The sequence below is a fragment of the Stegodyphus dumicola genome, chromosome 4 (assembly GCF_044657685.1).
Source record: "Stegodyphus dumicola isolate Sdum_Otavi_A_Nest chromosome 4, ASM4465768v1".
In the NCBI taxonomy this organism is placed as follows: Eukaryota; Metazoa; Arthropoda; class Arachnida; order Araneae; family Eresidae; genus Stegodyphus; species Stegodyphus dumicola.
The window spans coordinates 88,334,283-88,406,371 of record NC_140771.1 but is presented as its reverse complement, the minus strand read 5'-3'; the positions used below and the strand labels follow the sequence as shown (position 1 = coordinate 88,406,371).

The 72,089-nt window shown below is 36.8% G+C and overlaps 1 long non-coding RNA gene across 1 annotated transcript; it reads right to left on the bottom strand.

The window, feature by feature from the left end:
- Positions 1 to 26,770: 26,770 nt before the first annotated feature.
- LOC146997604 (uncharacterized) lies at positions 26,771 to 71,737 on the bottom strand. The gene is made up of 3 exons (XR_015040500.1): positions 71,465 to 71,737; positions 32,314 to 32,409; positions 26,771 to 28,192 (listed from the first exon to the last, which is right to left on the bottom strand). It is a non-coding gene; the product is annotated as an uncharacterized LOC146997604 (long non-coding RNA).
- Positions 71,738 to 72,089: the final 352 nt, after the last annotated feature.

Genomic DNA, 72,089 nt, shown 5'->3' with positions numbered 1-72,089 from the left:
TTAGCATTTTTCAGTTGACGAGTATTTTGTTCTACTTGTTTTCGCTCAAGCGTCTCATAGGCATGTTCATAAGTTAATTTCAGCTGTGTTAGAAGATCACACAAATAATGGGATTTATTCAATTGAACTGGCCTTGGATCAGGATGAAATGTATCAAAAAGTAAAGATAAGTTTCTTCCAAAATGCAAAATATTAGGAGAATAGCCTGTTGAAGGATGAATAGTACCATTGTAAATATTCTGATGGATTAACAATGCATTTTGAAATGAAACACCTTTTTCATGAAGGGTAAGTAAAGAAGTTTTGATTGAAGTATTAACTCGTTCACTTTGTGCATTGCATTCCGGTCTCTGAGGAGTACAGTGAGATAATTTAATACCTAATGATTTTGTAATTGATTCAAACACTAATGAAGTGAATTGTGTGCCCAAATCAGTCAAGATCATTTCCGGTCGTCCATGTACAGATATATATTGTAATAAATGCCCTGTGATAGTTTCAGCAGTGAGATTTTTAAGTGGATATAACGCAAGATGCTTAGAAAAATGATCTAAAGCAGTAAGAACATAGCCACAATTCCTTATAGGACCGACAATATCCATGGAAATAAAGTCATTTGGGTACTTAGGTATTTTGATGGCTTTATATGGTGCTTGTTTAGGAGTGAACGACTTATATTTGTTGCATAAATGACACGAGAGGACAAAGTTCTTTGTGTCATTATACATGCCCTTCCAAAAGTAACGTTTCGATAAAATCTCATAAGTCTTTTGCACCCCAAGATGGGATATATGGGAAATTTCTAACACTTTAGATTTCAATGCTTGTGGAACAACAATTAACTCAGCATTATTTTGTTTGTTTGAAATAAACATAAGAAGCTTGCTTGACTCATTAATGAAGAAATTATGTACCATTGCAGCATTAAGCAAGGAAGGATTTTTCAAAATTGTGATAATTTCTGAAGTAAAAGGATCCGAACTTTGCTCAGCAAGAAACGTTGACTCAGAAATTTCAGGAGCAGGATCTCCAGAAGAAACCAGACCATTCACTTGGGGTCGTTCAAGATTTGTTTCAACAAACGGAAGAATAACTGAGTTATCTTCAGAGTTTTCAGCCAACACTGGCTGATTATGATTAGGATCTTGCATACGTGACATGTAATCAGTTAGAGAATTTAATTTTCCAGGAATATGCTTAAATTCAAAAGTATATTCACTTAACTCCATAAACCACCTAGTCGTGTTGTCAGCAGGTGACGTAGATTTTTGATAATGCAACAGAGGTTTACTATCAGTCAAAATTGTAAACTTTCGATTATATAAATATGATTTGAAAGCAGTAACAGACCGATAAATGGCATAAAGTTCCAATTTTATAGCTGGGTATTTTCTTTCAGATGGTGACAATGTTCGACTATAATATGATACAGGATGCAATTCATTGTTGTGTTCCTGCAGAAGAATTCCCGAAATAGCATGACCACTGGCATCAGTATTCAGTATAAATTCCTTGTCCCGTTGTGGTAAGATAACAAAAGGTTCAGAAAAGAATATATGCTGAAATTTCTCAAATGCAACGCTATGCGCATCAGTCCATTTAAATTTATTCTTCTTACTGGTCAATTGTGTCAAAATATCAGTAAGTTCGGCATAATTTGGTATGAGATGCCTATAGAAACCACAAAGGCCTAGAAATTTTCTGACCTGGCGGACAGTCTTAGGTGGTTGAAAGTTAGTGATCTTAGCAATATTAGTTGAAATGGGTTTAATTAAGTTATGAGAGATGTGAAATCCTAAATAATCTATAGCTGTTTTGAAAAAGACACATTTTGTAGGAGACAGTGTTATGTTATACTTAGATAAAAGTTTCAATACTGCAGTCAACTTAGTCATCTTATCATCAAAGTCAGAAGCACCTATTACAATATCATCCTGATATGCATGCACACCTACGATGCCGTCCAATTTTAGTTCATCAATAAGCGTATCCACTAAAGCTTGAAAAGTACTGGCAGCAGTCTTTAAGCCAAAAACTAGCCTTCTATTAGCAAAGGATCCAAAAGGTATAGTAAATGTTAACACACCCTGCAAGTGATCGGGAAGTTTAATTTGCCAATAAGCATTTTTTAAGTCAAGTACTGAATAGTACTTGTAAGTGGAGATGTTGTTTATAAGCGTTGAAATCTTTGGAAGAGGATATGTTGAATGTTCAATAATAGAATTAAGCAATCTTAAATCAAGAGCCATGCGGTATTTGGGTGGATTATTAGGGTATTTGGGATCTGGCTTCTTTTTTACTAACAGCATGGGACAAGCCCATTCAGCAACATTTCAATGAATTAAACCAGCTTCCTGCAATTCCTGAAGATCTTCTTTAACTTGGGATTGCAATGAATAAGGAATTTCAAAAGGCGAGGGTCCTAATGGGATTCGAAGACCTAAAACAAACTTGTGGGGTTACCCTATCAGTGCAGCCAAGTGATTTTAAAGATTTGGAAAAAGCTGCATAATTAGAGATTAACACATCCAATAAACACTGCCTTTGTTCAGGAGAAAGATGGTTAAGATCAAAGTCAGTTGGTAAGAATTCTTGTTTCCTTATTTCTAAAACCTCTTTTGATGGAGTTATAAGATTGCAGTACTCATTTTGAGGAGTATCCGAATTTAGAGAATCAGGTATGGTCTCAGCGAATTCAATATCAGATGTGACTTGACCTAGCTTCTGATTTTTGTTTATATGAACATTGTTCGAACCAATATTTTTGATGACAGTAATGAAGGAATTGTCGTTTAGAGTGTGGATCGCAGGATGCAATTCAATATCATGTTTACTTACAGTTGGTTGAAAAAGGACAGGTTGATTGTTAGCATGGGAACTATTGACTCTTAAGTGCACAATTGTCGATTCTCCAGGATCTAACATAATTTTGTGTTTCAAAATTGCATAACATTCTGAAGGTACAGGATTACAATTATAATTTTTTACAGTAGCCATATTAATTAGAGGTACATCAAAATTATTAAATTTTGCAACTGCACTTTTAGCACATATTAAGACATCATGTTTGGATAAAAAGTCATAACCTAAAATTCCATGAAAATTTTGTTGAAAAGCATCAGATACATAAAAGGCGTGTTTAAAATGCTGCTTGTTTATCTTAAATGATATTTCTGCACAGGCTGAAAAATGTAAATTGGAATTGATAGTTTTAATTTGAACATGTCTGGATAAAAATCTAACTTTAGTATCCAATCTTATTGTATCAAACACAGCTTTTGATAACAATGACACAGAACTTCCTGAATCAAGTAATAAAGTGCACAAATTTTTACCAAATGTTACATGAATCAAAGGAAGAGTACAATCAGAAAAGACATTATTTATATGCGCAATAGGTAAACAATTACTTTTACTTTTGACATGAAATTGTTGCAAACACTCTTTGATAGAACTCGAGGGTTTACCACTGATTATCATTTGCTTATTTAAATATGTTTCAATACTCTCCGATTCTTTGCTCGTATGATAGTTGGTTTTTGGTGACTTGGTTGAAACATTAGAGGTCACATCGCCACCTACTTGTGAACTCCCCTTGCGTTTAAAGGGTTACTGTATCTTGGCTGATTATAATAATTTGGTCTCCGACCATAAGATGGAAATCTGTTAACATTTGAGTTATCACCTTGTCGTGTACTATTGCTATAGAACTGTGGTCTAGTGAGATTAGGACGACTGCTAACATAGTTACTCGAACTTCTAACCTGGTTCTGACGAGGGCTACACATCGCCAAATACGCACGACATACTGACATTGAATGTCCAAATTTATGACAGTATAAGCATGGAAGTGGATATGGAGGATATATGGGAGTTTCTTGCATCCAATTTACACAGTGGTCATTTGCATCTTGAGCATGTGTGGGATTACTTGTCCGTAAAGACAAAACAGCATTACATTGATTTAAGGGATGCTTATCTAAATTACAAAAGTGACATTTTTCATTCTGTAATGCAATTTGAAGACTGAGGTTTTCAACTTGACTTTTTAAACTCTCAATTGCATCATCTTTGCTATTCAAAGCAATGGAATGTGTTTGCATTATTTTCAAATTTTGCGAATTAGAATGATGTTGCTGAGCTAAATTCACAAGCTGATCAAAATTATCTGTAGATTCACTAATTAATTTTTCTTTGAGTTCTATTGGTAAAGCAGCTAGAAACTGCAAAGATTTTATTTGGTTCAATGCTTTGCTATTTTGAACATGGTTGTATGTAGCATGAGCCAAAGTTTCAATGCGATGAGCAAGACTTTTCATTGACTCACCAGGTAACAGCTGAATGGTCTGGAAAGCAATTAAATTAGATGAATAGTTAGAAGCCTTTGAAAAGAAATTTATCAGTTTTTCACAAGCCTCGTCTAGGGAAGTCACATTTTGACAAGCAGGCGATTCTGCAAAGAATTGCTGTGCAGCACCAACAAGTTTACTTTTCAGATATAATAGTGCTATTTTATCATTCCAATTATTAAGAGTTTTATATTCTTTAATCTGGCTAGTGAACCAGCGAACGGTATCAGGATCATCAGAAAATGATGCAATATTAAATGTGAATGTTTTAGTTTCCATTTGTTCAGGAGATTGTTGTCGTGTCTTAGGCATACTCAATTAAACAAAATAACATTCTATGAAATGACACATATGATAAATATGCAAATTTTTGCCTAATAAAGGCATATACTATAAATCATATATATAATACAAATAAAAATAATATCAAACAAATTTACCACTGCAGCATAAGACTTAAATTAGACTTTGAATTATTCATGTGATTAATACAATCTATATTCATCTTAAATACATTCAGTTAGACTTTGAATCATTCATGTGATTAATACAATCTATATTCACTTTAAATACATTCATAAATACAACTGCTTTAAATACAGTCTTAGAATAGATACAGTTCAATGCAACGTTAATGTAATTGCCACAGCACACGAAACGGTTGGGCACGGCACCAAGTGTGGTAATGATTATTTTCGTTGGTTGTGGTGGCAAACGTATATGTCACATGTTATGATAAACAGGAATATTGTGGCAACTTACCCCAGGACAAGATCCAGGTCTATAGCCCGCCGTGACGAGAGAGTGACAAACACGTGAAAACAGATTTAATTCTTGCTTTATTGGATACTAACAATACTGAAGAGATATTCACTTTTTTTTTAATCCGGTATGTCACATGACGATATGAGGCCTCCTCACTCAGAACAAAAAAAAAGGATGGATCAATTCTTCCACACAGCCCTTCGAAGACTTGGTGTATTTCAGCTCAAAAACATGCAGATACTCTTCATCGGGATGCCGGGCGAAAATGACATGCCCGGGAAAAAAGGAGATTAGCTTAAATTTTGCAGCTACAACATCAAAGAGAAAGAAAATCACTTCCTTCATACACACTGGGAGACCAAAGAAAGCTTGCACGATAAACTCCCACAAGTTTGCATTTTTACTCCACTCTTACTGTCTTTCTCTATGCAGCATCTCCATCTCGCACCTTCACAATCTCCTCCCTCTTGGTAGACATTCTTGTCTTGTCTTGTCTTTTGAATGGTTAGGAGGCAATTAGCAGCTTCTGCTGCTTTAACCACCGCTTTTGAAAAAAATGCTCTTGGTAGACAAAAAATACCGCCTTTTATAAAGTTAGTTAAGTTTTGCCGCCCAATGAAAAAAAGGATCAAGGATCAAGGAAGTGCAATTTACGGAGTTCATAGGCAATTACGCCTTTACCTCCACATCTTCAAAGGAAATTTAATCATCCGAAAGAGGGTATTGTCAAATAGAGTAAAAATTTTGATAAGCCGAATGACTTGGAGTAAGTGCCTTCACACTGAGTCAAAAAAAGGCAAAAAAAAACTCAGAAGGTCTTAATTTTGCGCCGAAAAAGGGCCAGAATAATTTAGATAGGGGCAGCCATAAAAATTTTGACTAGAAATATAAAAGGTGAAGTTTCCTTGAACCTTGATAATCATTTTCTTGGCATACGTCAGATGAAGGGCACGCAGGGGAATTCCGATGCGCGCTCTTCGAGGTGGGGGGGAGGGGGGAACCTGTTTACAGGTCGAAAAAGTGGTTCTGTCAGTGATCAGCTGGGAGGGAGAAGTTTCATTTTATTTTTGACCGCTAGTCATTGCGGTTTTTAAAAGCCAAAAAGGACGCTGTTAAGCGCCTAAGAAAGTTCCTTCTTAAAAGAAGAGAGAAGTTAAAATTTAAAGAATATTTTTCAGTTTTAGAGGGAACTTTTTCAGTTTTATTTTAGTTGAAAGATGATAGTAAGTTAAAGCAGTCCTATTTGACTGTGATGTTTCTTGTTAAAGAAACGTTAAAGAGGTTCCTCGAGTTAATGCCGTGTGCATTAAAGAACTTTAGAGGCGGGGGGGTTAAGGAACGAGAGGTAATTATTCACGTGGTTATCGGTGTGCTCATATCTAGCCCGTTTAAAAGGCAGAGCCGAATATTCCCTATTGAGTACCGCTCTGGGCCTCTTTCGGGAAGAAGCAACTGCAGGATCGTATACGGGTAGCATATGAAGCACAGGATTAGCGACACGTTGAATATTTTTGAAAAATTTTTCCGAAAGTCGCTGTATATAGCGATTAATGGGCATAATTTTGAGGTCGTTATGAATCTCTTCGTTCCGTACATACCACGGAGCTTTTAGAATTTGCCGAAGCATTTTAGATTGAAAAATTTGGACATGTTTTCTGTTAGTCAGTGCGCATGGGCCCCATACGGGACACGCATACGTAAGAACCGGCCTAATCATTGATTTGTAGAGCAAGATTTTGTTATCAGTTGACAGGTCGCTATGACTAGCTAAGAGGGGGCGTAGGGCGGTCTTGACAGCTGTCGCACCCGCTATGATTTTGCGGATGTGAGGCTGCCAAGTTAATTTTGAGTCTAGTAAAACACCTAGATATTTGTAAGAAGAGACCCAGGGAATAGGTTCACCGAAGAGCATTAAATTGGGTAAATTTGGGATATTTCTTCGGATGAACATGGTGGCAGCACATTTTGCGACATTAATTTTGATTTTATACAGACCGAGCCAGAGTTCTAAGGTCGAAAGGTAACTCTGTAATTGTGAGATTACCTGGAGGGTGTTAGAGTGTTGAGAAATGATGGCTGTATCGTCTGCGTATAGTGCAAGATCGATATTTGGGGCCTTAGGAATATCATTCACATAAAGGTTAAAGATTGCGGGGGCGAGAAGACTTCCTTGAGCCACCCCAGCATAGATTGGGCGGGGAGAGGAGAATTCGTGGTTAACTCGCACGCGGAAACTGCGTCCGGTCAAGTACGAGTTAATAATTTTAATGAGATGAGCCGAAAAACCAAGCCGCATGAGCTTGTAAATAATCCCGTCATGCCAAGTCCTGTCAAAGGCTTTGGCAACGTCTAGATAGACAATTCCAGTTCTCTCTCGCTTACGAAAGCCTGCATGAATGAATTCCACTACACGGAGTAACTGGTGTACCGTGGAGTGTTTAGGTCGGAAGCCGAATTGTTCCGGGATTAGTAAATTTTGATCCCGACAGAATTCATTCAGGCGATTAAGTAAGACAAATTCATAGATCTTAGAGAGAGAAGATAACAGACTGATGGGTCTGTAATTGACGGGCAGGTTTAAATTTTGTCCCGGTTTTGGAATGGGAACGACTGCTGCAATTTTCCAACAGTCGGGGAAATAGCTTCTCCTGAGCATTAAATTTATGAGGACCGTGATCCATACGATAAACATAGGGGGGAAGTTTTTGATCATGCGATTCGAAATAGAATCTATACCAGGTGCCTTGTCAGGTTTCAGTTTGTCAATGAAAACCATGACTTCAGAAGGGTCCGTCGGCCTGAGTTCTGGTGTGGTAGGTTGTGATAGGAAATCTTTAACCCGTGCTTGTATGCGCCCCTGTGTAACCGGACGGTTACAGTAGGAGTCGTGGTTTGTTGTGAATTGAGTTGCAAGGCTGTCAGCTATGACATTTGCCTTTTCTGAGTCAGTGTAGGCCATCTGCGCGCCATCGGCCGTTTGAAGGGGCGGAATGTGTGTTTTATGTTTGCGTAATCGGGCGGCTGCGCGCCAAATCGATTTGTCTTCAGTCGTTAGGGACTCAATGAATGTTTTCCACTCCGCTTGTTTTAATAAGCGGGTTTCGGTCCTTATCTCGTTCTGTATCTTGCGAAATTGGGCACGGATATTGGGATCTCGTGACCTTTGCCAAATTCTTCGCAAGTAATTTCGCTGCTTAATTTTGAATTTAGTCTCAGGTGGGAGCCTAGCACCTGGATGTTTACGTGGCTTTGAAGCCGCAGCTCTCGCTTCTTTCAGTAAAGACTCCAAACTTTTGATATGCCTGTCAAAGTCCGAATTGCTGGAAATTTTGATGGGAGGGAGTGAAGTTTTTTCCAAAATAAATCTAAAGTCGTCCCAGTTTGTTGAGACTTGCTCCTCTAATTTTGAGTATCGATTTTGAATATCTAGGGATATCAAAACGGGGTAGTGATCAGAGTCCAATTCCTGAATCACTTTTATCTCATGCCGAAAGAATATGTTATAAAAGGCAGCCAGATCAAGAACTGCAGGGGACCCTCTATGAGGGTAAAAGGTCGGGAGGGTAGGAGCAATGATCTGTACATGGTTACTCTGGCACCATGAATTTAGACTAATACCATACCTGTTCCTGTTAGAACAAAACCATGCGGTATGGCGTGAATTTAGATCACCAGCAATTATTAGGTGATTTGAAATATTCAAAATTTTATCAAAATCACTGACAGGAAAAGCTGGCCTTCCACGTGCTGTAGACAGTGGAGGTAAATAAGCTGAGACTATTGTCAGCGGGGAGGAATTTTGAAGGAAAATTTTGATGATTGTCGCTTCCAAAAAATTTAAATCAGGGGTCGGTATCATGTGGTGCTTTAACGAACGCTTCACATAGATACAAGTGCCGCCACAGGGATTTCTGCCCTCTGACACCCTGTCAGTACAATAAATGTCATAATTCCCAATTTTGGGAGTATTCCCTGGGGTAAGGTGAGTCTATTGGACTAAAAACACGTCAATATCGTGCTCTACAACAAAATCACGAACTTCGTGAATTTTTGAAGTTAAACCATTGGCATTCCATGTGCAAATGGTCAGTTCTCTGATGGTGTTTGAACTGTTATTTATACAATTGAATTTTAAGCCGTTGTTAAAGGTTCATCACTGAAAAAACAGAAGACATCGGTCTAAAAAAGCCTAATTAGGTTGAAAGCTCAACATAGCTTTCATAAATATAAAATGCCCTCATTAAAGCATCTGCTTGCCTACCGCTGGGTCGCGGGAGATTTCAATTAAGCATTTTAGTGTAGATGAGAAGACGTCGTCTGAATCATTGCTACACTCTGCTGTGGCTGACACTGCTGGGGCTTCTGCAACCGGCAGTCTTGGATTCGTGGATTTGAATCCGTGCTCGGTGGTGTTCTTCACCATCTGTGCATAAGATGGTGAACTGACGTTGCTCGGGGGAGCAGGCATGGGGCGTCTTGTCTCAGCGTTTGCTGGGGGTTTAGAAGAACCCTGAGGGGGGCTGTTGGAGCAGCTGCCCTAGTCCTAGGCGCGGAATTTTTACCGCGAGCCCGTTTGTTGCCAGGGTATCGGGGACAAGATTTGTACGATGCTGGGTGATCTCCACCGCAGTTGCAGCAAGTGGCTGGTACATCTAATCCTTTGGTACACTCACGTGCCCAATGGGGTCCAGAGCATCTGACACAACGGATTGGAAGAGTGCAGAGTTCCGAAGAATGGAAAAAGCCCTGGCACCGAAAGCATTGAGTAGGGCCCTTGCGGCCGCGGTAACGCTCAATGCTGATCTCTGTGCCCCACATGTCAGTGACGGCAAACAGATGATCGAGGAAGGGGTGTGGGATAACTTGTAAATATACAAGTGGCATTGGGTGTCTGGAGCCAGGCTGAGTAAGCCGAACGATGCGATGCACTTTAAATCCCATCGCCTCAACTTCCTCTTTGATATCCCCGATTTCAGTTTCAACAGGGAGGCCTCTGATAACAATTTTGACTGGCCGGTCCTGCTTTAAGTCGAAAGTTTTGAACTGGATGCCGGCTTGCTTCATCCAGCGGGTAACCTCCCTGAACTCCAGCTCTGTCTGAACAAAAATTTTGAGATAAGGTCCAGTCAGTATGCTCCGTAAGTTTGGGGCAATTTCTCTCATGAAAGACACTTGCGTCTTCCAGTTTTTGCTGCTTTTGAGATGTATTGCGGGAATCTCAGACTGCGGTGGGGGGGGGGGGAACGTTCCGTGCCTGCTCGGAATTTACTCCCTCACTTTTACTTGCAGTAACAATTTCTGCTTCATTAGAAGGCTCATTGATTAAAGAATTTTTGATTTTCTCGTACTTGTTAGTACTCCTCTCCTTTTTAGGAGTAGCATTTTTTTCAGCGGCTGTCAATTTAGAATTTGGAATAGAGCTATTTTTATCTTTAGCGTTTAAAGCCAAATCATCTATTGTAAGATCCACAATAGGCGCCTTCCCTTGCTTTCGAGCCGCGGGGGTGATAAACCCGTCTGAGTCTATTGTCTGCGTCTTTCGCTTCCGCGATGACGTAGACTGGACTGGTTTCCCCCGCACCTCGTGCGTGGGATTAGATGCCTCGTGCTTGCAAGGATCTTCTGCGGATTGAGCGGCGGCCATCTTGGCTAAGCGCTCGCTCTCCAAAATATTTAAAAATTCCTCTCTAGTTGAGGGAAGATGAAAAATTGGAACATCTAGAGCATTAGCAATGTCATTAATCTTGTGGAAAAGTGACTTACCCGCCCGGTCGAGTTGATCGTATCCATTAGTGTCCAGTGGAGAAGGAGTTTGCTTCATGAAGCTCTTCTGCCTCTGGATAGCTTCAAACTGTTGCTTCAGATCGTAGAACTGGATGACAGTATTTATGCTTTCATCATCTGGCGACGCCGATTGCACAGGGGGAGCATGATCCCTTTCTTCGTTCATATCTTCATCAAAAACCACATTATTTTCACACAAATTCAGAGAATTACCCTGCGTTGGCGGGAGCTCGTTACACGAGCGACCGTCACCCTCGCTGTCCATCCTCGGAAATCCCAATGAAAAAAAGATCCAGCGTCAGAAGGCAACCAATCGCAAAATACCTTCAGCTACCCAGGCAAACAGAAGTGAAGACGCTAGTTGTCTGACGCAATACTTTCCTCCGCTTACAACAGTTGTCTGATGCAATCTGTTCCTCACCTTACAACGCAAGTTGGCGAAAAAAATGAAATTGTCACCAAAGGAATCTGATGCAAATATCTAAATATTGCCTTAACGTAGTAAATAATTAATTCAATGTGACCTCGTCACAACATTGTTATTTTGTGGTTTACACGGTAAAATGGCTGAATGTGGTAAGATTAATTTGAAGTTCTGTACGATTTAGAACGAAGGGAAAAAAAGCATTAATTGACTGGTGTGCAACTGAAGGTTTACTTAGTAGCAATTATTAAGTGTCCTGTTTGTAGGAAGGAAATGCGTATGGTCGAACGATATCGGCCCTACGGAGGATGTTTTTTACTCTTATTTTTGTGAATTTATGTGGCGACACCATTATACAGATTCTTGTTTAGATAATTTTAGGAATTTTTTGGATGCTGTTAAGGAATTTTGTTTGACTGAAGATGTGTTAATTCTTAAATAAGGTAAGTGGATATTTCCTTTGTGTAGTGCAAAGATGAATTTCCTTTTTTATGTTATTTCATTTTTTAATTCTAAATGTAGTTTATAGAGATTATATATTTTTTTGTTGGCTGCTCCTTTGACTTATCAAGTGAATGTAGTTCGATGTGTACATGGAAAAAGTCAAGGGAGTGCGCAATGCCTAGTTTGTGCAATTCTTTGAATTTTTTTAGTGCAAATAGGCCGATGTGTACATGATAAAAGTCAAGGAAGTGTGCAATTTTGTGATTTTTTTTTGAAGTGAAAATGGGTCGATTTTTATGCCAAAAATCGCCGCTACATAAAGCGAAAATAACAGGTCAAAGAATTGTACAAACTCGATATCCATGCACAACCAATTTTCGCCAAGGAGTACCCGTAAATATACTTTTACCTAAAAATGGTATTTAATACAGTTCAGGTTCATAGAAAGCATGATGTTATATAAAGATTAGCATAAAAATGTAAAGTAAATGTTAAAATTAGTATTGAAATATATTTCTAATTCTATTATTCCAAAAGAGTTTTAAAAGTTTGCATACCTTATATCTAGCAATACTTCATTTCTTTCCTCAGACTTTTATGGCCCTGAAAAGGGCCCCTTTTCTAAAACCTATGCTGTTAAAAGTATACTACCAGAGATATAATACTCTGAAAAGATATAATCTTTAGTTGTGTTTAAATTTATGTAGATGGATCTTGCTGTTAGTTTAACTTCACACCGAAATAGGTATTCGAGTAAGTGATTAGCTAGATATTCCTTTTGAAGTGCAATTTGACTAACAAAAGGACCTTTGCTTTGTGTCTGATGGGATTGCCGTGGTATTATTCACAAAGATTATCTGGAAAAGAATGAAACCCTCAACAGTAAAGTGTATATTGAGATGCTAGTCTGTTCTGACACTGCTATCAAGGAAAAACTTCAAATTGGGTTCCAATACAAAAAGGTAATGGAAAAAAAAAAACACGTGTCTGCATCTACTGGCTGCACTCAATTGGGGCATTTCTCACGCCCACTATATAGCCCCGGTATCACTCCTTCGGACTTCTACCTTTTTTCACACCTGCAGCTACATCTTACGGCTAATCCTTGGAATATGGTAACAGGTAGTTTGGCGACATTTTGGTAAGGCGATAAAGGTTACTAGCTAGGACTTTAACAGTGTACATGGATAAAGTCAAGAGTGTGCGCTATGCCATTTTTGTGCAATTCTGGGATGTTTTTTTTAGTGAAAATAGGTCGACATGTACATGGATACTGTGTATGTGCAATTCTTAAAAACGCGGCAAGCAGTTTGCGATTCTGCACTTTCTCCCAATTTCGCACCTGATCTTCGTCATGATTAAGCACTTTTGTTCCATAAAAGTTCTAGGATAAGCGCAATTCGGCTAGCGGATTGTTGGAAAAAAATATTGAGTAAAAAAAAATGCCTTTACTTCGTGAAAACAAAATGGCGACCAAACAAAAACTAGCAGGTTGCTGTAGCAGGGTTGGTCGCTAAATTTTCACCAAAAAAAACCGCCAAGTTACCATAATCTAAAGATTAACCCATCTTACTTGTGCTATCCTCCATTCTGAACAAGATGTCCAAAATTAGGTTGATCTGTTTTGGGAATTGCGGCCACCAAGTTTCTGAGCTGAAGGCTTGAAAAGCTTCCAAATTGGCAGAAAATTATAGATTTGAGTAGTATTTATTACCTGCACTAAAGGTTCTGCTTTTATGTCTTTTTTCCCTAACTAGCACTTTTGCAAAGAACCCTGTTAATGTAAACATTGCCAACATTAGCGATAATAGTTCGAACCTGGTAACCCAGCAGATTCAACCTATTCGCTTTTTCGAAGGTTGCAACCATTTCTCTGAGGTTGATTTTGGTGAATTATCACCTCCGTTGTTCGCATTTACAGATTTCAATTATTCTTCACTTATTTATTATTATTTTTTTAGCTTTTCGTGTTATTTTTTATGAACTTTAAACAATGAATAGATAGAAATATTTTCATACAATTAAGGAAGTTTTCGGTTTGCAGAAGAAAATATGGCGGGAGGGGTGACTGATGATTGGTAACACGGCTGTTAACATAGTGTTAAGCGCTCAGAACGATGAGATTTCCAACCCCTAAAATATTTTGATTTTGTGGGCCGTTGGCGGGCTTGGTGAATAAAACTGCAATGGGTGCTTTGCGGTTTTCCGCAAAAAAAAAGATTCCCAAACTATAGATATTTATCATAAATCGGTAAACGTTATCAATAAATGAAAAGAAAACAACTTTAAAAATTTAAAATACAAATTTGAATTATTAAATAAAGGTTATGCAATACATTAAAAAAATAAAACACATTTTTCTTCAAGTCTAATTTTATTGCACTTTTCTTCTCCCAGAGTACGTAGATATCTGTTTTTCCTTAAAAATCATCAGAAAATTTAGGAGACTCAGTTTCATGCAATCGTTGGTAGCAGCGGCTATCAAAGAAGTGCATTTCCAAATTATTCTCCTTAAACACTTTTCACCCAAATTTTGCGTTCTGACAGAAATTTTACCACAATTCCTTCCATTGCTAGCAAAGTCCCCAAGCTTACATTTTAAATGCTTGACAAGCTACGTGAAATTACATTTGGCAGCTTGGGCAACACGTGCTGAACAGCAGGAAGACTGTTTAGATTGCTAGTTCAGATGTTAGCTAACATAAGGGAAAAGGAAGTTTTCTATATGTATATACTTCGTATTCGGTGTCATGTGAGTTCGTAAGTAAATCTTGCTGATAATCACGGGACTTTGCTTGTAGACATTTTAAATATGTGCTTATGCTGTTTATTTTTCTATTTATCCATATGAATGAAAAGTAGTTTAAAAGTAAAGTTTAAAAGTAGATCCTTCAATTCATTCATGGGATTTCATTTATTCTTATTACTGCTATTTATTTGCTTATTTTCTAAATAAATTAATTACATCTGTGATTTGAATAAAATAATTTTACTTTTATACTAAAAAGTTTACAAAATTTCCTGCTCTTCTGTACTTATAGCTTGCATTACCTCACTTATTTTTACATACAATTTCTTTATAAGCGCATGAATTTAAGAAGTTTGTTAATTATCTATTTAAGTAAATAATCGTGCTTCTAATCATAATGGAATGATTTTCTTTTTATAGTATGAAATATAGTGATTTTTCTACTTATGGCTTGGATTACAGATCACTCATATTTACAGATAATTAATTTCTGATTAGAATGATAATTTTTTAATATTTATATATATGAGAGTCATTTATCCAGCCATAATAAATAGGAATACGTTTCTAAATAAATTAATTGTACTTGTAATATGAATATATTATTTTTAATTTATGGAAGTCATTGCTTTAACCAAAACAAATTTTCTTTTTCCTAATTATTTTCATGAACCAATAGGATTATGATTATTTAGAATATGCAAAAACACTTGTGGGTTCTTTGCTTAAGATGATGAAATTCCATTAGCCAGGACTTGACTCCGGGACAAACTACCAGTGTGCTACAGTTTTACCACTATGCCACTAACAGACATCCTGTGTCATAAAAACATTTTTTTAACCTGCATAATTGAGTTTATATTGAAATATAATTATTACAAATGCGATAAAATCTTTATCATACTTTGAAATTCTAATAAATTAGCATAAGATATTAAATAAACATTATTCTGTTATTTCTGTACATGAAGTATATTTCACGGGTTTCTCTACATAGAGGATTTTGTGATTCAAAGTTCAGTATATCTGTAAAAAATCTAAACCATTTTCCAAAACATGAATAAAAATTTATTTTTTTCACAAAACTGAATAAAAATTGGTTAATTAAATTTCTGTCTTCAAATATCTTTGAATAAGATTTATATTTATAGATTTTTCTGATGTGTTAGTCATTTTTATTTTTAATGGTGATGAATGTAAGGTAAACTTGGACTTCAAATAATTAAAATACTGAAATCTTTGCAACACCATATTTGCTACAAATACATAACTGAAATGCATTCATGGAATATAATTGTTCAAATTATAAGGTATTTCTTCCGCTTTCTGATGATGAAGATCGTATGTTATTCTCTAGTGTCAAGATGTAGAAACATCTTTTTCCCTGACTTCTGATAAGCAGTCTATGGCAAAAACAAAGAACAGTATTGTGGGAGGGGGTGAGAAGAAAATCTGGTCTGCGCTAGTGGCGGCGTATTGGGGGGGGATGAGGTCAATGACGTTACGAGATGAAGCAGCGGGTGCAAACCGCACAGTTAATTAAGTGTAAATAAGTCAATTTTGATATTATTTGTTATGTGGGTAGGATATCATAGAGATAACGATGTTTTTCCCTGGGGTGCGGGGAATGTCTGAGAGTGCTAATAAGTCTATTACTGTGGGATTGTACTGAGTGAAAAAGTTGACTGCTAAGTGTTTAATATAGTCTTGTATAGGTTCTATTTGAAGGTCTGTGAATGTAAGGGTTTGGGATACACCAAGGAACATTGATAACTTCTCGTAAGCTTTTATTTTGTTGTAAGCTAAGCCGTATATTTGTTTAGAATGTTTCAATAAATTTCATTAAAACTACATTTGATCACATTTCATTGAGACCATATTTTTTAACTTTAATATTGTCGGTCCTGCGGAAGTAAAGAAGTTTATTGGCAGAAATGAAAAAGAAATTTTGATTTTTTTCCGAAAGAAAAGGAAGCAACATCTACAGCGCCAAAGCTAAGCATAACACGTTGAAAGTGAACCGATGGAAGATATTAAGATTCAAAAACTCGACGGAAATAATTACAATGCTTGGAAAATCCGAGCATGAGCTGTTTTAGTTCAAAAAATTGTTGGGAAGCGACTGATCCAGGTTACGGTGCTGAATTAAAGAATGATGAAAAGAAAATTAACGAGAAAGCCTTAACCTTCCTATTTTCAGTGGTTGAAGACCAGTTTTTAGATGACATCGCTGACTGTGAAAGAGCGAAAGAAGCGTGGGATACTTTAAAAAACATCCAATATGAAATTCGGACTCTTGCATTCTCTACAACTTTTAAAGAAATTTTTTAATGTAACTTAAAACTGTGGTTAAAACTTGAAATCTAAAGATCAAGACTGAAAAATTCATGGAATATAAAACAGATGTTGAAAATTTTCATGGGCTCAAAATCACTACTCTACGAAGCCGCAATGGAGCGGAATAAGTCAACAATGAATTTGATGATTTCCTAACTAAAAATGGAATAACAAGACAACTCACAGCTTCCTGGACACCACAACAAAATGGAGTTGCAGAAAAAATTAACCATACTCCATTTGATATGACTAGATGTCTTCTACAGTCCAACATCCCACAAGAACTGTGAGCAGATGATGTGACTACTGCCTGTTGTTTGCGCAACAAGTGTCCATCAAAAGCTACCGAAGAAAGCATACTGTGGACCAAGAAGCCTGTGCAAATTAGTCACCTGAGATTATTTGGCTGTGGAATTTTTGCTCAAATTGACAAAACGCTGCAGAAAGGAAAGCAAAAGAAGCGTGCTCAAGAATGTGTCTTTATAGATATCCGAAATAGGATATCCTGAAGGCTACTCATGCAAAGTAGAAAAATGAAGTGACCTTCAACTTAAATCATGAGTACAATTCTGACAGTGAAGTAAATGTTGTTCCATTGGGAAGTACCCATCAGTTGCACCACCACAGGAGTCGAAAATGTTGAAGCCGCATTAAATGACACAGCAAAAGAAATTGAAGACACAATCAGCATTGCTGGGAGATTCTGATAGTAGTAAGAAAGACCCTAATTGGAATCAGGAAAAGAACTTGAGAAAGGAGACCTGAGACTTACTATGCGGATCCGGTGTTATATAAAGCTGTTTGTGAAGAACATCCTCCCATCAAAATCTGTAAGAATCCGACAAGTGTAAAAGAAGCAATGAATTCACCAAATGCAGAGATGTGGAAAGAAGCCATGAAGAAGAATTGTCTAATGCGTACGAAAACCAGACATGGGAATTGGTTCCAAAGCCAGCTGGCATCAAACCTATAGGATGCAAATGGGTATTCAAAGAAAAACAAAATGCAGAAGGAGAAATAATCAAATTTAAAGCTCGATTAGTAGCTAAAGGCTACTCACAAGTCCCTGGTAGAGATTTTCCAGAGATTTTCTCCCTGTTATAAAGATAAAATCTATAGAATCCTTCTAGCCCTTGTTGTCGAGTTACAAATGGAAATTCATCAAATGGGCATCACTGCTGGCTATCTAAATGGCTTACTCAAGGAAGACATATATATTGTACAACCTGAAGGATCTCAAGAGCAAGATACAGAACATCTAGTGTCCCATTTAAAGAAAAGCTTGTATGGCTTAAGGCAATCAGGAAGACAATGGAATGAATGCTTTGATACATTCTTGAAGAATTGTGGACTGTCACGCTCAAAATCCCATCCATATTACCATCCAAACAAAGCATTACATCTTGGTATCTATGTAGATGACATGTTAATTGTTGGGACCATAGAAGAAATAACCACATTTAAGCATAAAGTTGTGCAAAGATTCAAAGCGAGAGACCTTGGTAAAACAAATGAAATACTAATCTATGAGGATCCAGAAGCATTCTGATGGCAGGGAAAGTGAAGAATCACCCACTGCTTTGTGCGTTCCTCAAAATCGCCAACTTGAAAATAACAAGTCAAAGAATTGCACAAACTCGGTATCCATGTACACATAGACTTATTTTCACTTAAAAACATCAGAGAATTGTATAAACTTGGCATTGCACACTCTTTTGAATTTGTCCAATTACACATCGATACGCGCTATATAATTGGGCGATTCTGCACTTTACCTACTGATGGCACGTTGACATTAGATGAGACAGCTTATATAGAAGAAATTCTGGAAGAGTTCAAATTAGAATCAGTCAGGGGAGCATCAACACCCATGGATCCCACTGTAAAACAACAAATGGTAGATGATGAAGAATGGAGAGATATAAAAGCAGAAAGCGACCAAATTCCGTATAGGTAAGCCAGAGATAGCCTATTATAAAACCTTTCTTGTAGAACACGTCCTGATATTGCATTTAGTGCAAACTATATGAGAGGCCATCTGAATTTCACTGGCGGAGTGTTAACCCTTTAACGGTTTGACCCGTATTTTCTCGTTCTTTTATGCAAGTCTCTTAAAAGTTCGTTACGGATTATTGTTAGTTTAAATGTACCCTCGAAAACGGATCTTCCCGTGTTTTTGTAATAGCGAAAAAATACGCCAAAAACGACTAGCCCGTATTTTTGTACGTCTTCCAACTCTCATTGCCTAAGGGGACAAGGGTCCACGCACCCCTGACGACAATGGGAAATGGCTGTCATTAGCGCGGGGAGAAGTCTTCTTGATGTTTTGAGATAAAGGCCTTACACTGATTCTAAGGAAACAAATTTATTACCAGTTACAAAGTGAATGTATATATAAAAGGAATTAGGAATTTTCGTTTTAGAACAATTATTGAATAAAATAAACAGGTTTTTACAAAATAAACTTTTATTTATGACTCATAAAATTATTAATGAATTAAAATGAGAAAAATAATGTATTATATAATTTACTGGGAACACGTGATTGAATAATTCTCTTTTAAAAAATTTCTAAATATTTATATCACAAATAATAAAAAACGTGCGGCTCTCTTGATAAATTTATAAATGTTATACTTTTGACAATTCGATTATTTGATTTCGTTATTTAGGAATCTATTATTTTTGTTATAAAACTGTACAGGAATTTTTCAAAGGGGCTCTTATTCCCACTAATCTGTACGACAAATTATTTTCTCCTTTTGGTTCAGACTTTTACTTCCAAAATTCCTCTTACCTCATAAAAGTATAAAGTTTTAAGAATTCGCCCAAAATCAGAAATTATATTAATTTTATGCAAATTTTATTTCAAAAGCTACAAATTCAAAAGCTATTTTACGCTCTGTAAAGTGATGCAAACTTAAAACCTGTGAGATTTTTAGTTTATTCTTTAAATGGAAATACGCGCAAAAATTTTTTTCAACATTAAATTTTAAGACCTCTAAATCAAATTTTATAAAACTCGGTTTACCACGTCGTATTTCCATCTGTAAACGGTGTGAGTACAAAATTTGAACTCTGTAGCTTATAGAAAAATAGTATAAATATCGATAACGAGCTTCTGATTATAGCGACAAACACCGTGATTGAAATGCATACAATTTTTTAAACAAACTTGCCGACTCTTAAATATTATATTTTTAAACATTTTGGAAAGTTCGGTAAATGTTGATATCAGATAACCGTCATTTTATAACATTCTTGGTATTATAAAGCATGTATGTGATATTCATATGCGATTCCCGACAGTTATGTTCATTTATCAAAGTGGCTGCTTTTGCGACAATTACATATTGTAATGCTCATTCTATATCCTCCACTATCTATGATACGCATTATCGATATTAATTTATGTTCTATATCTATATAGAAATATTGGTAAGACTGAGAGAGGTCAACAAAATTTTGGCAAATATTTAATTATTTGAGTTACATAATTACTTATACTAGCTCAGGAAATTTTGAGTCATTTTCTAAAAATAATCCTTTCTTTAAAATTCCTTTTTCGCCCCCCTTACGCTTAATGACTTTATTCTGATGAATGGAAGGTTATGAAAACTAAAAGCTGAGTATATAATTACAAATCTAAATAATAAATGCTTTACAAATACAACTCTTCATATTTCAGCAGAAGTTTTTGAAAACGCATTTATATAGATTGTTGTAGAAATCGACAAAGTTTTATGCCAATTTAAAATTATTTTCTTTCCCTAATTTTCAGTTGCTTATGAACGTATTAAAAAAAGTTTTCCCGCTCAAAAGAAAGAAAGAATTACAATTGTATTTAATAAAGAAAATTTAATGGATTTGGAATCTGCTCAAGAGAACTGAAACTATCATGGAGGGAATTTCTAAGGGGAACTAGATCTCATCCACACTGAACGTAGAAAAACCCTGGAAAACTTTCATAGAACAAGCGCGTTCGTCAGGGTCTGAACCCATGTCGAATTACCAGTATTCAGCGGTTTTAGCGACTGGCCACTGGAACCCCCACAGCCCGATTTTAAAATCTTGTTTAGAAAATTTTCATCTTGATTTGTGATAGGTGCCGTAGTTTGAAGGCTAGGATTATTTGAATACAGCAAAATACACGAGGACTATCTGCTTTTAAGGAGAAAGATGCCTTCATAGAGGACTTTCTAACGAATAGCTCATACTCATGTTATACATGGAAAAATACCACACAGCCATCGCATTCGTTCGTCTGAGTTTGAATCCAAATCGAACAACTAGTATTTAGCGGTCTTATCGCCACTGATATGGCGGTAGTAAAACCAGACTTATTATTATGTATTATTAGATATGTGTTATCAAACTGTAATGCATCTAAATTAGGAAATTAAAAAATACTCTTATGAGGTAATCTTCAATCCAAGTTAAGTTTTTTTAATGCTAATGAGTAATATAATTATGAAAGAGTTCACGTCATTTGTATCATTTTCAGATTGTTAGTTAAAATTAGTGTGGTTTCAATCAACGATTATTTAAACTTTCCACGGGGAAAAAAAAAAAAAAAATACATGAAATTTTTCCTTTAAAATATCAGGAATTATTGAAAAAAAAAAAAAAAAAAAAAAACTTCTATAATTTATAAACGAGGAAACATATTTAACCAGATTTTATATGTGTGAAAAAAGTAATAAATTATGATCTCCTCTAGTGGAGATCTTTGTAATTATATTTCTAATTCCAAAATCAAAGTGAGAAATCTAGTCGCTGAAGCAACACAACACTATGAATTCTTGTAGGCTTCTATTTTCAACGACGGAATAGATCAGCTGCATGGAATTTTCATGATTTTTCTCTATATGTAAACCTAAATGCTTTGTGTAAGCTTTCCTTAGAAAGTTCGCCGGAAGTGGAATATTTCTATCTTAGAAGATAGATATCGGGTGCTTTAGTAAAGTTTAGCAAATCTAAATCCGAGTCGACAGTAATATGTTTGGGGCTCTATTCTAAAAATTAAAAGTAGCGAAAAAACCTTACATCGCCCTCTTTTACTTACTTTTATACTTTTATCTAAGAATTATATACTGCATCCATAAAAATTTCTCTAAATTAATGTTATTTAGATTTTCAAACCATTTTATGCTAAATACATCTTCCCAGATGGTCGCTTTTACTCACTGGGAGTCGATGCTTCTTGAAGATGCCGATTCATGAGTGAAAAATTATTTTATTGCTTTTCCGGTTTTCCCTAATCGTTTACACAAAGGCCGAACCTTCGGAAGAAAACAGCCTATCTATTGGTGTTAATTCGTCAGTAAAAAGAGATACAGCACTGAACGGAAAGTACATTTTTTTTTATTTGTAGGAATCTTGACTTTCCTTTTCCCTCAAAATTCAAGCAATACGAAATCTAGTAGAAAAGATATACTCTCTAAGGTATAAAACTTTTGTATAATAAAATGATAAAATGCGTTGAATGTTGAATATGATGGATGATCTAAAATTCACTTAGCTCGAAAACAAGTTTTTCTAACACTTGCGCAAATTAAGATAATAATAATTTATTTACTAAAGAAATATTGATTATATTATCTCCTAATATAAATTTACTAGAAGTATCAAAAAAGAGGGAACCCATATGTAAGTTTAATTCCGAAAATTGTGTTTAAAGTAACTTGAACGTAAATTACGTAAAAAACGTTTTACGGAGTTGTTTCACCTATCAACATACTGTAATGGAAAAGCGATAACAGAAAAAGAAAATTTGAAAAATTTGCGAAAGGCGGAATACTAGGCGGACCTTGGATTTTTTCGAAGCAAGAAATGCGAAAATTCAGCTGTGCTGTCGTTATTCTTCTATCAACAAAGTCTTCCAAATTCTAATTGGAAGAACATCCGTTTGTAGCAAGATAGGAAGAATGGCGTAATTCCTTATTTTTTCTTTCTTATAGGGCGAAAGAGAAGAAGCACGAGACTCTGTCGGCCTAATTCATGTGTTCACGAATTATCGTCTATTACGTTTCCATGCATTCCGTTTTTCTGAGGAGAAAATAACGAAAAATCCTCTATGCTCTAGCACGGACACGAACCGCAGACCTTCCGACTGCTAGTCCAATCTACTATCACTTACATCACAAGAGCCCTCAAAAAAGAATGAGATACTTTCTTCTAACATATACGGATATACAAACTGATGATTATAAAATATTATTATCATAAGACTAAAAAATTCAGGATTTAATTCATTTTTATACATTTTAAAAGAAATTCAATTTTTCAGAAAGTTAAGATAAAATATTTATTAGAATATCAAATTTAAGTATTTCAATTATTTATATAATAAAGGATAAACTTTATATTTATAAAGAAGAATTTTTAATAATATCCTTCTGATTTTTAGAAAGAGATTTATTTCAAGTGATATGTTTAGCTTAAAAGTAATGGGAGCAAAACTGTGCTAAAACAAAAGGCACACATATCGTAATTATCTCCTTTAAATTAATGATATCTATACTGCTGACAAATTGTTACTTGACATGCCTACTACAATATTTACGCATAACTGATCCTTTCTAGACTAATACAGGCATAGCATATTTCTATGGAATGATTTGCTATAATTCCTAATTTAAGTTTCATATACTTTCATATTTAGGGAATTAGTTACATAGCACTGAAGATTACTCAATGTATCATAAAAGATATGCTACCTAATTTATGTTTAAAATGACTAAATTTAACGGGATAAACAGGCGTAGTTTGATAATGCTAGGATCAAGCATTCAGTTTTCGTCGTTTTAATAAAATCCATTATGATACTTATGCTGGTAATTATAAACTGCATTTACGTATACAGAAGTATGATTAATAGACTTTTTCACAGAATATACGCTTTTTATGCTCTGACAAGTTTTGCCAAGATACCAATTTTTAGTTCATATACAAGTCGTAAATTCCCTAGCCAGATTCCATTTTTATATAAATAGATGCATAAAGGACAAAATGGAACAGTTAATTATATTTTTTATTCTTTTACAAAATTTAATTCTTTTATATATAATTTTTAACGGTAAACGATATTCTGCTAAGTTATAATATAAAAATTATTACTAATAATAATTTATATCCTAATATTTACAGTGGTGGCCAAAATTGTGGACACTTTTGGAAATTTTTATGTTTTTGAAATTTGTATGCTTATAGAAAACGTTACGTTCACAAAATGCAAACTTGTATATATCATTTTAAAGGGAATTTACTACTGAATTCAAAACAAAACACAAAATTCAATTATTTGCAATACAAAAAAGTTAAACGATAATAGTTATCGGTATACATTAGATAGTGATGATTGCAGTGAGTTATCAGTACTTAGTAGGGTACCCTTTATTTTTGATTACAGATTCACATCGACGTTTCATTGAACTGACAAGAGTTTTAAGCTCTTCTTTCGTTATTACATGATTCCAGGAAACAATTATAGCCTCAATTAGCTCCCTTTTATTTGATGGGCGCCTCATTCGGACAAGAGTTTTCAAACGGTGCCACAAATTTTCGATAGGATTGAGGTCAGGACTGTTTCCTGGCCATGACAACAATTTAATGCTCTTTGTACGAAACCAATCTTTGGATATTTTGGCCGTGTGCCAAGGAGCAGAATCCTGCTGAAAAATAAACGAAGCATTGTTGGGAAAGAGATCTCTGATGGAAGGTAGAAGTTTTGGTTCTAGAATAGTGTCAATGTATTTTCTGGCATTCAGTGTCCCATCGATGACATGAAATCGACCAATACCATCTGCTGACATGGATGACCAAATCATAACACTAACTGGGTTCTTCACAGTTGCTTGAATGCAGTCAGGATGTAGCTCTTCTCCTATTCTACGTCTTACATATTTTCGCCCATCACTACCGAATAACGATATCTTAGTTTTATCACTCCATATAACTTGTGACCACTGATCATCTGTCCAATTAATGTGTTCCTTTGCCCATTGTAGTCTTTTTTTTTCGTTGCTGAAATTTAAGATAAGTTTTTTTTTCGTGGAATTCTACCTCTCAGTCCAACATCTGTTAAGATAGCAGAAAAGATGTTTAACCCATTAACGAGCCCGCCCCTCGGAACGAAATGCTTTGAAAATGGCCTTGTTTTCAGTCAACAAACCCCTCCAAAAAAATCGCTTTCTTTTTCTGAAATCTCTCTAAGATGACCCAGCCTAGGGCAGTATGTTTGCTTCCCCTTAGTGTGATGGATAAGCCATAAAATTGCCTCCCCGCTATTGAATGCATGGAGGTAGGAAGTAAGCTTTCCTACCTCCATGATTGAATGGCAAGAAGTACTAGTTTCGTCTCCCTCCTCTTTCTTTATACTTGTAGGATGTAGACTTGTTTCTTTTAATATGTGACGTCCGAATTTTCCGAAAACCTTTTAAAATTTAGCTTCCAAGCTTGTAAATTTTCAATTATTCGACATGTTTTATTGGGCAGTATTTTAAGTAAGATCATTATTTATTTTGTTACACAATTTTTTTTACTATTTACTTATCTATTTTATTTAGTTTTAGTAGGCCAATTTATTTTGGGAAATTAAATTTTAATCCATTTTTTTACCGATTCAGTCTTCATCACATTATAAGGTCCATATATATTTACGATGAGAGTACAATATTTATCAGGAATTTTTGGAAAATTTGGCGTACGTATTTATATTTTAGCGTTGAATTTTTTCCACAAGTTGTTCGTTAACAATCGAGCTCATCCTCGCAAACTCTTGATCTTTTCAGCATGGAATTAGCAAGCAATAATCTCCCTATTGTTTTTTGGATTTTACAGCAATTTCTAGAATTTTAGCGGTTTTCTACAAATATTTTGGTAAGTTTAGTTATTATACAGTTGCTACTAATGTGGAATTTAAAACCAAAAATGCATTCCTTCGTTGATTTGAGAGATAGATTTCGAATTTAAACGGAAGTTTAAATGAATTTGATACAATCTTACCACAGAATAGAAAGTATTATTTCTCTGTGTTGGATGGATTTTCTCACTTTTCCGCATTTTATACATTAAATGCATAAAGCAGACACGCACAAAAATCACTTTTGATTCTTACGGTTTCAGTTAAACGAATTGTAAAATATATATGTATTTTAACTTTCAAAATGTATTTGCTCGTTTATACATAAATTTAAAATCGTGGGACTTCCACTTACAAATTATATGACTAAATTACAGTATTAAGCTAATAACTGAAATTATAGTACTAAAATGACATAGAATAAAATGATAATTATAGTCAATTTAAATAAATTTATATTCTATTGTATTCTATTTAAATAAATTTTTACTTTCATTTAAAATTTGTCATTATTAGCCCCTCCCGCAGTTTTATGCAATCATAGGATTTTCCGAATTCTATTAGGTCCTTAACATAATTTCAAGGCCTAATAGGAAAGTGATAATATGGAAAGACTATGTCTTAAGTAACAATAGCCAAGTATTTGTAATTAAGTAATTAAATAAAAATAAATATTGAGTATTAGCCGCTTTTTTATTTATTTTTAGTCATACAACAAAAGATAAACAAGAATTCTATTACATCTAAGAATTATTTAGTAAATTATTTTGCTAATTTTATATGAATGAGGAAACACGGTAAAAATGTTTTAATGATTGAATTCACCGTTAAAAATCAAACAAACCCCAAAATTCCTTTTTCCCAAAACTGCGTAAAATGTTTTGATTAAATATGATTTGAATGAGTTTTCCAATTCTGTTTTGAGTGACATAAATATTATTAAATTAGGATATACAGTGGTGGCCAAAATTGTGGACACTTTTGGAAATTTTTATGTTTTTGAACTTTGTATGCTTATAGACAATGTTACGTTTCGCAAAATTCAAACTTGTATATATCATTTTAAAGAAAATTTATTACTGAATTCAATGCAAAACACAAAATTCAATTATTTGCAATACAAAAAAGTTATATGTACTTTAATATAAATAAAAAACACAATTATGAAGTGGTTTGTAATGTCTAGCTTTCCTGGCCAATCACTGTTCTTGTTCTCAGAACCAATCAAATGTTACTAACTGCCAGTAGAAGCTGACATCATGTTTACACTTGAAACAATTCATTATTTTGCTTTGTTCTGTAGGAGGAAGACCTGTTTCTTATACACTGCAATTACAAATAGGAATTTTTGTAAAAAATTTTAATATTTAGTCAAGAAGCAATGACATCAAATAAAAGAGTAGATTGGACACCTAGAAAGAGATGTAATATTATTGTGTTACTAGAAAGTGGTGTTTCCTATGCTGAAATTGCAAGAAAGGTGGGTGGTTCAGTGACTACATCTGGAGTCCGAAAGTTTTGTTTACGATATCAGGAAACAAATTCAATAAAAAAGAAAGAAGGAAAAGGCCGAAAAAGGTGCACCACTGTAAGGTACCTCACTTTGGAATTCTAAGTTAATGTTGGAAGTGAGGAACCTAAGAACTGATAAGCGAATAATAGCTAGAGTTCGATGACAGGAAACAACAAGAGAGAAGGGTAACTAACCCTTTATTATTTCGATAAGATTTAAGAAAACTCCGCCTGGGAGTGTACAATTAAAGCCCGCACTTTGGACTTGAACCTAAAAGACTAAGAATTAAACTAAAACTAAGATTAACTAAATAAGTATAGCAAAAGCTATCAAGGTTCAATTAGAGATGGCCCCTTAACTTATTTTACTAAGCTACTACGAAGCTTAGCAAGGGCCTGAGTACGGTCGAGCGTAAAAACAGCTTTGAGAGAGAGAGCGGCCAAAAAGGCAGACGCGCGTAATTCAGAAACTCTGATTCTCTCTCTGTCTCAGTAAGTAACTTCGTGGTTTAAATACCGCTCCTTCTCGGTTTAAATACCGCTCCTTCTCATTAAATATTCAGCAAATTCCAAAACTACGTTCTGGCCGGAAGTAGTAAGTTGAAGTTAAGAATTTGACAGGAAAGGAACTTAAAATTTAACTGTTAATAAAATTAACATAATCCTTACATAGCTTCCGACCAGACTTTAAATACTCGAAAAATAAGGTCTCAAAACGACCTTGTTTAAGACTTTAAATTCTGAAAACTTACATTAACTACAGTCTTCCAACTTTTAAATTAACTAAATGACTTTCAAGTTTCGTTTTTAGGCCAACTTTACAACAATTCTAAAAGCTAGACTAAAGCTAGGAAAAATAAAATTTACAAATGATGCTTTCTGGACATTATATCTTGACATACATCTTCTTCCTACATAGACTCTTTATTCTGCTAGACTTATGTCAGGTCTTGATCTTTACATATCTGGAAGGAAATGTCATTAGTAATGCATTTTACAAAACTTTTCTTTAAAATCCTAACTTTACGCTTTTAATTCATGATTTGGCCCTTATGCACTTTCATTCATACTACAGATTTATTTCATCCATGCTCTCCAGCAAATGTACTGAAATGTACTTAGGGTCTTCTATGTTGTGTTACCGCGAACAAACTACCGCTACACAACACCTAACTTTGTTAAATTTGACACACTAGACCTGCCAAAACTCCCTACGCGAAAACTGTTTCCTACTGTAAGTAAGCAAAAGCATATATTTTACTTTTAAATGTGTTAACTGGAGAGCCTAACATTAAACACATATATATAAACATTCCATTCTTGCATAACTCCCATACACAGAAATAAAAATTTATTTTCTATATCATTTTAATCTTTACGATATTTCAACACAAGGATCAAACATTTCTACATGAACATGAACATTTAAATATTTACACATCACTTTTGAATTCATTTTACATCAACAGTCATAGTTGCTTAATTACACTTTACCAATATTTACACGAAATCTTAACTTTACGTTAACAGATTTTAGTATTCCAATAGTCTTCCGACTAAACTTATTCACAATTTACTTCTCGCAACTTGCGAGTTCTTAAAGTATTTAACGCTAGTAGCTTCTCCCCGAATTACTAACATAAAAATCTATGCTTACGAACATTTACAATCAAAATATCGCTATCTGCGATTTAAATTTTCTAAACATATTTAGCAACTTATAACAAGATGATATAATTTGAACTTCAAAGAAAAATTAGCAAAGAAATTTTCATTTATCTTTTTCTGTATTCTTGCATCCTGTCATTACAGAACTGTTCAAATTTAGAAAACCTGATGACCTCCAATCTTCTCGATGTTTGATGTTCCGTTCCGTTTAGTTCCAGTGCTTTCCTTTTTTTCCCCTTATGTAGGAATCTGGGACTCTTGCGGGCAGGTTGTGGATTCTGGAATGCCAATTTCCGTTTTTGCTCCGGTGGGGCTCTCCGTCCTTCAGGGTCTTTGAATCTTCTCTTGGCCCTTCTAACTTGTTGCTCCGGCACGGTTGTGTCTACTGGTCTTTTCTGGCTTTTCGATCTCCACGCTGGTCCTCCTTAGGTCTGCCCTGTAGTTTTTGATGCTGGAAACTGTGCTTTACGTCTAGTTTTAATTCGTCGTTGAATTTTCTCCTTTCCTGGAACCTTGTCAGCAGGCCTCCCTCTTGTGGTCGATGGCACTTGAGTTTTTGCAGCATCATCGGTTCTGACTCGTTGATCTGTCGGTGCTAACTTTCTCCTTTTTTGTGCGCTTGTAGCATTAGTAGTATGGGTTTCCCTGCCCGAAGTTTGCTGGCTCTGCTTTCTTTTTTGTGTTGGGGGACTCAAGCTGTACTCCTGAGCTGGCGGGCTTTTCTCCTTACTTCCAGGATCCTGTAATAAATCCTGCAATATTTTAAAGTCAGTGCGACTGTAATAAGGTTTTAACTGATCGATATTTGCCATCAGTTGTTGGCCATTTTCGGCCTTTAAATAAAACGTGGCTTCTCTTATTCTTTCCACCATGTACGGCCCTTCAAACCTGGGCTCAAACTTCGCAACTCTGTTTTCTGGTGCCGACGATAACGAATATTTCAACTTAAGAAATTTTTGTCCCACTTTATATTCCAATTCCCTTTTATTTCTATCATAATAAACTTTTTGTTTTTGTCTTGCTATATCAGAACTTTTAATTGCTTCGTCAATAATTTTTTGAACGTCTTTTAACTTGAATTCTTCTTGTCTTTGTTGTACAAAGAATAGCTTATCCAACGGTGTTAGGATTTTTCTTCCTAAAAATAACTCCGCGGGGGTTTTCTGCGTAGTATCGTGATTTGCGGTTCTCAAGGCAAAACCTAACTCATTGACACAGCTGTCCCAGCGGTCATGAAAATTTTTCACATATCCCCTGATAATTTTTACAATATTCTTATTTACGCGTTTCGCTATATTCGACTGCGGTCTATATGGTACCATTTTTAGATGGCGTATGCCAAGTCCTGTGCACAAATTTTTAAATATACTACTAACAAACTGTTTTCCGTTATCTCATATTACTTTTAGTGAGGCCCCGTATTTTAATATATATTTATTTAAGAACGAATCTGCGACTATTTTAGCTGAAGCTCGTTTAAGAGGGACTATTTCTACCCATTTTGAAAAATGGTCAACGATTGTTAAAAGATATCTGTTTTTATTAATTTTTGTCCTAGGGTAGGGTCCTAGCAAATCTATTCCAACTATTTCGTTTGGAAAAGTGGTCTTTATGTTTTTTAAATACCCGGCCGGGCTGTAATTAACATCGTTTATTAATTAGCACATATGGCACGACTTAACATACGCCGTAACAACTTTCTGTAGCTTCGGAAAATAAACCGCTTCGCGTACCCTCTTTAGTGTTTTTCGTATCCCGAAATGTGCAGCAGAAGGTAGATCGTGCAAGTCCTCTAAGATACTTAAACGTAGACTCGCTGGGATTACTGGTCGGTATTCCTGATTTTCATTAGTTACTTTTGTGTAAAATAACAATTTGTCGATTATTTCGTAATGCTGTGCCCTATTGCGAATAGCCGTTAAATCTATACGTTCAAATTTTTCAGGGTCTTCCAGGTATGCGTAAATATCTTTAAACTCTGGGTCCTTTTTTAATTCTTCGATTATTGTTTCACGGGACTCAATAACTCTTGAGGTGAGCATGGCACACTTGGTTGTGTTTCCCTCTTCATCAATTTTTATTCGCGAAAGGGCATCGGCGACCAAGTTTTCCTTTCCCGGAGTGTGTTTTATAATTAAGTTGAACTCTTGTAATTTTAAAGTCCAACGTATCAAGCGAGGCGATAAATTTTTTCCTGAATACAAGCGACCCACTGCCGCATGATCTGAGTAGACCGTTATCGGTGAACTTCCGAAGTAGACACGAAACTTCTGAACTGCTAATAACACAGCGAGCGTTTCTTGCTCAGTAGCGGAATAGTTCCTTTGAGTAGCATTCAAGGTTTTCGAAAAGAAAGCTATAGGTTGCTCATTTTGGGAGAGCACCGCTCCAACTGCATAATCGGATGCATTCACTGAAATTTCTAGACCTTGCTCGCCTTCTGGGAATTTAAGGACTGGGGCATTGATTAGGGCATTCTTTAAGTGTTCAAACGCGGTGTTCGCTTCGGCTGTCCAAGAAAATCTACTTTTCTTTCTTTTTAGCACTAGAAGAGGCTCAACTATTTTCGCAAAGTCTTTTATGAACATTCTATAATAGGAACATAAGCCCCAAAATGAAGACAATTTCTTAGCCGTATTTGGGGGAGGATAACTTTTAATATACTTAATTTTTGAATCATCAGTCTCTATTCCCTTATTAGAGATTTTGTACCCAAGGTATCGTAATTCCTTCGCCGCGAACTTGCATTTTCTTGCATTTATTTTGAAACCAGCCTCGTTAAGTAAGGCAAAAACTTCTTCCAAATGTTTCAAATGTTCCTCTAATGTTTCGCTGGTAACTATGATATCGTCAAGATAAATAATTGTACTTTTACCTAAAACTGGCTTTAAGACTATGTCCATAGCTTTTTGGAACGTAGCTGGCGCTCCGCTCAAACCAAAGGGCATTCTTAAAAAGGCATAGCCGCCTGACTTTGTTATAAACGCGGTCTTCTGGACATCCTCTGGCTTAACGGCGATTTGAAAGTAACCCGACGTGAGGTCTAGGGTTGTCATGAATTTAATCGAGCGGATGGTTCTAATAATTTCGTCAATTATTGGTAGGGGATATGTGGGATATTTTGTTATACTGTTTAACTTACGATAATCAACTGCAAACCTATACGCGTCCGGGTGTTCAGGGGTAGTCCGTTCTTTTTTTTTACAAAGGACCATCGGACTTGCGTACGAACTCGTGCTAGGCACGATTATTTTGTTTTGTAGCATTTTTTCAATATGCTTCTCTATAATTTTTCTTTAGTTTTGTCGTATCTGTATGGTTTCGACCGGACTGGAGGGGCATTCCCAGTGTCTATGGAATGACTAACTACCTGACAAAACCCAGGTTTGTCGTTAAACAAAGAATTAAATTTCCTTACCAATCCATCAATCTTCTTTTTCTCTACCATGTTCAAATGTTGTAGATTCAATTCCGGCATGGAAACTTCATCTTCTTCTACCGGGTCCATGTGCACCTGAAACGTAGAATTCCGAAAATTAAGATTTGCGCCGGATGCACGTAAAAAATCGACCCCCAATATCGCTGATGTGAGTAAATTTTTCACGACTAAAAAATTAATTTTTAGGACCTCGTTTTTAATCTGAACATGCAGTGCGGTTTTCCCCAAACATACGTACTGTTTGCCTTGGGCGGCAATTACTTTTTGTCCCGTCGCTTGAAACAGTCTGTAACGACGAAAATGTTTTTTGTAAAAATTTTCCGATAGGAATGAACATTATGCCCCTGTGTCCAGGAGTGCAGTGGTTGGTACATTATTTACCAAAATCTGTACCTCCGGCATAGCAAAATTTTGTACTACGACTGTATTTAAACAAATTTCTGAGGAGTTTTCTTTCTTACTCGGTGACCGTTGCCCCTTCTCGATCACCGGTTTGCGTTTAAATTCTGGTTACCTGCCGCCTCTTTTCGCTGATTTTTATATCCACCGCCCTTAGATTTATCTCCGCTCTTGTTATTAAACGTTTCACGTTTTCCCGTCTGCCGATACGCCTTGTACTGAACTTGTGGTTTCTTTTGAGAAGTAAATCTTGAGTACTGGCTAAACGGAGTTGCACGCGCTTTCTCTGAGTTTCTTCTACTTTGAAATTTCATTGCAAGCTGGAATAGAATTTCCATTGTTTGCGGATTACGCACTTCGAGAAAATCTCGCGCTGACAGTAGAAGACGTGGCAGAATTATTTCAATAATTTCTTTATCGGGCTTTTTCCCGTATAATAGATTAAAAATATGAACTTTTCTTAAAATGAATGCCGTCAAATCCTCGAAACCGCCTTGGTATTTGCTATACAAGCTTCGCACGATTCAAGCTTCGCACGATTTTTAACAACTGGAAATGCTTTTATTAATGCAGATTTGAAATTTTCCCAGTTATATGATTCAGATCCTGGGTCCCCCAACAAGAACTTTCCTATACTCTTCTGCCAGCTAAGAGCTTGACCTTTTAAGGCTGTCGTAGCGATGATCACTTTTTGTAGCTGATTCACGGGGTGTAAGGTGAAATGTAGGTCTAGTTGCTCCAAAAATGTCAGGATTGAGCCCTTGCCATCAAAAGTGGCTGTTGGTTTCATGGCTGCATGCAGCATTTATACGAGGAATCCAAACCCTTCTACTGGATTCGTGGATGTTGTAGGGACCTGAAAGGTCGGAGGGGTCAACGTGAACTTCCCGGATTCTAACGACATGGTCCGTTTAGAATTCTTTTCGGGCGCCAATTGTAAGGCACCTCACTTTGGAATTCTAAGTTAATGTTGGAAGTGAGGAACCTAAGAACTGATAAGCGAATAATAGCTAGAGTTCGATGACAGGAAACAACAAGAGAGAAGGGTAACTAACCCTTTATTATTTCGATAAGATTTAAGAAAACTCCGCCTGGGAGTGTACAATTAAAGCCCGCACTTTGGACTTGAACCTAAAAGACTAAGAATTAAACTAAAACTAAGATTAACTAAATAAGTATAGCCAAAGCTATCAAGGTTTAATTAGAGTTGGCCCCTTAACTTATTTTACTACGAAGCTTAGCAAGGGCCTGAGTACGGTCGAGCGTAAAAACAGCTTTGAGAGAGAGAGAGCGGCCAAAAAGGCAGACGCGCGTAATTCAGAAACTCTGATTCTCTCTCTGTCTCAGTAAGTAACTTCGTGGTTTAAATACCGCTCCTTCTCATTAAACATTCAGCAAATTCCAAAACTACGTTCTGGCCGGAAGTAGTAAGTTGAAGTTAAGAATTTGACAGGAAAGGAACTTTAACTTAAAATTTAACTGTTAATAAAATTAACATAATCCTTACACCACATCTATTGATGACAGAAGAATAAAAAGACTATGTCTCCAAGATAGAAAAATGTCATCAACGGCCATCAGAAGTGATCTGAAGGATGCTGGTGTTTCTGTCAGTTCAAGAACAATCAGGAGAAGATTAAACTTTCTGAAGCCGGCTGGTACAGCAGCTGTACCACGAGAATGATTTTCTCAGACGCCGGCATTGGTACAACTATCGTACCATCCATGCCCTCCCCATTTTAAAGAATCGCCTATCTGTAGATCTCTGGGTGGTCCATTGTCGCTGCTCAGAGTAGCCGCTGGCTACGCATTATTTCCCTCTTCTTATCAGTTTGGCTACATTTTGGCAAAAACCGCAGGTTTCGTCTCTCGCCAATATACTTGAAAATCAAATAGAGGCCATCTCTTTCACAATCTGTCTCATAATTTGAATGCTAATTTTTTTAGTAATGACTTTTGCTACGATTAAAACGTCAGCGATTTTGCACGCTCTTTAAGCTTACCTTATTTAATGTTTTTTAATCATAACAAATAAGAACAGATTAATATTTTAGATTTAATGCCCTTCTAGAAAATAGGTAAAACCGCTTTTATCGTTTACTTCCTTTTCATACTTATGAATAATAAGAATTTATTTTGACATTTTTTTGTGGAGTGCATAAAACCCTTAAGAACTGTTAACTCTTTCAAAGTGCTTCTATTATGTAGGCAATTTTGTCTGATTTATCAGGTGATAAATAAGAGACAATTGTATGTATAATAGTTTTTGTGATTTTCATTCATTCAGTGATTGCTTTCAATGATTTTCATTGATTGTAAATTAAATAAAATCAATTTATCTTTAAACCCTCTTTTAGGATGAGATCTGCCAAAAAGTATTTAAATATCAGTAAAGCTCACGTTACTTCTAAATTGAATCAAAACATCAGTTACATTGTATAAAATTTTGGGCAGTTTTATTTGCTGAAATTCTTATACTCCTCAAGAGATAAAGGGAATTCAGACAAGTTAATAAAAAACATCTTTAAAAAAAGGTTGTTATTTTGTCTGTAATAAGGTGTATGTCAACTTACTATTAAATGTATGAAAATTAGGATTGGATTACGGAAAAGCACGCGAACGCTATCTGCTTAAGGGGATGGATGCTTTCGTGTAAAGCTTTTTAAGAGAAAATTGCTCGCATTTACGTTCCTGGTGGAAAATTCCACATGTAATCAACCCGTTCTTCGGGTTTGATTGGATTAATTTTTTTCGCTTACTGAATTACATCAAAGAACACAACAATTACCTGTATAAGGGGAGTTATGCCTTCGCGGAGGACTTTCTGGCTTGCATTTACGTTACACAAAAGCCGTGAATCCAACTATTTAGCCGGGATTCAAACCCAAGCGAGCTACAAGCGTTCAGCCACTTTTACCGCTCTACTGAAGAGCCTGTAAAAATATTGATAAAGGAAAATTATTGAAATAACCGGTTTAATTTACTAACCTATATTTCTCAAGCGACAGTACATAAATTACACATGTGAGGGGGATTATTTGTGAATAAATAAACTGTATTGCACTTTTCTCCACTATTTCATATTACGATGGAATTATTGCATTTCAAAGTTATTTCTCATGAATTAATTTTGCTCCGTTCATGATTTTTGATATTTTCAAAGAGAAAATTCTACACTTTAAATAAAAAAATACACGAGAAGATACTTTATGCAAAATTTGGCATAAACGGTTTTCTTAATTTTGCTTTGAAAATATTCCAGGGTAATCGTTTTCATTACTGGAAGAAATATGAAAAACAGATTTACTACATTGTGTCAACACCCAGTATGTCCTTATTCTTTTGAAAACGTGAAAGATTACTCTTTCTAAAATAAATTAGAAAATATATTATGTGCAAATAGAATATTCGTTGAAAATGAAATAGACTTCAACCTTTGGATATAACGATGGTTTTAGACGAAATTTCTACCTATGAAAAGAAATTGACGTATAATTAATTCTTCATGAACATTTAAAACTGTTCTCAAAATTCTTTTGATGATTGCATGTATAGGTCACGGATATTTTTCTCTGATAACATAAACAAAAGCCAATTTTACAAAGAAAAATTCTCGTTAAAGATATACCTTCTTTGCCTGATAGTCCAATGTAATATTTGTTAAAGTTAAATGATTAAACGCAACCAATGTATCTCGGATTTTGATTTTGATATTATAATAACAAAATTATTGAAAAAAGCAGATTTAAATCTCTGTTATTGTTATGTAAAGCTTTATTATTGCTGTAAGTTCATCTCAAAATATAATTGTATTGAATCTCATTCTAATCATCTAATGGTAATAAAAATTATTATTATTATTTCATTAAATTAGTCATTGCCATTATTTTATTAATGAAAATATGTTATTAAAAATCGTATTCCAGCCTGCAGACTTACAAATCTAGTTCGTATTTACTATATTTTGTTAAATTTTGTTCTCGCTTTCTAATTTCTAATACGAAAATACGCGAATATAAATGAAGTGTGAAAACAAAGTTAAAAAGTTCACAAATTTTTTACGAGATTGATTAGAAATAGTGAGTGAAATATAAACATTGCATACATTTTGTTCTAAATAAATTGTGCACTGGATATGCATCCAGTACTGCATATTTATTTATGCACTATTTATTTAGAACTTCATTTAAATGAAAGCAAAATAATCATCGAAAAAATTGCAAATCCTCTACTATGGGACGTAAGCGTCCGACAAACATGTAAATTTTACTTCATCCATGGAGGGGGACTAACGACTTTTCTCATTAGGAAAATGTCAAAGAGGCGGCAAAACTGTTTCGGATCGCGCCGGTCTGAAGGCTATATTATGAGAATTTCGGCCCGGTTCTAGAAGATTAAATGTATAAGGACCGCTTTCGGTCGTTTTCTGTTGTCTCTATCCTGGTAATTATAGTACAGCTGTGGGATAGAGCTATTATTCACTTTATGAATATTCCTGAAACATTTTCTTGTAATTTTTGCAAAGCAGACGTTGAATTTTTCGACATTGAGTTCCCGATGAATTGCATCGTTCCTAATGAACCAGGGGCAATTTGCCATCTGTCTCAAAGTCATATTTTGCACTTGTTGAATTTTTTTCATAGTTGTGTCACAAAGGAAACCCCACAGAGGACAGGCATAAGTGATGATGGGACGGAAAAGGGATTGGAATACAAGAACTTTATTTTGAATAGACAAACTCGAGTTTCGGGCAAAGAGGGGGTTGAGTAAAGCTTTAACACCCCGAAACATGTTTAAAGTATATGTAACGTGTGGAGCCTATGTGAGTGTTTGGTCTAAAATGACATTAAGGTATTTAACTTGCCTGGCCCAGGGAATACTGATACCATACATTTTGAGGGTGATATCCAGATCTAGGTTGGCTTTGTAGGTGAAGTAAACAGCTTCTGATTTCTCTACATTCGTCTTAATTTTCCATTTTATGATCCAGGACTCTAGTGCATGGATGTGTTCTTGTAATGTTTGTACAACTGCGGCCATAGAAGCGTTTTGGTGGAGGATCGAAGTATCGTCTGCGTAAAGTGCTAGTGTAGTGAGGGGGTTGTGTGTTATGTCGTTCGTGTAAATTGAAAATAAAATGGGCGAAAGTAAGCTTCCTTGTGGCAATCCAGCAGAAGTTACCTTTCGTGTGGAGTCAGTATTGTTATAACGAACAACAAAATGTCTATCGTAAAGATAGGAACTGATGATGTTTATGATGTAATCTTGGAAACCCAGAGTGATTAGTTAGTAAATGAGGCCCTGTAACCATACACAATCCAAAACTTTCGATATATCGAGGAAGAGAGCCCCGGTGATTAGTTTTTTCTGAAATCCATCAGCGATCAACTCCGTAACTCTGTATAGCTGATGTGTGATGGAGAGTTTCCGTCTAAATCCATACTGCTCTTGAATTAAGATGCTATTTTCCTGCAGAAAATCATAAATATCTGCGATATTATTAATATCTGCGATATTATTTCATACAAACTTTCACTAGTGCGTCGGTTGCTTCCACATGATTTTGACGCTTGACTCCGGTTTTCACTTCAGATTTTTGCTTGCTTTGAAGTCGATATGGAATGGCCTACGAATATCCTATGGACAGACGAAGCGCATTTTCATTTGGACGGTGCAGTGAATACTCGCAACTGCCGAATTTAGGAATCCGAAAATTCGTGCCCTGTCTTAGAGGTTCCATAGCATTAATCAAAGGTAACGGTATGGTGTGGATTTTCTGCGTCATTTATTCTCAGCACGTACTTCTGGAACTAAGTCCCACAGGTTCAGTGACATGCTCCATTACCGGGTAGCGATATGCATCACTGTTAGAGAAAAAAATTCTGTAAGCACGTCAGTACCTTGCACGCACAATCTTTATGAAAGATGGAGTTCCTTTGCACATTGCACGGTAAGTTACGAATGCTTTTTAACATCATTTTACAGAAGAACGTGTCATTAGCTGACACTTTCGTAATGTGCGGCCTCCTCAATCCCCAGAACTCAATATACACATTTTTTGGCGCTGGAACATTTGAAACTTCTGGTTAATCTTGAAGATCCAAGAACTTTACCTGACCTTAAAGCCAACTTTTGACCGCACGTGCTAAACATTTCCCAGCACACAGTTCGGTCAACTGTGGAACATGCCATCTTGCGATTTCAGATGGCAGCTAAAAATAATGGCCATCATGTGGGACATGTTTTTGGGAAGAGGGGGGTAATAAAATTGCAAAACTATTGTAAAGGTGTGGCTATATGTATAAGTTATTTATATAACTCTTTCCGGTGACACTATTTAACTGATTTTTTTCCTCGCTGAAAGAAATCGCCCTTCATTAAGTCCGCCCCCAAATTTCACAATTTTATGATCACTGCTTTCGTTTGTAGGCAACTTTTAAATAGGGTTCTTTAATTACAGACCCCCCCCCCAGTGGCCGAGCGGTAACGTCGCTGAACACTGGTAGTTCGGTCCGAGGTTCGAATCCCGCGAACGGACTGGCTGCATGGGTGTTTTCGTGGTTTTCCCCATATGTAACGTGTATACGAGCCAGTCTCCCTTAAAAAGTCCTCCACGAAGGCATTCCTCCCTTAAGGCAGATAGCCCTCGAGTGCTTTGCCGTAATCTAATAAACTAAACCAAACTTTAATTATAGACACCCTGTATATATGTATAAAACTGAGAAGATTTATTGTAAGCGTAAGTTCTTTGTCACAGAAGTCTAATTTGGCATTTTGTTTATGCCAATGTATTTTCACTTCTAAAGGACAAATTGTGATTTATTTCGTCACAGTTGATTGGCCTTTTTGCGCCTCGTGACTAGATTTCAGCAGGAGTGGTCTCCATTTATAAAATTATAAATTAAAAAATGTTACACTCTATTATGTATTAAAAAATACAATTGGATGACATTAAATAAAACAGTCAATCTCGAATTATTTTAATTTACTTTTAAATGACACCTCAAAATGCTAGATAGGTTATTAAAAATCCCAAATTTTGAAGTTAAATATTCGTCAATTTTACAGCATGGGGGTCAAATTTTTGCGTTTAATATTTTATGATGATTAAAAATGTTTTCTTCAAGAAGCTGTTAAGACAAGGGTATGATATAAAAAATCAGGTTTCATAATTTTCACAAAATTTGTTTGTATTTCAATTGACAAAATGTGATTAGTACTTGGTATGATTTCTACTATGAATTAAAGAATTATTTAGAAGGATGGCTTAACGGATTAAAATTAAAACTTTTGAACAGCTAGAAGATCTCATGCTCGTTGATCCAATTAAAAAGCGTACATCTCCTGATTTCAAAGAACATTTTAAGGATGAATGGACTAACAAAATTTCACCCACTAAGATGGTTAAGAAAGTTGAAGATTTTGAAGATGTGAGAAAAACAATAAAACCGAAATTTTCTGCCCATCAGACTGAGAAAATTAACAAAGGATTATTTAAACCTCGTTATGATAATTTTATGAAAAAAAGCATTCGCCTCATTTTAAGCATTCTGATAAATGGGATGATTCAAAGTACAAGAAAGATCATCGACAAAACCACGTTGTTTCGAGTATGGGTCATACCAACATTTTAAGCCTCAGTGCCCTCACTTAAAACCAAATGAAAAGGTAAATTGCGTATCTTCGAATGATGATTTGTTAGAGACATATACAATTAAAGGTTTAGTTAATGGGTAGGAAATGCCTATTCTTAGAGACACAGGAGCCACTGTTGATGTTATTTCTCGAAAATACATAGATAACGCAAAAATGACTGGAGAACATGTATGGGTACAATATCTTTTAAATGACCATTTAGTGTGTCTACCGTTAGCGGAAGTTGAAACTAATTGCGAACTTAAAAGAATATAAATAAAGGCAGCTGTTATTACAAATGATCCCGGCAGATATGTATTGGGTAAAAAAACTGCCCAATTGTTCAAAAATAAATCATTCTTAAATTTAGAAAAATAAATGCGGTTTTGACACGATCTCAGGAAGAAGATCGAAGTAGAGAAACCGAAATGGAGAAACTAGAAGAACTGACGTTTATTGAGACTGACGAAGATATTTTACCGCAAGCTGATGAGGAAGAGAAAGAAATTAAGAAAGTGATTAATGTTAATTCTAAGGCATTAATTGAATCTCAGCATCAAAGCAGAGATCTAGCATCATTGCTTAGCGAAGCTAAAAATGAAAATTCCACCAAGACAAATGATTTCAAAGTAAAGGAGAACGGGTTTTTGGTGAAAAAGAAATTAGATAAAAATGGAAGGCTCAGGCTGTTAGCCGCATCCTGTGTGTAACATGTGCGGAGAATAACATTACGTCCCTGACATAACATGGCAATAATCAGATGAGAGAAAAATTCTCGTGAGACTGAGTGATGAGCCTCTCGCATATACAGATCAGAAGGATAGTACCGTCGCTCAGATGTACAGTGTCCAAGGTGATGACAAAGCAATAAAGTCAACTGGTTCAGCTAAAATGAGATATTTGCAGAGCCGATGGAATGGCATGCTGTTAACTGGGCGTCTGAAGCTCAAATGGTCGATGCATGGGTGGAGAGAGGTCCTTTGGCCAAGGGGGAGGAGCTACTGGTGTGAAAGATCCAATGAGGTGGCTGGAAAGCAAGTGCATTAACTTGAAACTCAGGCATTGGTCATGGGGCGAGGCTAAGTATTAAGATAATATTCTAAGTCACATTAAAAACATCATTAAGTAAAATAAAGAATACAAAAATATTATCAACCGTGTAAAACAATCAAGTAAAAGGATCGTGGGGAATAATAAAAGGGTGGGCCAAACATCTATTGAGAAAGACTTATTAAAAAGTATCTTAGAATTGCAGTATCTACTGGGAAATATTAATTCAATAGTATAAATTTAAAAATGAGGAAGAAAGGAATTTATCACATTGATACTAGATGGCAATACTTATGCATGCAGAAAGAAATAGCATTAAATGCATGAAATCAGATTCAAGAAGTTATCACATGTATATATGCACATTTTTTTAAAATTATTTAAATGTAAAAGAGGTTCATGGGCAGAAGTATGATACTAACTGTACCAGAACTTTAGGTATCAATCATTAGAGAAGGATCGCGCCTGGTCTTATGCTTGCATAGTCCTAGTTTAATTTGGGGATGGAGCTATTTTGAACTTTTTCAATATTATTGAAGAATTTCTTCGCTATTTTTGCTATGCACACATTGATTTTATCAATCTTTAGCTCGTTATGAATCGTCTCATGCCTAAAAAACCAGGGACTATTGGTCGACTCTGGCGAACGCAGTTCGCAGTTTTAGGCTCCCGCGCGTGAGTGCGCTATCCCTGGATAACAAGCAGTCGATTTTCTAATAGTTATACCATAGTATAAGTTGGAGTATCAGAGTAAAGCTCTGAAATAGTTCATCCTAAAGCGGGAAGTAAAAGTGAGAACATTTCAACAAGTCGAAAGAGTCGTAGACGAGTTCAACCACAGTCCTGAGCTGCTACACACGAGATGAGAAGACAAGAAAGTACGAAAAATGCAAAGCAAGTATTGGCCAAATTTTTAGGGAGAGTCAAGAATTCACAGGTACGCAATATAAGAAGCAGGTAAAATGGAGTATGTGATCAACAGGGAAATGTGGTGCAAAATAACATATCAAATTGGAGAAATTAGACATGAAACGGTACAAAATATATGAAATATGTCGGAGAAGTAAGATCTTAGTTTCTTTGCACAATGCTGTTAATTTCTTCCAATATCTGGTAGAAAATGTTCGTTTTCTGACCGAGGTCATTTCCACAGTTTCTCATGTCAGGAAATGTTATATTCCTGAATATTTGGTTGATTTTGTTTAGGTTACTGCCAAATAATTTTTGAAATTCAGTCATAATTTTCATAAGTTCAAATAGATCTCCGATTCCGCTCATTTTAAAATTATTCGTAGGATTCGAGCTTGCGCCAGTTAGATCCGTATTGGTGTCTACATGTGTCTGAACGGGTTTCTATGTTTGCACGTTTCCTTTAGGGTTAAGGGTCTGTGCGTAATTAACGCCAGGTCTGATCGAATATTTACCTGAATTTTTGGCTTTTGGAAATTTACTGCACCCTCTATAGGAAGCTGGATGACCTACTAATCCACAGAACACACTTAGGCGTATAAAGGTTTCCTTTAATTTCACAGTCAGAGCTTTTGTGAAAACCAGCGCATTTGACTTACCTAGGTGCCATGCGGCAGGTTTCAGACGAATGATGCCACTTTTGGCAGTTAAAGCATTGGGTTATCTGAAATTTAGATACATATTTCTCAACACTATTTTCTCAAGTGCATCATTTTGAAGCAGCTGTATATGAAATAACGGCATAGGAGCTTTAGAACGATTTTTTGTTAACTGCACAACCTTATAAATATTATATCTCTTTTCTTCTAGCGCATTTTTGGCTTCGCTAACGTCCGTAGTAGAAGGGAGGCACCCAAAGTAGGATCTTAACAGGCTTTTCACGCCTAAAGTTCACTACAAAAAGGTCAATAGCATTTTATTTAAAAAATTTGCTGACAATTTTGTGGTCGTCTTCATTATTCGGAAGAATTGTAATAAATTCACAACTAAGTCGACACAAAAACTTAGCATTAGGTAGGCTTTCAGCGATTTTTTTGGCAGTCACCTAATTTTTCATTTTCTTTAGGTCTCACCATAATTGGGGGAATATTGATATTCACCGCACGTGGAATAACTTGTGAGCTAGTACAGAGGCTGTTCACACATTTAGAAGATGTATATTGTATTCACAAAACTAAATTACATAAAATTCTTGTGTTTTAAATGTTCTACTTGACATCCCTTATTCTGAACTATCTTTCGACACCGCAATTTCCAGGATAATAATGCCTTTTGAAGTGGCAGAAAAGGTATTCTACCCCATGCCTCCCGAACAGCTTTCCAGAGTCCTGTTAGGGTTTTGGGACAATGTTTGGATAATGCAGTTTTTAAAAGTTCGAAAGCACAAAAATCCATAGGTGACACATCGGGAGATTTAGTAGGGATATCAGTGAAGGGTATGGCCTTGATACCAGTTTTTTTGTTCCATTTCATTTAGGAAATTTACAGTGGATTTTGATGTGTGACTGCTAGCTTTGTCCCGATGGAGTCTCACAGATTGATGGCACTGTGGGTAAAGCGATGGTATTTCATTCAGAAAAAATGGCGATAAAACATGTTTCTGATAGTATTTGGAGTTAATCTTGACATTTATTTTGCACTCTCTTTATTTTTAACTTGCCATTATAAGAAAAACCAGCAACAATCATGAATCCCTTAGAAAAACTTTGTTTCGATTCTTTGAACCATGTACTTGAAATTTTTTCTCCCCCTTTTATGAAAATAAATGGCTCTTTTTTTGTTACAATCATTTAAATACTCCACTGCTTCATCTATTGCGACAATTGTTTTCCATTTTTCTTTGGATAAGTGTTTCTCATACAGATTTCTGCAGCGTGTCCTGCGTTGAGCGATATGCTTTGGAAGAAGACGATGCACATTGCGTTTTTTCGCTTTCTTAAGATTTAAATCAACGTTTATCATTTTGTTGACAGTGGACACGGAGCATTTTATTGATTTTGTTGACAGTGGACACGGAGCATTTTAATGATTTTGCAACTGTCCTTTGACTAGGGGGATTTTCTTCTAACATTAAACAACTTACCTTTGCAATAGTCAAAGATGTCCGTTTTTTCCTTGGATACTTGTTCAGAATTTTTGTCCCATTTGAGGCTCCAATTTGACGTTTTTTTTCTTTCTTGTTGATGATATTACCTATCGACGCTTTAGATATCACAAAACCATGACTCTCACATCGTTTTTGGATAACGGAGTATGCATATTTCTCTTCGGAAAGAGCGTAAATGTAGTCTTCGAACCACTGCTTTGTTAAATCCGCCATTTTGAATAAAAACAAAACTTTCAAGCCACAGACGATAATTTTGACTTTCAAAAACATAGTACAATTACGTCTTTTGCAGCAAAGGGGTTTTTATTACGGCTTACCAAAATCGTTTAAAAATGTGCGAACAGCCTCTGTAGATGCCTGAGAATTAGAGTCCGGCTCATTGTTGTTCGGATTAACATTCATGTCACTATCACAATCATCAGTACTATTTACATTAGTAGCCTTAGACAAAACATCAAACTTATTAGAAGTTGGCAATTTCTTGTTTTTAATTACTTTTGGCTTAACAGTTTTACCCGGTTTTTTAAAACCTGCATCATCATCATTTAGGTCTAAGTCAGTATGTTCCATTTTATGTTTGCTATTGCCTGCACCACGTGCAACAGAATTAGGCTTAATAGACTCATTATCCGCATCATTAATGATACATTTATTAAAATCGGCCAATTTGCGAGTACTTGCTAAGTAAAATTCGCACTTACCTTCCAAGTCCTTGATTTGTTGAGAGACTAGTTGTATTCCAGGCAAGAATTCAGATGTAAGAGTATCCGGTTTAGTGCAGTCACGTTGAGCAAGACCTTCCAATAACGTTTTGTTTTCAAACATCACTTTTCAACTTCAGGGAAGAAATTTAATCAAGGTCCAAAAGGGTAGTAAAATCCTGTCGAGAGTCCAAGTCGTTATTCCTTGTTTCACAGTTTATATCCTCATCATCGTCACAAGTCCGATTAGCCCAGGGAACCTGGGTAGGTTGCAGCGGAAAAGCATTATCTACCGCCGGTGAACGGTCGCTCTCCATATCGGAGACAAAAGCAGTCAGAACGAGCACCTACACACTACGCGTCTAGATCGCAACTCCCTGGGACTATTGGTCATTCTTCTTAACGTAATATTTTGGCTTTGCTGAATTTTAAGCATTCTAGTTTTACAGACAAAAATCCAGACGGGACAGGTGTAGGTAATAATTGGTCGCAGCATGGATCTGTATACATGAAGTTTATTTTCAATAGATAAACCGGAGTTTCGGGCAATTAAGGGGTTGAGTAAAGCTTTAGTACCTCGAAACTTATTTAAGATATATGTAATGTGTGGGGTCTAAGTGAGTTTCTGGTCTAATATGACACCGCGGTATTTGACTTGCTTGGCCCAGGGAATGCTGACGTGTTATACATCTTGGGGGGTGATGTCCAGGTCTATATTTCTTTTTTATGGGAAGTAAACAGCTTCAGACTTATCAGCATTCGTTTTAATCTTATATTTTATCATCCAGGACTCTAGTGCATGGATGTGTTCTTGTAATGTTTGTACAACTGCGGCCATAGGCGCGTTTTGGTAAAGGATCGCAGTATCATCTGCATAAAGTGCTAGTGTAGTGAGGGGGTTGTATGTTATGTCGTTCGTGTAAATTGAAAAGAAAATGGGCGAACGTAAGCTTCCTTGTGGCAATCCAGCAGAAGTTACCTTTCGTGTGGAATGAGTATTGTTATAACGAACGACAAAGTGTCTATCATAAAGATAGGAATTTATGAGGTTTATGATGTAGTCTGGGAAACCCAGAATGATTAATTTGTAGGTGAGGCCCTGTAACCATACACAGTCAAAGGCTTTCGAAATATCGAGGACTGACTGACCACCACTATGAGAGCTCCCGACCAAAGGAATAAACCAAGCAGGATAAAGCTCTCATAGCGGACTGTCATTCACCACTAGCTACCGCCACAACCAGGTCTGACCCGGTAGATCAGCGGCATTTATTGATCCCAAATTTTAGATATTTACAGAGAGTAGACATAGAGAGAGTACATAGCAATTGTAGCAAGGCTTGCTGCGAATACATTCATAAAAGTCACTGTTACAAGTATGTCCATAGTCCACAGTATATATAATCACATTGAGGTCATAGTCAATATTTAGAGTTCATTGTCATAATATGTAGTCCAGAGCTCATAATCATAAGTCATTGTCATAATTTGTAGTCCAGAGTTCATAACCATAAGTCACTGTCATAGTAGTAGTAGTTCATTATAGTAGTAGTTCATTATCATAATAGTAGTAGATCAATATCATAGTTACATACATTTGCAAGAATAAGAATATGCATGATAGGATGACCAGACATCAATTCGGAACATTGGTTACCATAAAACATGTAAACAGTGGCAATAAATGAGCATATAATGAGAAACACAAATGTACAGGCATAAGTACAAAAAACAGGAGTATAAAGTATACAAAACAATAAAGGAATACCAAAATATATAATATAATATAATGCTCTGAATATACAATATAATAAATATACTATATACAATATAAGATACAATACAATATAATAGAATAATAAACAACAATAAATAACACTATATACAATATATACAAAAACATTACACAGCTTACAATGCAATATAGTCAGTACACAATCAGATAAATATATATAAAACGTAGAGTATGGAGACTATATATACAAAAATACTAAAGTATACAATACGATATAATAGAGTAATAAACAGCAATAAATAACTTTATATACAATAACATTGCACAACACGCAATGCAACACATTCATTATACAATAGATAGTTATCAAACGCAGAATATGAAGACTATATAGAAAGAATATACTTTAATTGGACAAGATATGTGTAATTGGTGTTAACATATGTAATGTGAAGAACATGAAGGAGACATTTAGCTTGTAAATGTAAATGTGTACAGGCTATTACAGATGTCAATGATGTGCTGAAGTTCATTGATGGGCAATGGATTATTTAAGAGATATTGAGCCCACTGCTGCCAGTACTGCGTGAGAGGTCTCTTGAAATGAAATTGATTGGTGTGCACACAGTCAATAGCGAAATCCTCCGGAGATCCGAGAATGCCACAGTTGCAGATGTCTGTCGTTCGAGTGTGAAATCTATGTAAGTACGTTGGAAATGGTCCATGTCCTGTGAAAAAGGCAGCTTGGGAGAAGTTTGAAAGAATCATCTTTGCTGAGACTTTTGGAAAGAAAAGATAGGTACGTCGTCCAGTGCTAGCAGAGGACCAGCTCTGCTGCCAATGTTCCATAAGTTTAGCTATGGCAATTGACTTCAAATAAGAGGCTGGATAGGCTATTGGATATTCCACTAAATGAACTCCTTGAGCAGCCTCTTTAGCTATAGAGTCTGCATGTTCATTGCCCAAAATCCCGCTGTGTCCAGGGACCCATTGGAGAATGGGACGGTGATTAGAGGGCAGTTGAAGAAGAAGTTGCTGAATAATATGGACCAGCGAGCTAGTAGGATGCATGTTTTGTAAGGCTTGAAGACTGGATTTAGAGTCCGTATAAATGATGGTGCAAGCAGTAAATTTAGATGCTAGGTCTATTGCTTTTTTAATGGCAACAAGTTCTGCTTGATAGACGGAGTTTTTAGTGTTCAGTCTTCCTCTCCAAGTGCTTGTTAGTGTGCCATTCACATACAGAGGCCGCATCCTGTACCTGTCGGAGAACGAGATCCATCAGTATAAATCTCAATGTTGAAGTTAGGCAGAAGCTGTTGAGAGGATGTGAAGATAGAATCAGGCAGATCAAATTCGGCAGGATGGCAGAGTGGTTTGGAGGGCCGATGTTCAAAGTCTATTGTAGAAAAGTGGCAGGACCATAACTTGGCATCACGTTGAAGGCGTAGTATTCTTGAAAGAAAGGCCTCTTTCTCTGCAGTGAGATCAAGAGGCGGAACACCAGCTAGAACCATTAAGGCCTGATTTGAAGTAGTACGATAGTATCGTGTAATTTTCAATAGGAAGAGACGTTGCATGGATATCAACATTCTACGCTCATGCTTAGTGAGGTGACAGGCCCAGATACCTGAGCAGTATAATATGATCTTTTCAATCACTGCATGGTACCATTGTTTGAGCATGCTTGATCTGATACCCCAACTTTTGGCAGTTGTTCTTAACATGTGCTGATGTATAAATCTTGAACTTTAAGTTGATCTGTCGGATGTGTGGTAACCAAGAGTAACCAAGAGTCTGTTATTGATTGTGACACCTAGATATTTCAGATCTTGAACGTAGCGAATAGAAGAACCTTGAATACGTAATGGTGGATTTCGGCGCAACATACCACGTACTGCAATCAGGAGTGCTTGTGATTTAGCTGTGGATATTGTGATTTTATGTTGGCGGGCCCAGTCTGCAACGACATCCAGAGCGGCCTGTGCAGAATGTCCAATACGCAAGCGTCCTTTATCAATTAGAAGAAAGTCATCAGCATAAGCTATTGAGGTGCAGTTATTAAGGTTCTGAAGAGCATTAAGCAGAGAATTAGCAACAATGGTCCATAGAATTGGACCAAGGCAAGATCCTTGAGGACATCCCTTGGAAAGTGAATGCTGTACTATGATACCATCGAGCGTAATTCTAACCCTGCGATTTTGTAAATAGCTGTAAATTAGATCAGTTAAGATGGAAGGACAGCCCATGGTGACCAGAGCATCAATGATGTCTGGCCACCAGAGAGAATCAAATGCGCCTTGTATATCGATGCTAATAACTAAAGTGTGGTGGAGGCTCGCTCTATTATCTTGAATTGTTAAGAGCAGTCGTTCTATGGACATCTCAGCTGATCTACCCGTTCGAAATCCGTACTGAAAATCAGTCAGGATATTATGCTGTGAGAGGTAGTAATTAAGTATGCCAAGAATTATGCGCTCTAAAAGTTTGCTGAGAGATGGAATGAGACATATAGGCCTATAAGACCTTGGCTGAAATGCATCCTTGCTGTTCTTCAAAAATAATACCACCTCTGCTAACTTAGAATTGAACGGAAAATGACGAAACTTTCAGCAGGCATGTATGAAGTTGATTAAGAATTGGGATCTATTTTGAGGAGCATTCGCAGTATAGAATTGTCAAGGCCATCAGGCCCAGGCGCGTTTTTGATATTGAGATGCCGTATGATATTGGTGATTTCCTGTAGGGTCGGAAGTTGACAAGTGTGCTCTTGACCAGGTGTATAATTATTATAAAGATAACGTAATGAAGCCTGGTGTGTAGTGCCCTCTGTCGCATCATCGTCTTGAAATAAGGAGGAAAGTATGCACTTGGCTATGTCAGCAGTAGAAGAGGCACCTGGAGACAGACCAGCTGGAAGAGCAGTGGGATAAAAAAACTTTATTGGTTGCTATTTTGAAGGCAGAGCCAAAGGTATCATGGGACCGTATGCAGAAATTACTCCACGAAATTTTCTTTGCCTCTTTTATGTGTCTTTTATAGATTGCCTGACTGCGCTTATAGGTAATAAAGGCATATCTTCTTTGATCAGTATCCAAGATTCTCTGTGCCTGTCGTCTTAATCGTCGCAGTTTGCGACGTTCAATCGGAAGCTCATTCGTCCACCAAGAAACCTTACGTGGAAGCTTGAATTTGCGTAAAGGGAATGCCGTTAGACAAGCTTTCTGTAGTGCAAGAACAAGAGAATCATACGCTTTATCAAGATCTTCCTGAGAACTGCAGTTGACAAAAGATTGCTTTAGTTGAGGTAAGCAAGGAAAAAGAGCTGTTTTGAAACTATTTAGGCCGCCATAAATTGCTTTAAAACGTAGTCTTCCTATTGCAGAGAAAGGAGTGGACAGGCTAAAGGAGATCGCTCTGTGATCACTGACCGTCTCAATAGAATCTACTCTCCAGTCATTAATGAGAGTAGAAATTGAAATGCTAGCCAAGGTAATATCAGGCCATCCTTTCGCTGAGACGGTGTCAAAAGTCGGCGGAGAGTGTGGAGAGTTTAGGACTATTAGATTAAGGCTATGGATGAAATCCAACAGTATGGTCGAACGAACGTTATCGGAATGTGCACCCCATAATCTATTGCTGACACTAAAGTCACCTCCAAGTAAAATATTGGGAGTTGCACCGGAATATAGGAAACTTAATTCATGTAGAAGAGCATCCAGATTCTTGCTGGGTGGAAAGTAAACGTTGACAACAAGGAGCTGGACATCCAGAGTGTCTAGTAGAATAGAGACTGTATGATCTGTAGTATGCCAGAGAGTGGATGATAAAGGTCCGTTATATACTATTGCAGCCAAAGAGTTGTGTGAGCAGAAAATCTTATTTCGTGCTGTGGAACCAGTGAGTGTGCCAAAATTATTAATGTGAGGTTCTTGAATTAGTCCTACCGAGACTTGCTGTTCATATTGCGTTTGAATGAAGAGGCTGGTGGCAGCTATTGAACGCTGTAAATTGCATTGAAGAAATGACAATGAATCGATACGGAATTGTTTGGAATTTAAGTTGAGGTCTGTATCAAAAGCTGGAGCGCCTTCTTGTATGTGGGACATAATTTTGAGTTTGCGCACAGTCTATTGAAATATTTTCTCTGTTACAAGTAATTGTGCAATTAACACAAACTGGAGTGTCTTGACAGTCTGAAATTGGGTGTTCGTGTACAGCAGAACACTGAACGCAGGCCGGTAGAAAAGTGCACTGTTTGCACTGATGTCCAATACGTTGGCAGTTGAAGCAACGCTGTAGCCGAACGTACCTCCGAAACTGGCACGAGTAGAAGCCAATATATACCCTGCGTTTTGATCCTAAGCGTGAAGAATAGGCCCTATCCAGGCGAACAATCCAATTGTTTTTATTATGTAAGCGATGGAGAGGTGTTCTGGGCTGTATGTCACTACCATTAACAGGAGATATGATTGAAGCAAGAGCCTCTTTAATGTCTTCTGCTTTCGCCTCAGCAGGCACTCCAAACAAAATTATATTATCAGAAATGGGCTTAGCTGTGCGTAAGTGAAGCAAGTCTGAAAGCTCCGAATGAGAGGTGATCGAATCTTTAATGTAACAAAGATGCTCCTCAGTAGCACAGCGAATTAGGAGCTTGTTTGCACGGGTAGGCCGGATTTGCTGAATTTTAGTACCAACTTTCTTGGGCACTAAAGTGGTGGCCAATTTTTCTTGTAAGGCCCTCGGAGAGACACTGCGATCCTTGGATGAGACCAAAAGCACGTGGTCAGAAAGCTTCTGCTGTCACTTAGGTGGGGAATCCTTCTTCTTTCGTCGCTGAACAACAGTAGACTGACGCTCTGCAGGACAGGGAGGCTATTCAGCAAAAGACGGAGAATCCTTGAAGGTTGAAGGCTCCAATAAAGAAATGATCTTATTAAGAGAATCGTTATGTCCCTTGAGATTAGCAATAATTTGATCTCGCTCTGCTAATTCTAGCTCCAACTCTACTATGGAGCGTTGTCCAGTAATGATTGTATCAGAAATTTGTTTTTGAGCTGTCTTAGTCAGTTTATGCTTCGCGTTGGAAGCTGAGAGCAGCTGAAGCGATGCAGTATTATGTTCTAAATAATTTTGTAATCTGGTAGAGTTTGGAGCAGCAGTAGGCACAGGAAGAAGTGTAGCAGAAGGCGCTTCAGATAATACAGAAGGTGTGGCTGACACAGAGTCAGTTACTGAAGTAGCCATTCAATATTATGTGAAAATAGTCAAATAGATCAAACACAAGCTGAAAATAATACTATTTGCTATGTAGATGAAAATATGGTGTAAGTCAAACAAAAGTCAATGGAAATCCTATGGAAATTAAATTTTTATGCTAGGCATATGAGATATGTGGCAAAGTGGTGAGAATAACAATGTCACAATTATTTTTCTAAAATTCTAAAATGCAAGGAGGATATAGACTGATAACGTTATAAAAATCGGTTATACAGAAAAGGATCACTGTAACGCTAAGTTCTATTGTTCAAGAAACCTTTATGAATAACAAGAGAAAAGTTGAACTTTTAACACTATTTGCAGTATAGATGAAATAGTGGTGTAAGTCAAGCAAAAGTCAATATAAATCCTATGGAAATTAAATTTTTATGCTGGGGATATGAAAGTTGGCAAATATGTGTCAAAGTGGTGAGAAATAACAATGTCACAATTATTTCTTAAAAATCTAAAATGCACAGAGGTTATAGGCTGACAAAGTTACAAAAACCAGTTATACACAAAAGGATTATCGTAACACTATAAAACTATTGTTTATGATACCTTTATGATTTAATGAAATATAAATAAGCTTTAATGTATAAAATAATAACTAATATCACTGAATTGGCTATTCAATAGCTAGAAAATTTCTTAAAATTATTAGTTATAAAATGTGATAAGGCAGATCATCAACATAAATTAATGTAATCTAACAATAACTATTTCAAATAAGCAAAAATAAATCAACAGTTACTTATAAAGTACAGAGTTTATAAATTGGCAACTAAAATTTGAAATTCAAAGAATTATGAATGCAATATTAAAGGCAAATTTGGTGGAACAATGGTATAAGACTATCTAATCGTCTAATGTAAAATACAAAACTGAATTAAAATTAACTAAAAATAATAAATATACAACATAATTACACAGGAATATTACAAAACACAATTATAATTCAGATTTAAAATCTAATATTAATTGAAAAGTAACAAATAACTGAAAATATTGATATTAAGGAAACGCTATGGCAAAATGTAAACAACTTATCTAGTCACCCTCTAGACTGTAATTAAGCCAAAAATCTTTACAAAGGCTTGAATAAAGAGCAGGTGGGCAGGTGAGGGAGTATCCAAAATTAGTCCAAATGAAGAACCTCTATCCAAATTGGCCAACTTTAGGAAAAACTTGAGCTGATATACAGTATCCAAGCTTGCCTTTACTGTATTACAATGGAGGAAAACATCATCTTTATTGAAGTCAGAAAATTGCAAATAAAGTCCAAAGTAGCTGTCATAATCCAAAGTAAGTCATCAAAATGATCCTCTCAAGGCGGGCTTCAAGAGGACACCAAAATCTCTCGAATCACGTGAATATTTCCGCAGAAATAGAGAGCTCCAGTGATAAGTTTCTGCCTGGATTCCATTTGCAATCATCTCAGTGACACGATATAGTTGGTGTGTGGTCGAATGCTTGCATCTAAAACCATACTGCTGTGGGATGAGAATGTTATTATCCTGCAGGAAAACATGAATTCTTTTCAGTATAATTGCTTCTGCTAATTTGCTCAGGGTCGATAATAGGCTTATCGGTCTGTATGATACAGCCGAGGTGGGGTCTTTTTCAGAATCGTCGAAATGATTGCTGTTTTCCAAATTGTTGGAAAATACTGCAGTTTTAGCATTGCATTTAGTAGTTTTGGTGAATTTGCAAAGCATCTTTGCTCTCATATCCTTGATCATTTTGGTGCTGATCTTGTTCAAACCGGGACTTTTCCGCGTTTTTCTCTTCTCGATATAACTAATAATCTCTGAAGGCATGGCTAAGGGTATGTTGTTTCTGTGTGTTTTTGATTGGAATTGGGTAATGAGGGACATAACTAAGTGTTCTGTTTGAGGGAGTGAGATGTTGTGTGTACGAAATTTAGTGATCTGCAATAGACTAAGCTTTCTCAAAATCAAAGTATGCGATCCCGGTGCGGTCGTCAGTGGGCGGAATATTCGTGTTGCGTCGTTCAAATTTAGATACAGCACTCCACAGTGAATTATCATCTGTAGAGAATGATTCTAAATGCCTGGCCCAGTCGAGTTGTGCATGTTTTTTTAGTAGAGTCCTTACCTGCTGATTGAGTAGATTTCATAAAATTTTATCCGTGGGACATCTGAAGCTCTGCCATTGCTTGTGAACTTGGTTTCCATTTCTGATTAACTCACGGATAGCACTGTTCTTGTATCTTTTGTCTTCTCTTACAGATTTGATATTATTCAATAATGCATTGTAGAGTTCACCAGTGAATTCTTCTGGAAAACATCTAACTCATTCCTCGAATGTATCGTATTGGAAGGGTACTGAGTGTTGTTTAGAGCTTTGGCATATCCTGCCCAATTAGTAATAAGAGCTCTTGATAAAAATGAAATGAAAGGAAATTAATTGTTATTTCTGAAAAATATAGAGATCAAATAAAGACATTATGTCAAATAAAGAAGAAGAAAAATTTTGGACTTAGCTCATTCTAGCTTATGGGGAAGTCACCTGCGAACCAAGAAGACAGCCGAACGTTTGAGATATTCCTTCTATTGGCCTGAAATCAGAAAAGATGTAAATGAATATTGCAATACTTGACGTTTTTGTCAACTTCAAACGAAAAAGGCGTCCCTTTGATGAAGTTCCGATTACGCCAGTAACACGTCCTAAAGAACCATTCCAGGTAATTAATGTGGATATCCTCGGGCCTGTAGAGCCTCGGGCTGTAGAGGTTACAAATATGTTATGTGTGCTGTTGATAAATTTTTCATTTTGTATGTTGTAATGCTGAGAACACTTACTAGCATCATATCAGTACTCTGATTCTGCACACACACTGGACAGGAAGCTCATTATAATTATGATTTGTTTTCGGAGATGGATGTTCTTGATAGCGTATCTAATAAAGGAAGTCACTTCACTCTCTGAATTCGGGACTTTTAGATGATGTTCAGCTGTAAGGGGGCATTTGAATATATAATAGTCGGGACTGCCTCTTTCCCCACATGCACATTGATCTGAAGTTGCTAGTTTCCTTGCATAGAAGTACGTGGGAAAAGGGCCATGCCCTAATAAGAACTACGTTTGCTGTACCTGTTCTTAATATTGGCACAACGTCAATAATTGAAGCCATGTTACAAATATTTAGTAGAATGGATTTCCCGAAAGAAATACAAATTGATCAAGTTACCTCCTTTTATGAGCAATCTAGCCATTGAATTTGTAGAAAAATTTGGAATACAAGTAACTAGAAACTCAGTACACCATCCGAAGAGCAACCCTGTTGAAAGATTTCACCGAACAATCAAACACATTTTAAAAGTCTTATGTATCGAAGCAGCGCCTGAGTGGGATATCAAGTTTCCGCAGCTCTATTTGCTTTAAGAACAATAACGCACGAGAGTACGGGATTTACACATGCAGAATTAGTATATGGCCGAAATCTTAGAACACCTATAACATTATTGTATGAAAAATTGATGAATCTTGAAGACGAAGAAAATAATGTTGTTGAATACGTTTTTCAATTGATAAATCGGTTGAAAAGATGCAAAGAGCTGGCTACAGATAAAATGCTGGAAATGCAAACCAAAAGAAAATGTGGTACGGTCATAAAGCTATCAAAAGAGAATTCTCTGAAGGAGATTTAGTATTAGTTGTATCAACGAATAAACCAAACAGACTAGCAGTTGAATGGAAAAGTCCTAGGAAGGTTCAGAAGAAATTACCCGAAACTAATTACGTTGTGAGTTTCGAAGGAAAAAAGACTTTTATCAAGTCTACCATGTTAACATGCTAAAACATTATCATTGGCGAGCAGAATCGATTAACCTTATTATTACAGAAGATCAATCTGAAATTGATCATATGGAGGAAAATTTTCCAACAATTGACTCTGAACCAACATTGTTCGATTTTGAGGACATTAAAGAAAACATTTCCTTAAGTGATAAGCTAAATGAACAACAGATTCAAGAATTGCATGATATGCTGCTGAAGTTTTCAAAAATCTTTTCTAATAAGCCTGGAAAAACTCATTCAATAACGCATGAAACTCAATTGACAGAAAACACCCCAATACACTGTAAACCATACAGAATGTCTCCTAGACAAATGGGGATATTAAAAACAGAAATTGATAAAATGCTTCAGCATAAAACAATTGAAATAGGAGATTCAGATTACACTTCTCCTATAATTTTAGTGGAAGTAGCAGGGAGGGATCCAAGACCTTGTATCAACTATAGAAACTTGAATAAGACGACAAAAACACAGTTCTTTCCCTTGCCTAACAACGAGTAGAAACGGTAGCAGGCGCAAAATATATAACTCTTTTGGATTTAACAAAGGGATACTGGCAAATACCTTTAACACCTAATGCTCAAAGATAAGCCACTTTTGTTACAAGGTTTGTCACATTTAGACCTCTACGGATGCCTTTCGGACTTCAAAATGCACCATTTTCATTTAGTAAAATGAAGGTTGAAATCTTTCATAGTTGTGAAATCTTTGCTGTTCCATATTTACGAGGGGTGGAACTTTAATAGTGGCAACACAGCTGAAAAAAAGCTACGCAACAAAACTAAAGAATATCACGTATGCCACACGTAAACTACATACCTACCTTACCTCTCAGCAAAAAGATTCGTCCTACCAAAGTCACGCGCATGCGGAGTGACGCGAAGAACGCATCCTTGTATTAGTTCGCGGTCTAAGGTAAGTGTTGTCAAGATGTTTTCAAAAGAAGAACAACGATGTTGGATAAAAATTGAATGTGCCAGAGGTCGTACAGCACGACAGTGTCATCAAGGGCTTCAAGAGGCTTGCGGGGAATCTGCATTGCCTTACAGAACCGTAGCAAGATGGGTGAAAGCATTCAATGAAGAACGCCAAAACGTGGCAGACATGCTGCGGCCAGGTCGTCTGAGTGTCAGCGATGCAGACGTGCAAGCTGTTGCCGCACTAATGGACAGTGATCGCCGCCAAATGATTCGTCAGCTGGCCAGACAAACAGGATTAGCGCATACGACTGTGCTGCACATTCTGAAGGAACGCCTGTCCATGAGAAAAATTGCTTCAAGATGGGTTCCACATCAATTGACGGAAATACAGAAATGGCGATGCTGCCCGAACCCACCTGGAACGCTATGAGTGCGTAGGAGATGCTTTTTTACGCCGTGCCATTATGCTGGATGAGTCTTGGGCCCGATCTTACCAGCCAGAACTGAAACGCCAATCAAACGAATGGCGTCATCACGGGTCACCACGACATTCGAAATTTCATCAGAACCCCAGCAATGTGAAAGTTATGGTGATTCTCATGTACGACTGTGATGGTGTCATTCTAACGCATACCGTTCCCCCACAGCAGACCGTCACTGCTCAGTATTACTGCTCATTTTTGGAGCACAATCTCCGACCAGCTTTGAGAAAAAAAAGGCGACACTTTCTGCTGAACGCTCCTCTCATTTTGCATGACAATGCTCGACCGCATGCAGCACAAGCTGTGACTGATTTGTTCAAGCGATGGGGCTGGGAAGTGCTTTACCATCCACCATACTCCCCAGATCTAAGCCCTTGTGACTTGACTTAATTCCTAAGATGAAGGAACCACTTCGTGGCACTCGCTTCCAAACTGTTCCTGAGATTCTTGCGGCAGTAGACCGGTCCATTCAAACTATCAACAAAACAGGCGCTGCTACAGGTATTCTGCGACTTCGACATCGTTGGAAACGGGTTGTACACCATGCTGGCGACTATATTGAAGGACTGTAAAACATGGTGACATGAATCACTTTTGTACTCCTTGTAAATAAATAGTTGCCACTATTAAAGTTCCAACCCTCGTAGATGATTTGGCAATCTTTTCAAACACCTGGGAAGAACATCTCAGTCACCTGAGAGCCGTTTTGACCAAAATAAAGGATGTTGGTTTAACTATTAAACCTATAAAATGTAAATTTGCTCAAGACAGGGTAAAATATCTAGGACATATCTAGGTCATGGTATAAGAATGCCAAGTGAAGTGAAAGTAAAAGCTATTCTTGATTTTCTAGTGCCATCCACAAAAAGTCAAGTCAGAGCATTTTTAGGATTAGCGGGATATTATAATCATTACATTCCCATGTTCTCATCTATAGCAACACTTTTAACCGAAACTTTGAAATGAAACTTAAAGAAAGGAAAAATAAATTGGACAGAAGAGTGCACAAAATCATTTGAAGAGCTAAAGAAGAAACTTATTCAAAGGCCTATACTACATGCACCTGATTTCAATAAGGAGTTTATTTTGCAAACTGATGCTTCAAACTCTGGTATGGGTGTCATTTTAGCTCAAAAAGATGAACGAGACAATGAACATCTAGTATTATACCTCAGTAAGAAGTTTACAGAAACTGAAAAAAAAAAAAAAAAAAAAAATACTCTACCACAAAAAAGGAATGCGCAGCCATAATATTTGCTGTAAAGAAACTTCAATGTTATTTAGACGGGCATACTAAATTCCTCATCATTACCGATCATAATCCCATACTTTGGCTCAAAAATAATGTCAGTCTAAATCCACGACTTATGAGATGGGCACTAGCACTACAACTCTACAATTACACGGTCGTTCATCGAAGTGGTAAAAACCATAAAAATGTAGACGCATTAAGTCATACTCCCTGGCCTAAATAAATAATTTGTTTCTATATATAGGTTAAAAAATTTTGTTCTTTCCTCTCTTCTTCAGTGTATGTTATTATGTCATTTGTTGTATTTCAATTCTGTATTGTGCTGATATTGTTGTTCTGAAAAAAAATTGTAAACTTTAATTTATAAAAACATAAATTAAAGTTTATTTGGAGAGGAGATAGGTTGTAATATTTTGTTATTTAACAAATAACTATATTTATTATTGAAGTGGCAACGCCATTTTTGTATGATGATACCGTTGCTCAGCAACATAAGATATTTTTTTAAGATCAGGATTCTGAAGTTTGACCAGCTAGTAGATGTATGAAAATTTTTCCACTTAAGAATTGGATACAAATTATATATTTCCGTAAATTAAAAATAAAATTTATGTTTTATTAAGAAGTTTTACTGTGTCAATTACTGCAAAATACATTACAGCGTCATAAATATTTTCAGCCCTTTTTCTTTGTCACAATTAATCCTTGTCCTATTTCTGTGCCCTCAATTTATTCTACAAAAATATGGTCAGCGCTCTTATATCATCCTTCAATAATATGAATAGTAACCAAAATTTCGTTTATTTAACTCTACCGGGTTGTAATTTTCTTGTAATGTATTTTATTTTACAGTCTACAATAGTACGGTCTCACCACATATTTAAAGCATATCCTGAGGTTATGGGCGACAAAATTTACTAACCAATAGGAGATACGGTTTAAAATAGCAATTTTGTTAAATTTCTAAAAATAAAAGTACTAGATTAATAATATAATCCGTATTCGTTAAAATTTGTACCATATAATACTGAGCTATAATACTGGAATTATTACATTTCATTACATTTGTTTAGCAATAAAATAATTTATTCTTACATATAAATTTAGTTATAAAATTTTAAAAATTCTTATATAACGAATACTTATGTAAAATAAAAATTATTAAATAAATTATTTTAAATAAAAATTTTAAACTAATCTATATAGATTTGTTTTGAAAGATTTTAGTGTTTTAAAATATTTATTCTGATAAAATTTCTAGCAGTTAAATTTTAAATACAAAATAATTTGAATAAAGTAGAGGAACAAAGAATATACTATTATGTTGTTGCTTATGCTCGCTTGTCTGACGAAGTGAGCCCAAGCCCACGAAATTTCTCGTGGCAAGGAGCGCTAGATTACGCCTGCCGTTGGCAACAGCCTTGAGAACCATTCAGTGACAGGTGACAGCAGGACAGGGCACCCGGACGGCTTTCTATGACTACTCGGGTGTTACCCTGGCCCTGCAACCATCTTGAGACTTCACAGTTGTAAGATGCTTTTATGTTTATTTCATGTGCCCTATTCCGGCCTGCAGAGGTCCATGCCCATTTTTTCTAGTTTGGCCATTATGCATTTAAGCTTTTGCCGCGTGCCTCGATGTTTTATGAGAAGGCGTTTGAAAGGCAGAACATTGGTAGTTGGGAATTTTATGTGCCATTCTGCTGTTAAGGGGCACTCCGTGACATAATGGTCTGGTGAGCCCACGTTGTCACAAACACACATATCAGTTGTTGCTAGACCCCTTTCTGCAAAGTACGTCGGAAAGGGGCCGTGGCCTGTTATATATCGCGTGAGGTAGGGCAATGAGATGAGCCGGTCCACCTCTACCTTGGGCAGAAACTCATATGCTCTGCGGCCTTGCGGGATTTGGTCCCATTCATTCTGCCAGTTTCCAATGGCGGACTCCTCTATTTGCCTCTTTAGGCATGACCGGGGCAGGGGCACCTGAATCTGCTCCGTTTCCTCATTTTGGGCAGCCTTCTTGGCAAGAGCGTCTGCTGCTTCATTTCCCTGGATTCCGGCGTGCGCCTTCACCCAGGAAATTTGGATTCTCATTGACTTTTCTTGTAGACGGAGGACTTCTTGCAGGTGCGAGATTAGTGCGGAGCGCTGGAGAGGGTTGTTGATAGCATAAATGCTTGACAGGCTGTCAGTAAATATCGTAGCTCGACTCTGCCGTGTGTCAATTGCCCATTTCACTGCCTTTGTGAGGGCAACTACTTCCGCTTGGAACACTGAATTCTGTGCTCCCAGACGGCCCTTCCATTCCTTTGCTATGTTTCCATTTATATAGGCTATATAGGCACTGCCTACAGCGTTATCAATTTTTGACCCGTCTGTATAAAGCACGGCCCCTGGTCCGTCTAAGCGCGGGGTTAACGCTGGTGAGTGGAAAGTCCTTATGCCCAGTCCATATTCCGACGGATGTGTGCTTAGTTTGGACCTGCGTGTTTCGTAGACTTCTGGCAGATAGCATGTATCCCCATATGTGCATGGCTGTTGGAGTTGCGTCACCTTTGCAATTGAGGCTTCTTGCTGCGCTTTGATTGGGAGCGGCATAAGCCCTGCTAATACCGAAGCGGCCGCAGTCGACGTTGTCCTGTAGGTCTTCGTTATGGCCAGGACAAATGGTCGCTGTGCACTACTTAGCAATTTTGCCTTTCTGACTGTCATCGGGGCTGCCCAGATGGCTGCTCCGTAGGTTAGGACCCTGTCCGCGACAGTGGAGTAAAGTATCTTGTAGATATTGGGCCGAAGGCCCCAGTGCGGTCCTTGCATTTTTTGCAGATTGTTTGCGATTCGGCGAGCCTTTTCTCTTTGGGCTTTAAGGTGAGGCAGCCAGGTGAACTTTTCATCCAATATAATACCCAGGAGTTTTAGTTCTCTGACCCTTTTGATGGTCTTCCCATTAAGCTGGATGGTTGGGTTTCTTATTAAAGTTTGACCTGGCTTATGATAAATTATATATTTCGATTTTGCCTCAGAAATTATTAGCTTTTTCTCCTGACATAGCCGAGAGAAGGTATCAATTACATCATTGCAGTTTTGCTGCAGTTCATCTCTACTCTTGCCGCCCACCACAAAGGTCGCGTCATCCGCAAAGGCTACTTATCTGTGTATGGGACGGCCATTCGTATCGTAGGATGGAATCGAAAGTTGCATTCCACAAGTCTGGACCCGCGCACGATCCCTGTGGACAGCCTTTTGTCTGGCTTCTGGTTATGACACCGCCAGTGTGTGTTACTATGAACTTTCTATTGGACAGGTATTGCTTGAAAACCTGCAAAAGGTTATCAGGGATCCTTGCCTGGTGCAGTGCCTCTAAAATTGAGGGCCACCACAGAGAGTCAAATGCGCTTTGCAGGTCCAGACTTAGGACCGCTGCATGCTGTTTCCTTTCATGTAAGTGGCTGATATAGTCTCTTATCTTTGATAGGGCAGCAATCGTTGAGCGTAGCTCTCTGAATCCATATTGTGCGTCAGAGATTGCCCCACTCTGCGTCATATGAAATTTAAGCCGCTGGACTAGGAGCTTCTCATAGAGTTTCCCTATTACCGGGAGAAGACAAATCGGCCTAAACGAGGATGGGCTGTATGGATCCTTCCCTTCTTTCTTAAAGAGCACGACCTGTCCCGTTTTGTAAGGTTCCGGAAAGCTTTGCAGTGCTAGCAGTTTGTTAAAATAACGCGTGAGAAAGCCGGATCTTGCTTTATGTATTGCTCTCAAGATTGGATAGTCTATTGAGTCCGGACCAGGGGCTTTACTTTTCGGGAGAATTTTGATCGTTGCGGAGACTTCCTTCTCCGTAAATGGCATATCATCTGGGACAGATGTGTGCAGCGTATAAGCCTGGTGGTCGGACGGATCTGTAATATCTTCTTCCGGAAGTAAGGCGTCAAGAATTGTCCTGAGCGTGATTTCTGTTATGTGTCCAGCCTGCTGCCCTGCAAAGGCTCTTAGCTCCGGTGGTCTGTAAACTTTGTTCGAAGCTATCTTGTGGAGAGCACCATAGACGTCTACATTCTTAGTACAGAACTCCCTCCAGCTGGCAAGTTTTGCGGCTGCAATTGCCCTTTTGTACTGAGCTTGCTCTTTATTATAAAGAACACTAAGGGCTTGCCTCCTGTCTGGGTCTCTTTCGCTCTTCATCTTACGCCTAAGTGCCCTGGTGCGACTGCGCTGTGCACGGAGCTCTTTCGTCCACCAGTTTGCCACTCTTAAAACTTTTGGTGATTTCAGGCCTAGGGTGGCATCACAGATAGATTGAATATCTCGTATCATACTGGTGGTTAAGTCGTCAGCATCCTTTATGTTCTGACATTTCATAAGTGCCTCGTCCACCTGCTCTAGTACTGGTCCTAGCCTGCTTACAAGTTGTTTTAATTTTCTGCCATTGGTTCTATAACGCTTGTTCATAAACTGCGCATGTGGCTGACCTATCTGGAACGTTATATAGCGATGGTCCGAGTTTGAGGGAGTGTCACTTACGGTCCAGTGCTGTATTTTCTGAGCCAGACGCGCTGTTGACAGAGTGATGTCGGGCCATCCTTTTCCCATTTGGGTCTCGAAGGTCGGCAGACTGTCCGGTACGTTATGAAGAATGAGTCCGTTGCATGCAATGAAGTCCACAACTTCTCTACCTCTTGGGTCTGTGGTCGGATATCCGAAGTCCTCCGCATGAGAGTTAAAATCTCCTGCCAATACATGGTGTGCATGCGGGTAGGACGTAAGGATATTCTGCAAGGCATCTAATGTGGGAGAAACGTCTACTGTAGGTGGAATGTAAACATTCGTGACCAGGACACTCAGTCCCATAGCCTCGACTGCAATTGTGACCATGTCTCTTGACTTTGCTAGCACAACTGGCAACCATCTGCTGTGGCAACAAACTACTGCCGCTCTTGTTCCCTCACTTCCTGAATCCTGGATGACGGTCCATTGGAGGGGAAATTCTGCTGCTTGCCCTGCATAAAGAAAAGGTTCTTGAATTAAAAGGAAGTCCGCCTCTTCCTCCATAGCATATTGCACTAGCTGTGCAGTAGCCGCGCGCGCTCTTTGGAGGTTGATTTGGACACACTTGAGCACATTGCTTTCCTCTGTCCTTGAATTCACTTCCATTACTTTTGTAAATTAATTGACTTTTAAGGTAAAATTACTAACTGCTAAAATACTTGACTTGCTTCCTAGAGAGTTGCGCTTGTTATTAAGTGAACTGGCTGTTGTAGTAGGTAGACGATGCCTTGCTTGCTGGGCTATTAAATTAGTTGTCCTCGCCGTAGTCAGTACGTGCTTTAATCTTCTGGATGTGCGCATGGAATGTTGGGCAGTTTGCTGCGTACGCTGCATGGTGTGTATCCACTTTAACTTTTGAATCTCTGTTTGCTATGATGCAGTTAATGCATTCAGGGCAACGAATGTAAGGCGGACGCCTTACATTCGTTAATGTCATGACAGCCTCCGCAGTAAGCGCAGTAAGGCCTGTGGCAGCAGTCTTTCGACGTATGTTCCAGGTCCTGACAGCGGAAACAGCGCTTGGCTCCTGTAAACTCGTAGATACTATGTTCCCTCCATCCTTGGAACAATCTTCGTTTGGACATGAAAGGCACCAGGGGTACATTCAATCACCCACTTTGTGGCTCTATTCCTTCTGTCCGGGCGCTTGAAGAGGACTCTACACTCTTCATTCCCAAGATTGCAAGACTTTTGTAGCATTTCTTGTACTTCCACCTCCGAGGTGCCGTACGGTACATTGTCGATTGTGCATTTCGGTGTTCTCTTCCGTGGTATACGCGTGCGTACTGTATCCTTTAGGTTATCGTGCTGAGCTAGGAACTGACTTATCTTCTGTACTTCATCCTTGTTGTTGCATCGCACCGCCACACCTCCACTACTTAAGTTCGTAATGCCCCGAAGGTTGACACACAGATCTTCAACTTGGACATGCTTTTCTAGTACCCCGCGTATATCCGCACTCTGTTCATCACGTTTAGGGAGGATCAGCAGTGTCGGCATGTTCGTGACTTTCCTTTTCCATCTCCGCTTTACCGCTTGCGCGTACGTAGGTTGGCCATCTTTGCCCTCTATAACCGGGTGCTCATCCTGCTGTATAGTATCTTTGCTTGCATGGAGCTGTTTCACCTGTCTTTTTGCATTTTGCTGAATCGAGTGAGCAAGTTCACAACAAAGAACCGTCGACGTGTTTACTCCTATGTCTGCTAGGGTTGGACTCTCTGCAAAGTGTGAGCCTCTCAAGGCTAGCGTTTCCAGAGCATCCAGAGCACATAGCAGTCGCTCACGAAGATCTTGAGGTAGGAGGAATTTGCCCCTTCTATAAGTGCTGGCTGTCTTTCTTATAAATTCGTAGAGCAGGTGAACTTTGCCTTGATGGTCTTGGTCACTGTCGAGTATCTCTTGCGGATCGAAATCCGACCTTTGCATCTGAGGCTCTCCTTTCGACTGTGCAGATGAGTTACGTGTCATTCTTGAATCACCGATACACGTTGAGCACTTTTCACTTAATAACACATTTATATCACTTTCATGTTAACACTTGTATCACCTTAATCACTTTAAATCAGTGTTGATGGAATTCACCACGTAATATCACTTTCACGTAAACACTTTGGATCACTTTTAAATACGTTAAAACACTTTAAATCTCACTATAAATCACCGTTGACAGAACGTAAAATTTTAAATCACTTTTCGCGTAAATCACTTAACACTTGAAAACACTTTCACCATACAATATCAACACTTAATAACACTTTACACCTGTGCCACGTACATAACTTTCACGTTAATTTGACACAATAACACACTTTTCCACTTTAAGAACACCACATAAATGCCTTGTATATTATTAGAAAGTTCTGGAATTATTGCTGGGTTGGATGTAACAGGTACATTTTAATACATAAATATTGAGTGCTATAATCAATAGTGACCAGCAAGTAAACTGAAGACACGTTAACACTTTGGATCCCTTTTAATCACGTTAAATAACACTATAAATCACCGTTGACGGAATGTAAACACTTTAAATCACTTAACACTTGAAAATACGTACACCATGCAATATCGAAACTTAATAACACTTTCACGTTAACACTTTAAATCACTTTTTGCATAAATCACTTAACACTTGAAAATACGTACACCGTGCAATATCGAAACTTAATAACACTTTCACGTTAACACTTTAAATCACTTTTCACCTGTGCCACGTACATAACTTTCACTTTAATTTGACACAAAAATATACTTCCACTTTAAGAACACCACATAAATGTCATGTATATTATTAGGAGATACTGGTATTATTGCTGGGTTGAATGTAACAGGTACATTTTAATACATAAATTTCAGTGCTATAATCTATAGTGACGAGCACGCAAATTGCAGACACGTTAACACTTTGGATCACTTTTAATCACGTTAAATCACTTTAAATCACCGTTGACGGAACGTAAACACCTTAAATCACTTTTCGCGTAAATCATTTAACACTTGAAAACACTTTCACCATGCAATATCAACACTTAATAACACTTTCACGTTAACACTTTAAATCACTTTTCACCTGTACCACGTACATAACTTTCACGTTAATTTGACACAAAAACACACTTCCACTTTAAGAACACCGCAAAAATGCCTTGTATATTATTAGGAAATACTGGTATTATTGCTGGGTTGAATGTAACAGGTACATTTTATTACATAAATGTTGAGTGCTATAATCAATAGTGACTAGCAAGCAAATTGCAGAGAAATGCACTTGGCTGCGATACTTCTTCTGTGTATCAGCTGTACACTATAGGTAGTTCTGCGGAGTAATCCAATTGATAAACACAGGCACAGAATTAATTAAAAAGCACACTCACACTGCATTAATCACTATTGTAGAAGACGATAATCCTAAGTCCTGGTAATGCCGGAAAAACAGTAACTTTTGAAGTAGCAGACCGATCTTCTTCAAATTTACAATCTCATACAGCCCATGGCTTGAACCAGAAGAATCCGTTTGAACAAAATCGCTAGGCCAATTAGGGGCTTAATTAGCGATTCGTTTAATTGCCTCCAGTACCTCTTTCTCCCTTTGTTGACAACAGGAAATCACTCGGGTTAACAGGCGACGGGGGGTCGAATGCTTCTAACTGACCGTAGGGACGGGGAAAAGGTCAAAGTTCACGGTGAAAAACTTGTAAAAGCAATTAAAAATCAATTACTCGGCATCCATTGACCGCACACATACATAATTACTGTCAAATTGCTCAGCGTAAAATACCGCATCCGACGATACTAAACACCAGTGACATCGGGCAATGGCGGCTGCTATGCGAATCTGGAAGCACAGTTCGATATGAATTACCACGTGCACGACGCGTTGAGGCAGTAATTAGTCTCTTAGTAATTACTGGATGATCCGATCTTGACGAACTTGGTGTCTAATTAAAGCTGAACGTCTTGGCTATACATAGCAATTAAAATTAAGACAATCCGCTGAATATTTCCGCTTCTGATGAGAAAAATGCCGGAGCTCATAGAAACAACCTACACTCGTCCCTCTAGGCGGGAAATGTGGAGACCCATTCAGGTCAGGGGGGGGCCCAAGAGCGATGCGTAGTGCAGGGAGAAAATTTGCCACCTGCGCATGACGTCATGTGGGTGACAGTCGTTAGTTCTCGGCGTTTGTTTACATTCGTTGCATTTGATCTGGGATACATTTGATTTGTGTTGTTAATTTGCTTTTATACCTAGTCGGAAATGGCAAGTTGTGTTATAGCGTTGTGTCAGAATTATAGAAGGAAAACTAAAAGTCAAGGCATCACATACCATCGTTTTCCAAGTGATCGTAAGTTATGGACTATTCGCTGCAAAAGAGCAGATAATTTCAACATCGAAAATGCCAGAATATGTGCTATTCATTTTATCATAATTTTCCTTTTATGAAGGAGACTTATAGCGAGATATTTAATCTCAGTGTCGTGTTTACCAATAGTGACTACCTGAATGATTAGTTGATAAATTCGCTTATCCAAGTTAATTCACATGTTTTGGTTACTTTCTTTACATCCCAAAAGTAATTCTATGTATTGAAGCAATGTCTGGGTTAAGCATTGAGAACTAAGTAAACTGATACATGCTTCAGAAGAAAGAACAATTTCTCGACCACACTATGATGCAAACATCGATGAGCGAGCAACATATTTCCTTCAATGTTGTTTAACTGATGCATATGTCTGATGTAATTTAATTGATATAACTAAGTGAACTTACACATAGCTGACTCTGAAGGAAAACAAATCTGTGTATAATGCTAGAATACAAATAGCGAAAGAGTAAGTAGATACTCTTCAGTGTTATTTAACTGCTGCATATGTTTTAATTTTGATTCCATATAACTTGTTTTTAATTATAAGAGAAAGAAAAATAATTTAATATTGAACACATATTTTGAGTATAACAAAAGTATTTTAAGAAACAACCTGATAAAAATACATTAGTAATTAAAAATATTTAATTTGTGTACAGGCTGAATTGAAACTAAGATGTGGTGGTGTATTTAATTATGGCAAAGCACACTAGGGCTATCTGCGTAATAGGTGTGATGCCTTCTTGGAGGACTTTCTCAGGTAAACTGGCTCGTATACACATTACACATGAGGAAAACCACGAAAACGCCCATGCAGCCAGCCCGTTCGCGGGATTCGGACCGAACTACCAGTGTTCAGCGACTTTACCGCTCAGCTGCTGGTGGGCTGAAACTAAGATGTATGGCAAGTTTATTATTATTATTATTATGCGTATATGTCTAAGAAAATGTATTTTAATTGTTCCATTTTTAATGTATGGAAGGAAGAATAGGATGCCGATATCGAAGATTATTTACTATAGTAAATAATCACGTCAGGATAAATGTTATATAGAAATCTTGGGAGTGTAAGGGGTTATAAGAGTACTTTTAGATTATACTGAAAAAATATGCACTTCTGCTAAAATCTGAAGTGAATCAGTATGAAGTGACTTTTCACTTTAAAAAGAATGTGATAAGTATACTATTTAAAAGTATAATGACGGATATTAAGAAATTTGTAGAATTTTATGGTATTTAAATATGAATTTGTTAAGTCAAATCTTTTTATATATATTTTTGCTTGAGATATGTAAATTAAACTGAAAATCACGATCATATCTTTCTCATGGAATGTCAAAGTTCATTTGTATTAAAAAAAGTGCATGAGCAATGAAAATAAATAGAACAATACTTTTTTATTATGTTTTTACCATGGTCTTAGCAGTTATGCCATCATGTGTTCTGTTCAACAAAATTTATTTAGTGCAAACAATACTACGAAAAAATATTGAAAAATACCTTGTTTTACAATATTTATTTCCCTTAGTTAACTTAAATATCGTTTTTCATTTTCTAAGGCTTCCCCTTACGAAAAGAATTTAATGTTTATAATTATTTTCAGCATTCGTACGAATTCTATGCATAAAATAAACATTTTCTTTAACAAAATACTTAATCGGAAAGTATATACCCGGTATTTCCGGTGTATCTACCACATATAAAATGATCATTTTGCTTTAGTTTACATTTTTTCCATTACCAAAATCATGTAGCAGACGCGTCGGCCGATGCGTCCTGTCTCCCGGGTGACGTCACTACCAGCAACCAATGGCACGCTTTTTCCGTTCCTGGCCTAACCTTAGTATATTAAAGAACCTTGATTCAGGTGACAGTGAGACACCCCGGAAGGGGGACGGGACCGAGGGTCTCCGAACCCTCTCCCCTTTCCCCAAATCACATGAGAGGACTTTCGGCTTGCCGATTATTTAGAGAGCCGCCATGCCGCGCCGACACTATGCATTTACAAACATCCATGCCTTCTCCGGAATTCGAACCCGGGCCCTTCGGCATGGCTGTCAGCGACGCTAATCACTATACCAGTTTAGATGGCGGTTACTCTTGTTAACTTGACTGATGTGGCTGCGAATTCGGTAAACTCTTCTCCATTGATTGATATTCTGGTAAATATTGATTCTTGTGTTAAAATCAGTTTTATTCGAAAGATTATATTTTTCGGTTTCGGAAAATGTATTGCTTGTTTGATTATTTTGAATAATTTTAAACTTATGAATTTTAAAAATTTCGAATACTGAGCTGACATGGCGGTGAGTTTTGTAAGCTCTTTGTATTGATTGGTATTCTGGTAAATATTGACTTTTTCTGTGCTGAAAGCAGTTTTATTTGAAAGTTTCAGGTTCCGGTTTCAGAATATGTACTGTTTGTTTGATTACTTTGAATAGTTTTAAAATTACGAACTTCTAAAAATTTGAATACTGAGCTAGACCCAACGACTTCATATAACAGGTAGACGGCTCACCCACAGAGAATTCGTCTGCTAGTGTCTCCAACATATACCACGTGACTAATGCTCTTGGCGCTCTTGGGGAGTGATAGCTTAGGCTGTTCATCGCCAGTTTGGCCCGCTTTTGATATGGCAGATAGTACTTTTTATTTCCGTCTGCTAGCAGTCAGCAGACAACGGCCTCGAATTAGGTTGTTCGATTTTTTTCAATTATATTTAGTTATAACTGAACCCCTTTTTTCCTGAATATTTTATCTATATTTTTAATAATTGCTTTAAATTATTTTCACCATTGTTTAAGATGTTTAGGTTAAATAATTTTAGGAAGAAAATCTAAAATAAATAATTAAAAAATTGAGATGGAAACTTTAATTTTGAATAACGTTAAAAAATTAATTGCACTACTGTTATATTTGAGAAGGTAAAAAAAATCTCGTTTAATTTTAATGCATTGCATCCTAAAGAGAAAAAGAAAATTACATTGTATTATATGTGTTTATGCCATTGATTGCCTTTCTTTTCTTGAGATTATATTACTGGAACAAAATAATGCAATCTTAATTACTGATTTCCACACTCATGTGTATGTCATGGGGGGGATCAATACATCTTATTAACTATAAAAATTATTTTATATTGAATATGTATCAAACGGTAACAAACTTCAACTCAGTATTTATTATTAGGATCAAAACGATATTACAGTTAAAAATTCTCTCACTCTCCTTTTTAAAAAAAAAAAAAAAATACTATTTAAAATATGGTAAGTTTTTCACATCGCATTTTTTCAATTACAATAAATTTCTAACAGCATCGTAGATGAGACAGAATTATAATCCAGATTATTTTTATTTTAATTGATTTTATAGAAAATAATGATAAAGCATTGAGCTTTATAAAAGTAATCTGATTTTTAAAATAATGCTGTTTAACTGTTTATGTTCAATGTTGCATGAATCAAGATCTTTAGCTTTTTTTTTTTTTAACAAAGTAAACATATCGCACACTCTTTTCTCAATAATTTAATGCTAATAATAGCGTTTTTCTTTTTTTATCGCAGGCAGTAATTGTTTATGAAATCAAAACGCGCACGACTTGGCGAAAAAAGGTTAACGCCAATTGGCGCAGCTTTCTATTTCAACGGAATACACGGAAAAAACATATAAAATTCAATTATTTGTAAAGGGTGATTCCAGTAAATAGTGTCACAGTATTTAACACATTTTGATGCTAATAATACATGCTGAAAATGTCATATACGGCGACAATTTTCTTATACAATATGGCTGAAACTTTCCAACCAATTCAACAGAGATAGTAAAATGACAAAAATATTGAAAATAAAATAATAAATTATGCAGTTTTAACTTACCTATGAAAGGTTACAAGTCCTCCTTTCACGAAACTTTCTTTACATCCGTAGGCGCTGCAGCGAATAACCATTTTTACTTAAATTTTATGTGACCAAGCAGAGCAGCAGTCTTTCGTCCCATAGAAAGCAATGTAAAGTATTTCCGCACTTTCGGAATTCGCGCAGCAGTCACGTGACACTAATGTTGGAACCGGTTGAAGGTTGCAATACGCTCTCTACCAGTATAATATCTCGTTGGCTAGACCTAATGGATGCTGTCTGTTGACATTTGAAAAGTTGGTGCACCACTTGTTTAAGTCCTTCTGTCTGGTGGGGGCAAAACGTCAAAACCATTTTTGGTACACTAGATACTACACCTTTTTGCCCGTTGGTCAATTTATTCAGTTTTAGTGATAAAAATGTGATTTTTTATGGACAAATTATTTTAAGAGTTTTATACTGTGATTCTGATATGAAAATGGATTTTTAGACATTTTGGAATTTTATTTATTTATTTGCGAATATTTTCTAAACTCACATTTTGTCCCAGTCTTGCGTACTTACATTAAAATGAATGATAATACAAGAGAATCCATTTCTATGGATAATAAGATCCTGGAGGACGACGAAGATGTATTTTTAGTGA